Source organism: Zootoca vivipara, chromosome 13, assembly GCF_963506605.1.
Source record: "Zootoca vivipara chromosome 13, rZooViv1.1, whole genome shotgun sequence".
NCBI lineage: Eukaryota > Metazoa > Chordata > Lepidosauria > Squamata > Lacertidae > Zootoca > Zootoca vivipara.
In genome coordinates this window covers 30,182,006-30,254,094 of record NC_083288.1, presented here as the reverse complement: position 1 = coordinate 30,254,094, position 72,089 = coordinate 30,182,006, and the positions used below count along the sequence as shown (strand labels likewise).

Here is a 72,089-nt window from a genome sequence, read left to right as displayed (position 1 = left end):
GATGGGGGCCCTGAGATTTCAACTGCCTAGGGACCTCCACAGGGTTTAATCTGGCACTGGGCTCAGGATGTAACCCACGCTGCCCTGATGAGGGTGATGGAAGTTGTGGTCCAGCAGCCTCCAGAGGGCCACAGGTTTCCCATCTCTGGAGTACACCTTTATTTCCTTTGCCTGCAAAGGACCTTACACACTACAAGAAGTCTGTCTCCAACTATTAAAACATCTGTTATATTGGCCACTAGTTAAAGAAGAAGTACAGCTATGTTTATTAATAAAACAAAAGGTGGCATTTGTAGAAGAGTGAAAATAGAAAGAGATAACTTAAACAGGATCACATTTTGTATCTCAGAACAATCCCTGAAGCTGCTTTCACAATCCAGAAAACATGAGAAGAGCCATCGTTGAACACACTCTGGTAAGAGCCTCATTTGTTACCTGTGACTATGTATGCTGCTTCAGAATGTAAAAGAGATGCTAGTGTTGCCAGCCACTGCCAATGGGTGCTTCTTTCTTGGCAGTGAAATTATTTCCACACCTTGAGAAGTCAAAGTTCTTCCTGCCCTAGGCCCCAGTTGCTCTGGGGTGGCTTTTATGTACTATCTGAGAACCTTCATCTCTTCCCTTCTGCCATTGAACATCTAGTATAGCCATCCTTTTGCTGTTTTTCTTTTTTAAAACCAAGACAATTTCCCCTGGGACTGCAAGGTATAATGGGCATGAAGAAAAAGAGAGCACATGGATGATCATTAGCACTGCCTCTTGGGAGAGGGAGAAATAAGTTGATCCAGAAATAATAAATAATGCTCGTGACCTTGGAAGTAAACTAGGCTTGGGGCTGCTCAGTTTGTCAATAATTGCTCCCCGGGGATACTGTGAATCAAAGAGGACTACATCTTCCTTTAAATGTGTGGCATCTGCTCACTGTTTTCTCCCATGGTGTCACAGTAGTATGTACTTAAATCAGTACTGCCTTATGATGTCATTTTGCTCAGTGGCTCCCAATCCCATCTCCATGTATTAGTGACAGCTTGTGAATGGGAGAGGGGCATACAGTTTTGGAGAAACTCCAAACACAATGGTGTCACATGGATTTTATGATACACTACCAGGAGTAGCCATACAGAGAAGGTTCTGAGAAGGACCTGAGGTCCACCAGATGTTGCTTTCCTTCTTTATTATTATTAAATTTTACATCTTTATCATTTCAGCATATCCAATCATCAAAAAAAAAGAGCATTCCCTCGGTCCCCTCACCTTGACTTCCCTCAACTTCCTCTTCTGTTTCCCCCCAATATTGGCTTCCCCTGCTTTCTTTCTTATACCTTCATATGAATTCTCTGTATAAATTACAGTATGTATAAATTATTGTTATATTTTATCACTTTAACATCATCTTTATAGGTTTTATACTTATTTTTGTTGATTGTGTTTACTCAAACCCTGCTAGTGAGTCTATTTCTTTACATTGTTTCTGTAAATACAGCATAAATGATTCCTAATTTTTTTCAAATTCTCTATTATCTTTGTCTCTGAGTCCTTCTGTTTCACCATTTCAGCATATTCCACCAGTTTTTGTATCCAGTATTCCTTAGCTGGTATTTCTTCGCTTTTCCATCTTTGGGCTAGTAGCATCCTAGCCGCAGTCATAGCATACATATGTAAATAGTTTCTTCTTTTCTGTTGGCAGTTCTTGACCTGAAATGCCTAATAAAAAAGCTTCTGGTATTTTAATAAAAGTCAATGTAAGTATTTTCTTGATTTCATTATGAATCTTATCCCAATATTTTTAATCAGTTTGCAGCTCCACCACAGATGAAAAAGTGCCTCTTTTTCTTTACACTTCCAACATTTGTTGGAATGTGTTTTGTACATTTTTGCTATTTTTTCAGGTGTAATATACCATCTGTACATCATTTCATATACTATAGTTCTCTTTTGGTAATATACAATCAGTAAATTTCAAATTCACTCCCCATTTGTATATTATCCTATATAATAAAGTGCAAGTGTCTCTGCGTCCAGTATTCCCTGTGTCCCTGGGTTTCCGCTACTGCCCCACGGACACAGGGATTGGACGCAGAGACTTGGAATGCACTCTCTCTTGCGCGCTCTCCCCACCCCCACCCCTCTGCCAACCGCCGCTCCCGGCTGGACAAGCGCCTCACTGCGTGAGGAGGAGGCTGCTTCCTTAGCCGTCGCCGCATAAAGAGGCCGAATCACGACCTTCTCCTGGGCGCCCGCTGCCCTGCTGGCCTCAGCGGAGCACCCCAACGAAGCGGTGGCCGTGGGAAGGGCCAGCCGCCGCCCCCACGCGCCGCTGCTGCAGAAAGAGGCCAAATTGCAGCCTTCTCCTGGGTGCCCGCTGCCCTGCTGGGCTCAGCGGAGCGCCCCAACAAAGCGGCAGCTGTGGGAGGGGCCAGCCGCACCCCCACGCACCGCTGCTGCAGAAAGAGGCCGAATCACACTGTCAGGTGATGGAGAATCGGAGCATCAGATCGGTCCTCCGCTTCTCCCTCCCCCAACTCGACAGAGCTGGCAACCCCGGTATCTGTGCTTTCTGGCGGCGGTGGGGGGGAAAGGATCCTCTCCCCTCACCGCAGACAGAAAGGACAGATCCCGGGATGTCTCCTTCCTGTCGGCGGCTGGGGGAGAGGAATGAAGGAGGAGAAATCAGCCCTTTCTCCTCCTTCGTTCCAGCCCCCCTGCCGCAGACAGCAAGGACAGGTCCCGGGGTTTGGAGAAGCGCTGCGCAAGCGCTTCTCCGAACCCCGGGATGTCTCCTTCCTGTTGGCAGCTGGGGGAGAGGAAGGAAGGAGGAGAAATGGCTGCTTTCTCCTCCTTCGTTCCTGTCTCCCTGCCACCGACAGGAAGGACAGGTCCCGGGGTTCTAGCGCCTGTTTACTTAACGGGCTGAATTACACTAGTGTCCTATATCTTGCTTGTAAGGCTCATTCTTGTAAGGCTGTTTCTTTTATTTTACGAGAAATCAGAGTACAGTTTACACTTATGAATTTAGTGGATTTATTAGCCACCCTTCACCATAAGATCCCAGGGTAAGTTTACAACCATATAATAATAAACTTATTAAAATAAATTTAAAAGTTTGTATTCAGATCTTAAATATTAAAATAAATTAATTTAATACTGCATAAAGCAAGTCAGTGTAATGAAGCTGGCATAAAGTTACACCTGAGCCAAACCCCTTTTGGCATCAGGGATGTTGTCACTGCTGCTCTGCCAAAGGCTGGCAAGAGGGGAAAACAACCTTTTCAAATAGTGTCCTATGCCAGCTTGTCAGGTCATGTGACTGAGCTGCATGGGCTTAGAAAACAGGCCCCAACCCTTTGGTTCCACACCAGGAAATGGCAACTGAAGAATAATTTAGCAGTGTCTATTATTCTGGATAGTATTTCAGTGGTTAACACTAAGAGAGGTGATACAGCTGCTGGGATGAAAACTTGCAAAAGGCATTTGGATTTTAAAAGTACCAAGTAGAAGTTAGAGATTGGTATTCAACTAGATTTTATTCATGCTTCCAACTTAGTTGTGTTCATTAACATCAGTGAGTCTACACTGAATAAAGTTGAATACAGTACATTGTTAAAAAGAAGTCAACCTATTATATATATATATATATATGTATATATATATATATATATATATATATATATATATATATATAATCTCAGCAGTTTTTGTAAACCCCTTAGAGGTATTAGGTAGTATACAAATTCTGCTAAATAACACATAAATAAAAGGGGGGGAAAGGCATTTGGATTTGAAAGCAAGCATTCTCACCATGCCTGGATGAGAGAGTTGTTTAAATTAAAGCTTGAATCTAAGCATGTTTTTGTTGTGGAAAGTCCACTTGATTTCCCATTATATTATGAGAACATATCAAAAAGAAAAGCTGGCAGAATATTACAGGAATGCTCTAGGGAGCTCTTCAGGGGCCCTTTACAAAGACATTTGGAATTTTTGGAGGAGCATGCAAGTTATATTGATTTCAAAGGGGAAAAATTAAGCAAGAGATCTGAGTTTCCTATTCACACCCGTAGGGTGTTAAAGTAGCTAACTTTGGCTGGGCCATACCCATTCACATCTGCTTAAAATTGATAACTATCTTTTAAAAAAATCCTTACGGCATCATTCATCTTTCCATATTCTCTTTCTCTCTTGTTCATCCTTGATGTAAGTTGCATGGGTGCACATACCTGTCTACACACTAGCCATTATTCACAAAGAGAGGCTAGTGTGCATTTCGTATGGAATGAGCCAAGAGCAAATTAGACTTTCACATTTTTAATTGGCTTCTCTGCTTTAGTCACTGACAACACTAGATATGAACACTGTAAATATTGCTTAACATTTTAATGTGCCCAGTCATTGGCATTCCAAGCAAAACAGAGCTTCTCATTTATTTATTTTTGTCATGAAGTGTAAGGAAGGCCTATCTAAAGAGGGGGGAAAAAGCATGGGAAACTGACAGTCATGTGGGTTCTGAAAATTCAGCGCCTTCTTCTATCAAGTCCTTTGCATGACTTTTCGGAATGCCCCTTGCACATTCTTGTTTCTCAAGCTGTAGATGATTGGATTAAGCATTGGTGTGAGGATCCCATAGAGCACAGGCAATGCCCGGTCCTGCTCCTGGGAGTAAGTGGAGTTGGGACGTATGTATGTGAAGATGATGGTACCAAAATAAATGCTGACTACAGTCAGGTGTGAAGCACAGGTGGAAAATGTCTTGAGCCGCCCTTCTTTGGTGCGGATCCTTAGGATCGTCAAGACTATGTAGACATAAGACACCAGAGTAACCAGGAAGGAACCCATGATCACACCTCCACCCACCACAAAAGTAGCGATCTGATTGACCTGAGTGTCAGAACAGGAGAGCTGGAATAGGGGTGGGATGTCACAGAAAAAGTGCTGGATGACATTGTCCCGACAGAAGGACAAATGGGACATCAGGCCCGAGTGCACACCTGAGTTAGACAAGCCAAGGATCCAAGCAGCTGCTGCGAGCCAGGCACACACTTTTGGGCTCATGAGCACACTATAGTGCAGTGGGTGGCAAATGGCTGCGTAGCGGTCATATGCCATGACACCCAGCAGAAGGCACTCGATGCCACCAAAGGAGATGAAGAAGTACATCTGAGAGAAGCAGCCAGCTAGGGAAATACTCTTGTCCTGAGAGAGGTAATTCATCAGCATCTTAGGGACTGTGGAGGTTGTGTACCCAATGTCCACTACAGAAAGATTGGCCAGAAAGAAATACATGGGGTTGTGAAGTCTGTTGTCCAAACTGATTATGAGAAAAATTAAAATGTTTCCAATAAGAGCCACCAGATAAATTACAAGAAAGAAGCCAAAGAGAATGATCTGGGCCTCAGGGTTGTTAGAGAGTCCTAGGAGGATAAATTCTGTGACGGTTGTTTCATTCAGAAGCATCTGTGGTGGCAGTGTCATCTGTGAAGAAACATGGATGTAACATTTTTCAGCTATTTTGTTTTTCCTTCCAAATTTGAGATCTGAAATGTAGGGCTTAGCCACACAATTACATGTACTTTCAGTGCACTACAGCTCTGATTAGCTAATACACAGGAGCCTTGAGGCTGATTTCAATTCTCTTTTACCTTTCTCAACTCTGCCGCATCTCCCCATCCTAAACTCTTAGCTCTTTTATTTCTTTAGTGCTCCATGAATAAATGGAACACTTCCTTCCAGAAGCCTCAAATAAATCTCAGTAGCATAGGAATATCTGATCCAGTCTGAGGGTTTGTGGAAGAAAGGGGCTATATTTCTTCTTGGGAAATTAAAGGGCATTTAAGGAGTAGAAGTTCAGAAGCGGGACAAGAACAGTCACGGATGGAAGATTTTGCCTAAAATCTCCCCGAAGACATATTTCTTAATGAGAAAATTTCTGAGAACAATAATCTTTTTCTTTTTATCTTCCAAAAACGTATTTTGGAAAGTGTTCTTTGAATGCTCTCCCACTTTCTGCAATTGCTCCCATCCCACCACACCTGACATGCAACCTGTTGCATCCCCTAGAAGGCTTCATTGCAGAATTTCTCTAAATATATTTCTGCACCACTTTTTGTGGCATGCACTATCCTTTTATCCAACGGCAGTAGCATAATATTCTGTTGCAACATGGCCTCTTATCCTGCTTTCCCGAGCAGCTTGACTTTTCAAGGATGACTTCATTATGCAGTCTGTTTCCTCTCTCTGATTTAAAAATGAAGCATTGTGAAGTTTGCTGCTAAGGCTACTGCAAGTTTGTCAAAAGCAAATTAACTGCAGCTTTCTCTGAATACCCAAGTTAACAAACAAAAAAAGAAAGAAAAAGGAAGAAGGAAGAAGACCTTTCATTTCGGTGTCTGTATGCTGCTATCTAATTTCTTGCAATAGGTCTTCTAATCCATTCGCATGATCCATAGCTCAGTTAAATTCAAATGCTTGAATTTAGAACAGGGATGGGGAACCTGTGACACTGCAAATGTTATTGGACTCCAACTCACATCAGCCTCATGATGGTCAAAGCTCAGGAATGATGAAAGCTGTAGTTCAGCAACATCTGCAGTGTCACAGCTCCCCCTTCTGCAGATAGAAAACAATTTGAGGTGACATTGTAAAACGGTATAACCTTTTGTGTGAAAGACCAATATGCAGCAGTAATTAATCCTTTTTTCTTCTTCACAAAAATGGATCATAGGCAAGCATTCCAAAGTCTCCTTGGATTATGAAAGCAGCAAGATGAAAAGTTGAGTTAGTTGTGCTTTCGTTCAACATTAAGTCGCCTACTGTTCCCAGCCAGCCAGATATTCATACAGGATGTGATACAGCTGGTGCTCTATGCTACCAGCATTTGTTATTAAGCAGTATACTGCCCATACATCTGGAGGTTCAATTGTTCTGTTTCTAGTGTTTGAACTGTGACTTATTTTTTAACAATGCACACACATGAATGTGTACGCGTGCACACACGCACACGCACACACACACAAACACACACACACACAGGCACACACACACACAGGCACACACACACACACATGCTTAATTGTAAATAAAACCTCTAAGCACATGCAAAGAATAATAAAAATACATTGAAACTGTCAGTAAAAGCTGAAGCTTTAAAACAAGGTTTTTTTGTTTTTTTAAAAATTGAAATATGGCAAGTCAGTGCTTGATGGTGGAATCATTTAGAGAAAAATGCATCTCTGAAGTAAACATTTCGCTTGGACCGAGGAGAAGCCAAATTCAGTCTTGAGCTTAAAGACTCACACAATGGCTATGGGGAAACTCATTATCTGTCAACCTCAGGTGCCTCATCTTTAAAACTGGAATGTGAATCAATTGTGTCTTTTTGACAATTGAGAAATGTATGAAATATTATTATGTGCTAGAGAAAATGAATCAAGCTTTTTATCTACCATGCATTCATTGTAATCTTACTGTTCAGTGCAGTTTATTTTATTCCACTGCAGACTGTAATCCGTTCTGAATCCCCATCCTGGAAATGATCTTGATACAGAAGAATATTGTTAAATTGCTCACAAGGCTGCTCTGCTTCTGCCTCCTTCAGGTCTCAGTCCCCAATCATTTGTACACCAGGCTAGGTAAATATTCCAGCAAAGCATGCCCAAGGGAAATTGTGTGCAACAAAGATAGCTTAATTCCAATAGTCAGGAGCACACATTACTTCTGAGAATTTGAACTGGAAATACTGTCTTAAAAGACAGTAGTAGATGGGCAACTTCTGAAGTAAAACACACCTGCAACTATATGCTCTGATCTATTGCAGGAAACAGGGTGACACAGGTCATTTGGGAATAGGCCATAAGAGTTGCTAGAATCAGAAATAACATATCAGTGATCTCCATATAACTTTTGTGGTAAGTCTTTGTGGCAACAAATACACACCCTGGTTTTTGGACAAAATCAGTACACATCTCTTTAAAGTTCCTGCTAGTCAACAATAGGAGAATTGCATCCCTCTAGGGCAGGGGTGGAGAACCTCTGCCCTTCAGATGTTATTGGACATGATATCTCATCAGCCCCACCCAGAATGGCCAGTTGTTACCGGTAGGTTAGGGTTAATGGAAACTGTAGTCCAGAAACATCAGGAGGGGCATAGGATCCCATCCACTGCTTTAGGGTGGGGGTAGGAATCTAAGGGACTGCACTGATTGGACTTTGGAGGGATTTCTTGATTTCTTTGCACCTTTCATATATAGTTCATATATTATATTTATTAAGCCTATGATGGCTCCTAATCTGCCTTAACCCGTAATAGGCATATAACAACAGCAGTTTAAGCCAACCCCTGAAGCCCTTTGTATTGCTGACCTGTTTCTAGTGCTTGTGAAAGGAATCCCATTGACTCCACAAAATTTCAGCCTATGAAGGAACGTGTGGCCATCAAATGACTTAGTTATTTCTCCTTGTTAAGTGCTCCTTGCTGTTCAACTCAGGCCTTAGAGCAATTATATAACATTTGGGAAAGAAGATACATCCCAACAATCCAACACTTGAGGCCAAGATGGAGAAGATCTCAACCACCACCATGTATTTTCCCTTTGTGCTCAGGTAAGTTGGAACAAAAGAGACCCAGACACTGCAAAACACCAACATGCTGAAAGTGATGAACTTGGCCTCATTAAAAGTGCTGGGCAATGTCCTAGCAAAGAAAGCCACAGCAAAGCTGACAAGAGCCAGGAATCCCATGTATCCCAGAACACCATAAAACATAGAGGCAGACCCTTCGTTACATTCAATCACAAATTCTTTAGACAAAGAATCCATGTCCAAATCTGGGAAAGGAGGAGCAGTACAGAGCCATACAGTACAAATAGCTCCTTGCATGAGAGAACAGGAGAGAACAATGGCAGTTGCCAGTTTTCTCCCCACCCAGTTCCTTACTCTGGATCCTGGCCTTGTAGCCATGAATGCCAGAACCACAGTGGTCGTTTTTGCCAAGACAGAAGAAACAGCCACGGAGAAGATGATGCCAAAGGTTGTTTGTCGTAGCAGGCAGGTTGCTCTCTGAGGCCTCCCAATGAACAGCAAGGAACAGAGGAAGCAGAGCAGGAGAGCGACCAGCAGAGTGTAGGTGAGACTTCGATTGTTGGCTTTGACAATGGGAGTGTTTTTGTATTTCATGAATATTCTGAGTACCAAAGCTGTGATCACAGAAAACGAAAGTGCCAAGAAAGCTAAAGTGATGCTCAATGCTTCCTCATAAGCCAGAAAGTTTAAAATCTTGGGAAGGCATCCATCTTGGTGTTTATTTGGATACTGATCTGCTGGGCATCTGATGCACTTGTCCATGTCTGAAAAAGGAAATGATGATACCTCCCTTTCCCAAACAAGTGAGGGACTATCTACAGTCTATCATCTCTATCATCTCTATCATCTCTATCATATCTCTCTCTCTCTCTCTCTCTCTCTCTCTCTCTCTCTCTCTCTATCTATCTATCTATCTATCTATCATCTATCTATCATTTATCACCATCTATCTATACTTCCATCCTATTTAATTCTGCTCAGAACTGTTCCATTGAGTTCAATGGCATGTATTTCTCAGTAAGTGGTTTTCGGATTGCTGACTGTAGCATGTAAGGCATTAGGAGAAACGGAAGCCTGAGGGAGCTATCAGGTGCAATGGCTCAATATTCACCCCTGTTGCTTCAATAGCTACAGTTTACAGACACAATCAGTTTCTTGTTTGAGGAGTTATACATCAATGGAGATGTTTAAAGTTGAAAAGCTTGTTATGTCCAGACCAGGGTTTCCCAACCACTGCTCCAGCTAGCTCCGGTTGATGGGTATTTTAGTCCACTGCAGGAGGCAGTGGAAGACAGGAGTGACTGGCGTGCTATGGTCCATGGGGTCACGAAGAGTCGGACACGACTAAACGACTAAACAACAAGTAGTCCAAAAATGGCTGGAAACCCAAGTTTGAGAAACCCTGGACTAGATTATGCTTTGATGATTAGCTTCACACTAGGTATGCTCACTGGTAGAACTTTATTCTTGTCACGCAGAAAGACACAGGTTCAATGTTTGGTTTATCCTGCATTGGTTTATCCTGCATTAGTTTATCTTGCAATTTAGATTGCAATTCTTTGCATGTCTACTCAGAAATAATTCTCTTTCAATTACTTCTGTGTGGGAGCCCACACCTGCCAGAATTAATAATATTTCCCATTAGAGGACATATAAGGTGACCTAATGCAAGGGCATATAGGTGCTGCTTGCTATCCTGAAAGCACAATAAATAAATGTTAACTCCTCTTGGTTTTTTTTTTTTTTACAAAGAATCTCTGAAATAATTTAGATTGCTTTGGAAGTGATGATGCAGTCTGAACCATGCCTACTTTATGTGTTAATGTTTTAACATGCTCACGTGCCATGTCACCTACCCAAGGCCACAGAAATCATCTCTTCTGGACATGGATCGCAATCATAGCAACAGAATGGTTCCCCATCTTTCTTTTTCCTAATAGAACCTGGGCTGCATCTGTCATTGCACACTGAAGAGGGTGACATCTATTCATAAACACAAGGGGGTAAAGGTTGAATACATGTTGTTCCCAAGGGATGATTCAGATTTAACTAATGACATCACAGATATGGGAAAGAGCACTTTGCATGCAGGACAGGTTCATAATTTCTGGAAAATGACTTCTCTGATTTACATGGCTCAGAGAGGAGGCCTTCATAGCCCTGATATTAATCCCACTCATGTCTTTTATAGGCCATCAAAATATAATATTCAAATAATAATAATAATAGAAACTTCTCAGATGTACATGAATGGTTAACAGGTTATCCACTGATAACCATTAATCAGAGCATACCTGCTTAAACTTGCTGTGCCAAGTGATGATCTCCTCACTAATCATGAACTCTCTGCCTGAAAAAGCCCATGGATCCATCCTTCCCACTTTCACCCTTGAAAAGGATTTGTTAGGGAAAGTAACCCAATTTATAATATCAAATCCACTTTCTAGTTCACCTTTCGCATCCAAAGACAATTGGTCCCCAGCACTGTTGTTAAATGAGATTCTCTTCAGGAAGGGGTGAATCTACAGTTGCAGAGACAAAAACACATTTTTACAAAATTATAGGAGGTAGAGCAGTATATCATTTTACAAATCTTACTCTAGTCTGCTAGTGGCTGCTAGTAAACGTGATTCTCCTCTCCTCTACATTGCAGGATGAATGATGGGGATTTAAATTCTTGTGCTCTCTCTACCTTGTTTGTGTCTTATGTTATGGTTGGTGATCAGTTTTGTTGTTACTACTGGCTCTGGGGTAATCGCTTGTGTGGTTGAGCAGGAAGGACTCCTGCTTAGTGTGAAACATGTATGACTGAGATATAGAATGAAAGTGAATGTTACGTGGTATGCAGAAGGATGCGGGGAGGAGAAATGGGTGCCAAAGGTTCCAAATGCTGCTTCCTAACTTGCAAATAATGGTTTTGGGGGATCAAACATTATACCTGCACCAGATCCAAGTAAGGGGAGCAGGAGAAGCTATTGAAAAGGAAGTTGGAATGTGATAAAAGAAAGGTGAGAATGCATTTTATTTCCAGAAGCAGGAAAAGATTGCCCATGTGAAAATGAAGAAAGAGTTCTATCATACATGGTATGACTATCCCTAATCCTTGACAAGATGGGGAAAACATGGACTCCTATGGTTAGCAGTGTAAAAAGCTGACAAGGTAGAAGTAGCATTGTTAATTACTGGATAGTGGATAGTCAGTTATCACAATATTTAAACAAGAGGGTATGATGTGGATTTTCTATTCAAATCTGTCAAGATGTTTTGGTTAAAGAGGTTGTACCTGCCATGGTTGAAGGTTTGGAAGTGTTGCGACCACTCTAGGCTTGGACTTCAATGAGTACATGGTGTTTAAAGCATGTGCTATGACATAAACAGCATTGTATATACTGTAGCTTTGGGGAGTCATGTTCATTTCAAAAAATGGTCCAGAAAGACTCTCCAGCTTTTCCATCCCAGTGCAGGTCCCATCGTTCTCTCCAGCCACAGGAGAATCTAAAAATACACAGTCAAAAGCTTGTGCCCAGAATTCTTGGATGAACTTGTCTCCATTGGCTGAGTAGGGATTTAAGGTCAGAAGGAAAGTTTTGAATTCCTGTACTTCAGTGGAGTGGACTCCAAAAGACAAGGCTCCCTGGAAGACTTGTATATCCCAATTCCTTTGAAACTGCACTGCTGGGAAGTCCCATTGGGCTGTCAGAATCCACATTCTTCCTTGAGTGTCTGCCATATCTCCTGCTTGTACTAGAAAATATTTCAAAATCATTGTAGAATGAGTTTCTGCGAATACAACAAGTGCTTTGACTGTGTTGTTCTTGAAAAGATGAAGCATACTCTCTGCCTTCATGTACCCTTCAAATATTTCAGAGAAATCCGACAGAGCAGGCATCTTGTCAGTGAATGCTGCACAGATGCCCCTTTGTGAAAATCTTGGCATCAAGCTTCCCACAAAATTTTCTCCTTTATCATTATCTTCTGTTATGATCCCAACCCACGTCCACTCAAAATGAAGAAGTAATTGGACAATTCCAATGTATTGATACTCTTCATTGGGGACCACCCGGTACATGAAAGGGAACTGGGTCTTAGAACTCCGAGAAGGACCAAATAAATAATAAGAGACCTATGCAAGAGCAAAAAGTTTGTCAAACGTTGAACAGAGATTTACAGTATAAGATATGCAGTCAAAAGTATTTATGCAAGAGATTAGCCTTTAAAATTTCAAGAAATGATTATGTATGTAGTGGTAAAGACTAGAATCTTTTATGCCAAAAAATAGAGGATAAAAAATATTCCAGACAATCAACTGCAGAATCCTAGAGATTGAATTCCAAACCCTTTGCAGTGCAGCCAAAAAACCCTGTTCCCCATTGGGGTTGGGAATTCAACCCTCATTTGGCCAGGATACTCCATATTTACACCAACTTTACGATCCCCACCTACGCAGAGCTCTTTCCCTCACAAGATTTAACATCTTACCATTTGCAGTTTTGCAAGGTACATTCTTGAAAATCCCATACTGTACTCTGAAAGATATTGCCCTTGTGGCACAAAGCAGGTTGAATCCATCACACACGTTTTATTTTATTGCCCATTTTATGCAGAAATAGATGATAAGTATTTGCCCCCCTTATTGAAGGAAGGGATTTATTGTGCTCACTCTTCCAGGGTGTCTAATCTGCTAAACAATTCTAGTAATGATGTTGTGGAGAATGCAGCAAGATTTTTGAGTGGCTCTATGAAATTATGTCACCATAGGTCTTTAGATCCATCTTCGTACCTCATGATGTCTGGACAGTTTTATCCTAAAGCATCTCTGTTATGTTTTGTTAACTGTGTTGTGCTCTGATCCATGTATATAATGCACTTTTTTATGCCAGTAAAGGAAAATTCATGATGGTAAGAGCTATTGTGTGTCGAGGCTTACCAGAAATTACCTTAAATAACTCACAACTGACAACAGAATTATGGTTTGGTTTTTGGCAAATAATTTAGGGCCACAACTTTGTTAAATACACCAATTTTAATCCGAGTGTGGCTTAGGCTTTTGGTTATTCACTCATCCTTCCTTAAGAAGGACTATCCCCATCTGTCCATTTAGGACAGGACTCAATCAGCTGTCCCCTTTGGACAGGACTCACCTCATCTGCCCAGTTGGGGCAGGACTCACATCAGCTGTCACCATAGGACAGGACTCACCACTGTCCGCTTGGACAGTTCCTGCTCCGACTTCCTGAAGGGAAGTCAAGTAAACATACCTGGGAGAGAGGAGGTGGCTGAGCCCAGTCATTCCCTCCTCTCTTTACCCAAGAATGTTCCCCAAGGCTCTTACTCTTATAATTGGGCCCACCATCCCCGCCAATGGCGGGATGGTAAGGACAAGAGCGTAAGCCCCGAGATTCCTTTAACGGAATACTTCTATATGGAGCAAACGGAGGTGGGGGTAGGCATCTGTGTGCCACACCCCTCTACCAACCGATTAACCAACCCAAAGCCTAACCGCCAACCTAACAAGTTGTGACAATTTGCTAGTGCAGTAGGCGAAAACCAAGAGGCAAAGCCAATCAGCCAATTGGAAAAATTCCTACTGACCCCTGAATACAGGCGGCCCCGAAGGCAATAGCAATGTCGTGCTAACCTGCAAGAAAAAAGGGGCGGGTGGGAGGGGATTCAAACGCCAAGGCAAAATGTGACTCTAAAATGGAGGACAAGGCTTTAAAAGGGGCCCCCCTCAACCAATTAAATCCTTGGGATTTGCATACGCACACCCCCATTACTCAGCATGACCTGGGGCCTTACACTGACCAAACCCTGAGCTAAATTTCCTAGCAGCCCTACCACAATCCGCTTTATATTGTATGATATAAAGCGCTTTGTTAATATTATTTTTTAAAAGCAGGTTTTCTCCACAAAGAAGCAAGGGCTGTGTTGCCATTGCATTCATAGCTTCTCTACCTTTCTCCTTCACATACTTAAATATGTTTGTTCCAGTTCTAAGAATACAAGGAAGGGATGCATGTCAGGTGTTTGAAATCCACATGTCTCATAGAAACACCCTACCTGCGGGATCTTATAGATGCCTAAGATGGTAGCCATGTAAAAGGAGGTTTCAGCATCGAGTCCTCCAATGGCTGCTATCAGATTCTTCTGTGTGTCACACTTGTAGTTGGGGACTGTCCTTTTCTGGCTAAAAAGAAGGTTTAGAGTGGTTTGATATGTCAACTTTTCGTTGAAGTAGCTGTCATAGATGTGGAATCCCAATGTAGCATTTGGTAAAATCCTGGGGTCCTTATTGATCTCCTTAACTGCATACACGAAGGCCCGGACATACTGGTAGTATTTTGTCACCACACTGAAATGAGAGTACAGGTTGTAACCCATAAATTTTTTAGACCTCATGTACTACTTGTCAAGTCTACAGGTGAAACTCGAAAAATTAGAATACCATCGAAAAGTGCATTTATTTCAGTAACACAATTTAAAAGGTGAAACCAAAATATGAGATAGATGCTTGACATGCAAAGCAAGATATGTCAAGCCTTTATTTGTTGTAATTGTAATTATTTGTTGTTAGGCAGGTCAATTATAAATGGAATGTAATTAATAAAATGTAATAGCGATGTTTATTTTTGTATTATTGTAACTATTTGTTTTATTACTGTGGAATTTCCAAAAGAAAGCATTTGTAAAAATTTAAATAAAAATAAAAAATAAAAAGTTGCATTACTGAAATAAATGCACCTTTCAACAATATTCTAATTTTCCGAATTTCACCTGTACATTGTTCTTACATAGAAGTCTGCAGGCATTAATGACTTGAACAGGAAACATGGCACAGAAGAAACCTGTAGGGTCATCTGTTTTGTCTTGGCCCAAATGTTCCACTGAAGAAAATGATGCGAGTGAATTTCTGTGGTGGGTAGCCATTTGTATCTGTGCAAATCCCATGTGATTGAGAACCCAGATCTTCTAGGGATCTGAATCACTCATGGAGCCTCAATGTATACAAAAGGCTTCCTGCTGCAGAAGTTCATTGTCATCACATGTAGGAGCAAGATAATTTGCAGCCCCCTGAGGGGCTAAATGTGTGGCTCCAGTCTGCTTGCATTGCCACTTCAAGGCAGTAATGTCTGAAATGGCACTTACTGTACATTACCACACCATTAAATGCTTCAAAATCATATGGAAATAATCACACATACAATCTTGCATGGGGAGGTATTCAAGTGACAGACCAGGGGACTGTAGATCTAGCAGAAGAGGGAAAGGCAAAATGTAGGGTAGATCAAGGGTGTGCAAATACATTTTCTATTAACCTCAAATAATAATGGCATACACAGAGCTCTATCCAGGGCTAGTCCCACTGAAATTAAGGAATATGACTTAGATTCATTGCTTTCAGTGGGTCTGTGTCAAGAAGGACTAGCTTTGGATACAACCCATTATCTACCATTAGGAATTATAATTTTTTAAATATTCATTATGACCTGCTTATGGACATCTCATGGAAAAAGATACTTACAGAGATTCTCCAACAAACATTGCATTGGGGTGTTCATCAAAGGTTATAGTATTAAAGAAAGAGAAGAACTGAGAAAAAATACTGCCAATGATGAGGTCACCTTGCTCATAATACTCATGCGGGATCTGTAGGGGATCGTTCACACTGCAAGTAGGTGGATGTGCCTTGCTCTCAATTTGGGGAAGAAACACCAGTGTTAACATCAGTAGCCACAGCAACAATGACAGCATTGCACATAAGGGTGAATTCTTTGCTACCAAAGCAAACCCACTCTTCCAGGCTAATTCATTATTATCTAATATCAGCTGGTTCAGAACAGGTTTGTTTGTACACTCTCTTGATGGTGCAAGTCGCTAGTGATACTATGTAGCCTGTGAAATAGCTCTTCTTGTCCACAATCCACACCCCCAAGCTCTGAAAAGTTTTATATGTATTTTCATACTGATTTCTTTTTATGTGTGTAGTCAGTGAAAATCCATGTTGTCATTGGCCAGAAAGGATTACTGTAATTTTACATAATTATAAGGTAATTATAAATCAGCTCAGAAAATGTTCTCCTCATAGACAGCAGAACAGCAGAAGAAAACAAGTTGGTTAGGTATTATCTCAGGGCTTGAGATCAACACCTGGACATACTATGACACTGAGCAAGAAAATACATACAGAAAACCAAAGTCTTGGAATGAAGCCATAGGAATAGGGAACTTGTGCCTGTCCAGGTGTTATTGGACTCCAGCTTCCATCATCCCTGATTACTGACCATGCCTGCTAGGACTGAAGGGAGTTGGAGAATTTCAAGTTTCCTATTCTAGCCTGTTAAATGGACATGCTTGGGATATAAATGAGAACAGTATTAATGTTATCCCTCTGCAACCTTGCATAGCATTACAGTGGTTGAATATGCTGCTTTACTACATCAACACAAACATTTAATGTTACTATGGTGGTGGTGACGACAGTGATTAACCATGTTGTAGTCCATCCTTTACCATAAGGTTCCAGGGTTGAAACGCATGGCATAAAAATAATGGAATAGCAAAATTAACATAACCTTTCAATATAATTACATAAAAGTTCCCATTAAAAAAATCAAAATAATAAAAAGCAGGTGATAATTTTTTCTCATTAGTTCTGAACACCAACCCATTCCCAAAGGCCCAAATAAAGAGGTGCATTGTCAGTTGTTGATGAAAACTTAATAATGTTGGTACTTGATGCACCTCAGAAGGGAGGTCACTTCAGAGGCAGGCTGTAACCACAGAGAAGGGTGACTCAAACTTTTCTAGGAGGTGGCATCATCAGCAAATTGGGATGAAGTGCTCCTTCAGATTGTTGCTCTCAAGTCTTGTAGGGCCGTATATAAGCTTAAGTACCTTGGACAAGGTTCATAAGTGGGCTGACAAGCAGTGTATTCATTGACTCTCCTTTTTATGTTCTCGATCAGCCATGATCGTCAGCATAGCTGCCAAGTTTTCCCTTTTCTCGCGAGGAAGCCTATTCAGCATAAGGGAAAATCCCTTAAAAAAAGGGATAACTTGGCAGCTATGATCGTCAGTACTCTGACCACTGCTTTCTGCATTAGTTGCTGTTTCTGGACCATCTTCAAGGGCAGCTTCCTGTACAGGGCATTATAATAGTCCAGTTACCAGAGCATGGGTCCTGTAGCTATTGTATATTCAGAAACACTGTCTTCATTGGATTTCATATTGTTGCTGCATGAGGTAGAAACAGATGATATGACAGAGATGGCTCTCAGAAGCAGGCTTTCAGCTGTTTATCTTCAGACTCCTCTGTGATTGGGAGAGTAATGCAACTTGCACTGGGAAGAATAAGCTGTGCCATAGCCCATGCTTTTACATGTAGTCTTTGGCTGACAAAATTGTGGATGGATGTAATGAAGTATCTGTCCCTATGTTTTATTATGTAGATATAGGATACCTGGCTGTCAGCTCTGCCTTAGCTTTCTTTGCCAGGATGCTTTTTGCAATGTGGGGGTCTGTTTTGATACCTGAGCACTGTCATGGATTTCTGGGGAGGAAGATGGCAAACTAGACATCTCTTGTTGACACTCTACCAAAAGAGATAATTATGTGGTGATCAATGATATAGCCAACTCACAAATTTTAGTTATCTCATTCACTCTGGAAAAACAGAGGGAACTAGAGATCAAACTCTGATTCTCTGAGAAAGCCGTTCCATGCTGGGAGACTGAGAAGCTTTGTGGGACTCAGATGGTGGTGACTTAGAGCACAGGAACTTCCACCATGCCCAAACACTACATAATAGCTCTTAGGGTTAATCCTGAAGGCACAGCCCATTGAGGGTGCTCCATCAGCACAGCCAGTGCTGGTGAACAACATTCAATATTACACAGTGAGTGAATTGATGGAGATGGTTAATTTTTTTTGCCAGCAGCCTCGTGAATCTCTATTGGCTTGGATGCTGTGTTTGTGGGATGGGGTTGATGATGGCTTGAGGAGGTGGAGAATATGAGTAGTGTGGCAATGCATTTAGCTTTACAGCAGAGACTATATGGAACCTGAGGAAGGCAAGGGAGTCTTTCATTGCTTGATTGGTTAATAGCAGCTTGCCATGATGCTTAGGGATGGGGATAGCTGTGATGGGGATTGGAGTTTTTGCAAGACCCCAGTGGAAAAGTCCTTTGTTATCAAACTTTTGACTGCTGGGGGGAGAACTAGAGTTAGCCTGTCTGACACAGATAAGATTGACATAGAGAAAGGCGGCAGGAAAAGAAAGTTCTGAGCTGTGCCGGATAAGGGGGCATGGGGAAAGGAGATTTCAGTAGCTGCCCTGAATAAAGAAACCTCTGCCACGAGAGCAGCTGTTTTGTAGAATAGACTTGCATTAGATATGATTACAGCTGTTTGGTGAGGGGGTTGCACTCTTCTGAAGCAGGAATTAATTCCAGTTAAGCCTAACTTTTTGAATAAGACTGTGCATGCTTTATATCAAGAAAGTGTCAAGATAGCCAACTTGGAACAGGAATTATGGTGGGTTATGGTCAAGGGGTGGTTCCAAGGACTGGAGGGTAGTGGCACCACTTATTGATATTTTTTTGTTACCATTATAACAATAGGATTACTTCCTCTCCCTGGCTAGCATACACCCATAGACTAGAGAAACCTACAGGAAAATAACAAGCCATAGTCAATAGTTCAGAAACATTAGAATGACAGAGCAACATGAAACTTTGTGGGCATCCTGATCTGATTCGGGTTTTCTTTATTGACAGCTTCCACCATGGGGATTCTTTCACAACCACACATACAGCCACAATGATGTAGTTGTGATGACGTCTAACAATGGTGGAAGGATGCTTCAGTTTATGCCCTAGCTATTCTGCATCTGCACAGAAGCCTCCATATGCTAACAGGGAATGCTAATGTATTCCACAAAGTATAAGATTTGATATATTACATTCTCATATAAACTCTCCGAGAAGGTTCACATTACCAAAAGAAAATTCAGAACAAATAAAACTAACAGCCTATCATAGAACATTGTACACAGTTCTACATCCATACATGGAACACTTACTTACATGTATGGTGGCATTGCAATTTTTTTAAAAAAAATTGGGATGAAATATACAAAGAATTAAAAAAAGATAGTTAAGTATTCGTTTAGAAAAGATCCAGAAATATTCCTTTTGGGAATGCTAAATGAAGAAATAAAAGCAAGAGATAGATGTGTATTGATGCAACAGTAGCTGGCAGACTCCTGATCGCAAGAAATTGGAAAAGTGATAAAGTTCCGAGTAAAGAAGATTGGCTTATTAAACTAACAATATAACAAAATTTAGCAATAAAAGTTGGGGTATTGAAAAGGTTAAGTGATGAGAAAGCAGGAAAGGATTCAAAAATATTTAAACAATATCTAAAGAAACAGGTAGAAAAAGTGAATCTTGTAGCAGAGGTATGAAGGGCACAAAAAGTAAAAAAGAAAAAAGAAAAGAAAATTATAATAGAATAAAGTATGCAATCTATCAAGGAAATATAAATCAGTATATAGGAGAGGTTGGAAGTCACAAGTGGTGGAGGGGGTGGTGGTGGTGGTGGTGGGGTGTAGCTTTTCAGATTTTTGTTAATTTCCAGGATGTCCTTGTTTATTATACATATGATTTAATTTTATGTCATCTTTATGTATATATGATTTGGATTTAATTTTTTATTTACACATATTCTTTGTTTGTATGTTTTCTCTTCAAGATTTTGTTTATGTTCTGTTTGTTATGTTTGTTTCTTTTCCTTCTATTATTGTGTATGTCTTAAAAAAAGTCTTTTTATATAAAAAGTCTTTTTATATATATAAAAAGTCTTTTTATATAAAAAAAATCCATACATGGAGCAGTTAGACAGGGGGGGGGGGTTGGGAAACGAGACCCTCAAAATGTTGCAGAATTGTAGAACTCATCACCCCAAAGATTGTCCATGATGGCTGAGGTTTATGGGAGTCCAATAACATCAAGAGGGCCACAGGTTCTCCACAGCTGCCCTATGGCCTCATTCCAAGGCCTAGCTCTTCTGGATGTATATTCTTGTTCAGTGTTATACTAAGCCCAGGTGTTGTTCCTGATACTAAGGATCCTGTGAGAGATGCCACCTAATAAACATGTTTTCTTCAGGTGTTCTGCCTGAGATCAAAAGACTCTCAGGAGGTAATTGTGAACTCTGTAATAATCTTAAATTGTGTTGGTCCTCTTTCCTGCGAAAGACAACATGTGTTTTAAGTGACCACCATTACAATAAGTAATCAAAATACAAAATAAAAAGGATATAAAATGTTCTTGTGACATGCAAGGCTTGGGGTAAAAGACTGTGGAGAAGCAGAACAGCTGCATTTTAAAGGTCATAAGTATCACCATTGACCAGCAGAGTCAGAAAAGACAGGGAATGGGTTGCTCTAAATGGGCTGACATCGTATAGTGATGAATTAGATTGGAACAGTGGATTTTGATTCAGCCTGAAAGGATTCATCTGTACAGTTGCAATGCTGTTTTTGTTTCTGGTGCTACTGTGGTTGTGGTTGGTTCATCTTTCCTTTACTGAGTGCAAAGCACACTCCATTCCTTGCAGCATGAGTGATCCCCTCCAGATCCCACATGAGTATTATCAGCAAGGTGATCTCACCATTGGTGGTATCTCTTCTCAGTTCTTCTCCTTCTTTGACATCATAACCTTCGTGAAACACCCCAATTTAATGTTTATTGAGGATCCTGTGTAAGGAATTTCTTTGCATGTTACTTATTAAATGTCTATGGGGCAGGGTAAAATAATATTATAGGTAGATAATGAAAATGATGACATTTGGTGATATCTAATTATTTCAATGGGTCTACTCTGAGTATGACTATTATTGAATATCACCCAGATTTTTGTTTTGCTGCCCATGTGAGTAGAGAGAATTTCAATATTGTCCACTTACCATAGTTCGCTGACATCCCTAGGCAAAATAAAGGCGTCTATAAAGAATAGGATAAAAACACAGATTCTGTTATTTCAATCAGAAATTCTGGAGTTAGAGAACAGGTCTCTTGTACCTAACCAGCATCACAGTCCCCTGTTTGTCTATGTAGTGATTTCATATTCACATAGAAAATAATGCAATTATCCATAATATTTCTTTTAAAAACCCTAGGGTTTACAAGATATTTACTCAAGAAGATGCACATTGCTCTTTACTGCCCATAGAAGCAACCACTGTCACTCTCTGTTTGCTTCCTTTCATCCAAGCAGCTCACAGTATTCAGGGATAATTAAAATCTCCTTGCTATTTTTGACTCAGTGTCTTCATGTTTTTGAAGCCGAGTGGGCATGATGTACTGGATGTCAGGACAAAAGCAAGTGGACTGAACAAGTAGATTATGAGGTCTAGAATATTGATGTAACATAGCTTATTTTCTGATTGCAGTGTAGTGACAAAAAACTACCAGCATGTCCTGGCCCTGGTGTTTGCAATGAAGGAGATCAATGAGGATCCCAGGATTTTGCCAAATGTTACATTGGGATTTCATATCTATGACAGCTACTTCAATGAAAAGTTGACATTTCAAACCACTCTGAACCTTCTTTTTAGCCAGAAAAGGACAGTTCCCAACTACAAGTGTGGCACACAGAAGAATCTGATAGCAGCCATTGGGGGACTTGACTCTAAAACCACTTTTTACATGGCCACCATCTTAAGCATCTACAAGATTCCTCAGGTAGCATATACATGTGGATTTTTACAGAAATTGCATAAAGAAAAAGTGCTTTAGAGAAAAGGTGAGATGCATCTGTTGTGCATTCTGATGAGCTAGAAACTGCAAGTAGAGAGAGTGGGGAATCAGAGCAACCATGTCTATGCTTGCTCAGTCCCTATGATTTAACATACGGAGTCAAGTGTGAGTACCCATCACATCATGTTTTGGAATAGCATCAAGTAATGGTGATGAACCAGTTCCAAAATAAACTTCTTAAAAAGTATTTCTGTATTATATTATCTCTCAAAGTACACTTAATTTCAGTAATGCATTTGCTTATGCTTAGATCTCTTATTACTTGTTTGGTCCATCAAGCGCTGAAACCCACTTCCCTTTCCTATACCGAATTGTTCCAAATGAGGAGAATCAGTACCAAGGAATTGTCCACCTCCTTTTGCATTTCCAGTGGACATGGGTTGGGATCGTCATGCTGGAGGATGATAGAGGAGAGAATTTTCTGCAGACCTTGATGCCAATGCTTTCAGAGAGTGGCATCTGTACTGCATTCATTGACAGAATGCCATTGCTGACAGACTTCTCTGAAATAATTACTGCGCATGAAGGTACAGTAAATACACTCCAACTTGTTAACAACAACAAGACAGTAAAAACTATTATTCTATATGCAGAGACGCAGTTCTCATTGTTTTTTATATTCTTGATGTACCAAGTAGAGACAGATGATAAGACAAATGTGACTCTAGGCAAAGTGTGGATTATGACCGCCCAATGGGATTTCCCAGCCATAGAGTTTCACAAAAGATTTGACAGAGAAGTCTTCCAGGGAGCTCTATCTTTTGCAATTCACACCAACGTGGTGCAGGAATTCCACAGTTTCCTTCTGACAGTAAATCCTTACTCACAGCATGGTGACAATTTTATCAGGGACTTTTGGGAGCAGGCTTTCAGCTGTTTAGTTACAGATCCATCTGTGGTTGGAGAGAGCACTGGTGGCACCTGCACTGGGAAGGAGAAACTGGAGAGCCTTCCTGGGCCATTTTTTGAAATGAGCATGACTCCGCAAAGCTACAGTGTATACAATGCTGTCTATGCCATAGCTCATGCTTTAGATGCCATGGACTCCTGGAATCAAGTGCACACAGCAGTGACAGCTGTTCGAAGTCCACATCCATACGAGGTACAACTTCAGAATCCAAACGTCTCTACAAACATGAACATAATGTTTCTACTAACAGTATGTTCAACTATGTGACAAGTGACCATTGTAGAGAACATTTTACACCTCTAGTGCAAATTCCACAGCTAGTTTCCTCTCCCTTAGAAACCTATCCATTTTCCTTCTTGTCAAGGAGTTCAATACTGTATCTACACCAATTTCTACCTAGCCAAACTTTTCTTAATTCTGGAGACTAGGGGTCATAGGTAAAGATGTAAAATTTCCAGAAAATTTGAAGCTTGGAAAAAAACCCGGTTCCCCCCCCCCCGTTTCTTTTCCGGAAAAATTGAAAAAAATGCTACATTAGCACTTCTTTTTTCTTTTCCAGATTGAAAGTCATTCTGTTACTTTAGAAACATAAAATATAACTATGGATAATTTTAATGGGCATAAAATTATCACAACTAGCATATTAAAAATATAGTGTATCCAAACAGGAACTGAAATTTAACTTGTCATTCATCACTGCTTGCTATGCAACATGCTTACTCCACCTCCCATGTTTTGCCCATGAGGCCTTATGTATTGCCTCACACTGATGTGTGTGGTCTGTTAACCACTTTAGCTACTACTATATGCTTAAATTAGTTTATTTCACTTTTTAAAGACTGTTTTAACAGCATTTAATGTTTAAAATATTTTCATTTCTTTTTTTCTTTCATAACACTTCTCTGATTGCCATAACAACACATATACTTTAAGACCTTTTTGTTGCTCTATATTTTCTTCCAGTGCTTTGAGGCCTAGTGAAGTGGAACAGAACCAATGCATACCACACACATGCAAAAACAAAACTGAAACCTTTTTCTTTTCTGGTGACAACAGCACCTCCTATAAAGGAAGAAATGTATCTTGTTCTTGCATTGGAGAGTTCAGTTTGTAACCTAGAACTTGCTTGTCCTCACAGAAATTAGAATAATCTGATACCATACATACTTATAAAATATTTGAACCCCTTATCTTAAAATATTTTATTCATCATGTTAAAATAAAACATTCCATAATCTATTTTTTATTTTTTCAATTTTTCGAAAAAACAAAACAAAACAAAAGGCTTCAGGGAATAAACGGGGGGGGGGGACGACGGTTTCCCCCCGAATTTTTCCGGGTTTTTTCCGGGCCTTCACATCTCTAATCATAGGCACCAACTCCTTAGGGATGAGGTGTTTTCAGCTCACTCAATAGTGTTTAGCAGAAGTCTTAGCACACACCAATATTGGCCAGGCCATTTTGCATAGGCTTGCCCAGGAATTCCTCTGCAGCTTGTATTCCCTTCATATCCCATATTCATATTCATATCTTCGTATCATTATCCTATCATTTGTTATTTTCTAGGGCTTAGGGCAGTTCCCCCACAAAACTTATAATAATATGCCCCCTATATCCAGTCCCGGTCAGCAATCTGGCTGCAGCTCTTTGAGCTAGTTAAAGTTTCTGAGCACTTTTCAAAATCAGCTTCATTGCATTTAGGTGGAAAGGAAAAGTAGACCTGGGTGTCATTAGGACAGTGATGTTTTGTAAAGAAAAAAAGAGCTTTTATCTCTTTGATTATAGCTTCACCGTTTCTTGAGGAGAATCTCATTTAACAACACTGCTGGGGACCTGGTGTCTTTGAATGAGAAAGGTGAATTGGAAAGTGGACTTGATATTATAAATTGGGTTACTTTCCCAAATAAATCTTTCTCGAGGGTGAAAATAGGAAGGATGGATTCATGGACCTTAACTGACAGAGAGTTCGTGATCAATGAAGATGTCATCACATGGCACAGCATGTTTAACCAGGTAGATTTTGGTTGGGATTGTGCATGTTGCATCCACGTACAAAAACATCAGTAATGATGGTTCCAGTATGAATGCTAGATTATTTCTTTAGTTGATACACCTATGTCTTCAAGGCAGTTGACAAATCTCTTTTAAACAGGTATTCCATATATTAAATCTCCACACCCTAGAACAAAGAAAGCTCTTGCCTCAGAGTTCACCCTCACAGACAGAAAGCTACTCATATGGACACAATACTATAGCAAGATCTTCTAGGATTAGTGGAGTTATGATACAGTGGACGTTAACTGAGTCACTGGAGACGAGAAGGAAATTGTAAGAATACACGTTTTAATATGAGAATGTGATAGACACTTACCTGTTTGTTTAGAAATGAGATGGCAATCTGATGCCTAATTAGTCAATCAAAAGGGTCATGTGACTCATTCATATATATATATATATATATATATATATATATATATATATATATATATATAGAGAGAGAGAGAGAGAGAGAGAGAGAGAGAGAGAGAGAGAGAGTTTTTCCTCTGCCAAGCTCAGGCTGACTCATTCAGCAACAGGTCACCTCTTGAATGGATTTTGGCTCTGGGAGCCCACTGCACCTGGCCCAGCTGGGCTTGAGAATGGGAGCAGAGCTGCGACTAGGAGTAGGCAGCTCCCTTGCGGGCCAGAGCCAGGCTTCAATGACGGAGTCTGTCATGGGAGTGCCTGGTCACACCCCCTCCAAAAAATGTGCCCGTGTGAGAACAGGATTTGATCCAACAAGGTTCTTCTTCTGTTCCTATGCCCTAGTGTCATTGATTCCGTTCATATTGATCCAGAGCAGACCCCAACGTATAGTTAGCAGAGTAAAATCTTAAACATGTTGCAGGATTCCTCAGAAATAGGCCAGAGACAATTAGCTTCCTCCAGCAGAACTTTACTGCTACTGAAGGCAAATGAGCATAACGGTCACAAATCCGATATTTTCAGGATTGGCACAGTCCATAAGAAATCCAGTTATAGTAAAAAAACAAAATTAGCTTGAACTTAACAATAACTCACAATAAATCTAAAACCTTAGCACTTAAACGTACTATGTACAGAACACTGCACCAGAAGGAAAGAGAGAGAGAAAGTGGAACCCAGGCTCCTCCTGGCCTATTATTATAGTCAGGATGACCTTGAGTGAAAGAGATAACAGAACCAGTTTAAACCAGCTGTTCAGTTTCTCTGAAGGAATAACCCAAATATCAGGAACCTTCTGCCTGTTTCTAGGCAGAATAGAAACTTGCTTGTTAGCTAGAAACTTCCAGCTTGCACATTATCACACAGAGAAGCTTCCAGAACCCTCTTGAATTAATTAGAATAGAAAACATCTTTACACATTAGATCAATACTTTTTGCACCAAAAAATGCAAACTGACACATAGAAAGTATGAAAATATTTTATATACAGAATGCTCCTTTTTCTGATGCCATTAGTTTTTGTGGGAATAGCATTTACAAAGCATGGAGTAAACATTTCCTGCCTTGCATTTGTGGACAGACGCATCCCCGCTCCGTGTGTAATGACAACTGCCGTCCAGGTTCTGTTAGGAAAAAGAAGGAGGGGGAGCCATTCTGTTGCTATGATTGTGACCCATGTCCCAAAGGAAAGATTTCTAAACAAACAGGTAGGTATCTACCATCAGATTGACTCAGTTAAATTTGCAAAGTAGAAAGTTTCCTATATGGTAATATTAACCATTGTGTTTAAAGATGGGAATATTATATGCATAAAAGGACATTTTGTCATAAACTATTCAATTGGACACCAAAGCTGTATTCACATATGCTGAATTCACAGAGGGATGGGGACTAGAGCTATCCTTGCTCCTAATCTCTATGGATTTACCTACAGAATTTAGTTCATTTTACCAGCTTCGTCTGGTTCGCCAACCATGGTGGTTCCTGTATAGGGATTGCCTGACCACTGTAGTCCATGCATTGGTATCTTTGAGGCTAGATTACTGTATTGCGTTCTATGTGGGACTGTCCTTGGGTCTGGTTCAGAAGCTCCAGTTGGTGCAGTATGCTGAGGCAAGATTGCTGATGGAAGAACATTCTGGTTGAAAACATGTGATACCATTGTTAAAAACAAAGCAACCTCTGGCTGCCTATCTGTTATCAAATCAGGGCTAAGGTTCTTGTATTTGTTTACAAAGCTCTGAACAACTTGGGTCCAGGATACCTCAGGGATCACCTGACCACTTATATTCCCACCCAATGCTGGATATATGTATAGGCTAAGTAGGCTGAAACCTAGGGCCTCTAAATCTAGGCGGCCATGCCAGCCTGCCCGCTCCCCAGCAGGCAACCTCCCCGCTCCCAAAATTGCAAACCCAAGACTTCATGTGAGGGCAGGGCAACTCAGGCCTCTAAATCTAGGGGGCCTCGCCAGCCTGTCCGCTCCCCAGTGCTGCAGTCTCCCCTCTCCCAAAATTGCAAACACTATATATATTAACAGCCATCAACCAAGACTTCATGCAAGGGCAGGGCAACTCAGGCACAGCAGCTATGAGACTCAGGGCTAGCCAGTGGGGCTCAATTTGAAGCAGTGGGGACGCAACTTGAATTTTTTTGTAGGGCCCCAGTTCACAGCCAAAGTCTGCAAAATCTTTTAGATATAAATAAAATCCATCTAGATTGCCCTGGTGCGGGGGGGGGGGCTTAGGAGTGGCCCACGGGGCCCAAATTGGCCCAATTGCTCCAACTGCCTTAAGGTCAGCCCTGATGAGACTGTGCAAGGGTTGGACTGACAAGCCCTGCACCTTCTAGGTCCCTGGTGTCACTATTCAGAGTGCAAACTCAAGGACTTCTTATGGAAATAAAGGGGGACACTTATTGGAAATCAGTTTTGTCACCTCCCCCCCAAACCCCGAGACAATGAGCTCAGCCACCTTTTACTCAAATTGCATAAGTACTGCACTACAGCATGGCCCTAAACCTGTATGTTCAACCGCTGAAATATACACCCAATATGTAGCAATGGAAATTTATGTTAGTGCTTTATGAATGAACACTGTGTTTTATGAAATGACTTTGTATTTTGTGAATTACCTAACAGCCACCAATAGGGAGCTCTAGAATTTGATAGCTAACCAATTGGGTACTACAAAACAGTGACCCCTATTGCTGAAAGCAGGTAACCAGCAGGGAATGCTTCAGCTCAGCCTTTGCACTGTTTACTGAACACCCCTGCTATGTAGATGATGGAGAAAGCTCGTAAAATTGTATCCCTTCTGGCATCCTGGCCAACTCTATTACACTGGTGTAAACCCTGGTGCACCAGAAGCCCAGAATAGCAGCAAATAAAATCCTCTCATACGTCAGTGATTGATAAGACTTGTCAACCAGTTCTTCCAATGTCTTCCTAAATTATAAAGCTCCAAAAAAATACAGGCCAAAAGAGAACAGGTATGGGAAGAGCGAGGCATACAATGGGCACCGCCACTGAAAAGGCCCTGCTCCGTGTAGCTCCTGCCCTGTCATTTGATAGGATGCCCACTTGCCCTTCTTCTTGACATGGAATGCTCTCTATTGGAGTCTCCAGGTCCAGTACAAAGACCACAAGAAGGAAGAGCAGGGACCTTGAAGTTCCCAACAGCTGTTAAGCAAGCAAGCAAGCAAGCAAGCACACAGGTCACCTTTGTCACAGTCAGGACATCTATGTCCTGGCCAGGCCTGCACCCAATCTTGTTTTTGTACAATCTTGTTTGCTCTCAGTAACCAAAATTATATTATCAACATATACAAGCAGAAAAGTTGTTTTCCTTCATTTGCAAGAAATTGTGCAAAACAAAGTGGCACTAATAAAGAAAAGTTCCAGGGTGGCAACAGAAAGCAAACTAAAAATGGTTTGGCAGTTCATCAAAACTATCCAGCAATATCAAGTTATAGGAAAATTGGTGCTATTAACAATCCTTCTAGTTGGTTAATTGGTTTGGCAACTCCCATGCACATGTCGTGTGATGAGCTAATTATTTTCCCAAAGAGTTAAAAGATCAGAGGCAGCTACAGTTGCAAATGGCAACAAAATATCCGTGAAAGGAAGGTTGCAGGTAGAAATACTCTTTGTAATGAAGTGAGAGCAGTAGTTTACTTGCTCAAATTAACAAATAAGAAACTTGAAAATTTAAACTCTAGATTAAAATTGATTACTTCATTGAGAAGGGGATTGTAAGAAAAACACTGGGGCCTAATTTAAAAAGTAGAGTGCCTGGTATCTGTCGGGCAATCTCATCCTTTATTTCCACACTGTGGCTGCAGACCAAATCACCTGTCAAGAGAGTTATGAGATTCAGGTGAGGGTCAGATGCCTTGTCAATCCCAGCAGGTATATAAGATAACGACCACCTTCACCCTGGCCAGGCTTTCACCCAAATCTGGCCATGTTCCCACCCCTTACTTTCTGATCTGTTGGTGTGGAGATACCAACGGATCAGAAAAAAACTTTTTGTATATGCAACAACTGCTGCCAGGATGCTGCTAGCCCAGAGATTGAAAGAAGATGCAGTTCCAACCAAGGAAGAGTGGCAGATAAAACTAATAGACTATGCTGAAATGGCAAAACTCACAGGAAGAATTAGAAACAAGGAAGAGCTAACTTTTAATAAAGAATGGGGAAAGTATATAAGTTATTTGAAAAATTATTGTAAACAACTAAATTCATTCGTAGGATTGATGTAAAAAAAAAGAAATAAGAAATAATCAAGGATTAGTAAAAACTGGAATTATAAAGGAGATGCAGGTGGAATAGTTATAACATAAGGATCCACAAAGGGGAGGGAGGAAAATCAAAGGGATATGTGTTTTGCTTTGTTTTCTTATTTCTTATTTGATGTTTGTAAAGTTAGCAAAGCTCTTTCTGTGGGATTGTGCAAGTTGCTTTTCCATAATTTCAGAGAGGAAAGTCAGATTAATATGTATTTGTATGAGAGATGGATATATCATTGTTCCTTTCTGCTCCAGAAATGGACATTTGTATCAAATGTCCAGAAGATCAGTATCCAAATGGAGACCAAGATGGATGCCTTCCCAAGGTTTTGCATTTTCTGTCATATGATGATGCTTTAAGCATCAATTTAATTTTCATGGCACTTTCATTTTCTGTCATCACTGCTTTGGTATTAGGGATATTCATTAAACACCACAACAGTCCCATTGTCAAAGCCAATAACCGGGGTCTAACCTACACTCTGCTTATTGCCCTCCTGCTGTGCTTCCTCTGCTCCTTGCTCTTCATTGGCCAGCCTCAAACAATAGCTTGCCTTCTACGACAAACTGTTTTCGCTCTCATCTTCACCATGGCTGTTTCTTCCGTGTTGGCAAAAACCATCACAGTGATTTTGGCATTCATGGCCACACAACCAGGATCCAGGATGAGGAACTGGGTGGGGAGAAGACTGGCAGCTTCTATTGTTTTCTCCTGCACCGTCATTCAAGGAGCTCTTTGTACTGTGTGGCTCCTTACTGCTCCTCCGTTCCCACATTTGGACATGGACACTTTGGCTAAAGAAATTGTGCTTGAATGTAATGAAGGGTCTGTCCCTATGTTTTATTCTGTTCTTGGGTACCTGGGATTCCTGGCTCTTGTCAGCTTTGCTGTGGCTTTTCTTGCTAGGTCTTTGCCCAGCACTTTTAATGAAGCCAAGTTCATCACTTTCAGCATGTTGGTGTTTTGCAGTGTGTGGGTCTCTTTTGTGCCAACTTACCTGAGCACAAAGGGGAAATACATGGTGGCTGTGGAGATCTTCTCCATCTTGTCCTCTAGTTCTGGTTTATTGGGTTGTATATTTGCCCCTAAATGTTATATAATTGCCCTGAGGCCTCAGCTAAACTGCAAGGAAAATATAACAAGGAGAAATAACTAAGGATTCAAAACTTGGATAGTGTTCTTCACTGCTGGTGTCTTTATGGTGTCATTTTATTTTTGGAAATAAAATGGTCAAAAAGAGATGAGCATACATTTGTTTCAAATAGTCAGAGATGGTCTGACTACCTTTGTGTTATGCCAGTTCTTTGTTTCATTAGTTCAATGAATGGTCCAATGACAACTTAAGTTATTAAGCAATAGTGCCTGAGTTTGATTTATTCGTCATACCTCACATTTTCTTGCTTTGCATGTCATGTCCATTAAGATTATAAGCTTGAAGATTACAACCATTTCACTACTGATTTTTGTAAAGTGCTCTGCAATCCATTTTGGCTAAACAGTGAGGTAAAAGTGATTTATAATACATATAAAAATCCATTTGAATCAGAAGAATTCTGTTTCACTGATTGTATCCATTGATTGGCAGAGGCTCTCCAGCCTCACAACCAGGAATCTTTACCAGTGGGGGAGGAAGCCGCAAATTGCCGTGCACCAGAGGGGAGCGTCGCTCGTAGCGTGCATGCGTCACTACGTAATGACGCATGCATCACTACGTAACAAAGCTGCGCATGCACACTATATAGAGGGGGGGTCACGCCCCCGTGACTTCAAAACGGAGCGTCCAGCCTCCTGGTAGAAATCCTGCTGGTGCATGCCGCTGGCACCGCGCCGTGCCAAACAAGGCTTTCTACTGGGAGGCTGGAACTGGAGGCTCCATTTTGAAGTAATGGGGGGGCCACGACTCCCCTCTATGTAGTACGCACGCATCACTAAATAACGAAGCTGCGCATGCATACTACATAGAGGGGGATCGCCCCCCCAACTTCAAAATGGAGCCTCCAGACTCCCGGTAGAAAGCCTCACTCAGTGCGGTGGGCGGGTGCCACCCTGGAGCTGGAGGGGGGGTGACAGTTGGTACTCCCCAACTCCCAAGCTGAGCCTCCAGCCTCCAGGTAAAAAGCCCGCTCGGCGTGGCACGGCGCACCGAGTGGGCTTTTTATCGGGAGGCTGAAGGGGCTCGGCTTCGGAGTCATGGGGTGGGGTGCAGGGCCGTCTCGAGCAGGTCGGCGCCCTGGCGCTGAGGTGCGGAGATCGCTCCGGCGCCCCCGCCCTCACAGCGCACAGCACTGCTTCCGCGCTGCTTCGCCGCGCAGCTTCGCCGTGCAGCGCCCCACGCCAGTCCGCGCCCTGGCGCCCCACGCCACTGGGACTGCACCTAGAGCCGGGCCTGGTGGGGTTCCGACTGTCACCCCCCCCCGAGTGGAACCCAGGGTGGACCGCCCCCCATCGCACCCTTGCTACGCCCCTGATCTTTACTATCATTTGCAATGGTACAGAGGACTGAAGCTGGTATCTTTTGCTTGCAAGCTTGGTCCCCTCTTTTAATCTATAAAATTATAGATTAAATCTATAAAATTATTGATTAAATCTATAAAATTATATATAAAATTTCCATGAAATTTTATGGGAATTGAACCCAGATGTCCAACACCAAAGCTGATCAGGTTACCACAAGACCAACAAGTTAGACATGTTTACTGAATTCCTGGCTACAGTCCAGAAAATATTGTTTTCTAAAATGTTATCTGCAGCTCCTCATGGGCACAACCTATGGAGATCGGGCCAATAACCCATCTAGTCCAGCAACACCAAATGCATGTGGGAAGCATACATATAGGAGCTGAATGCAACAGCATTATCCCCAATTACAACATCAAGCTACTGTCTTGAGAAATATACAAATGCTGGCAGTGGTGGGAAATCATAGTCCTCCAAGTTTGAAGCCATTCATAGCCATATACTGTATTTGAATTTGTCTACTCCTCTTTTAAAGCTATGCAAGTTGGTGGCTATCAAGATAGAATCATGAGGGAGACAACTAGAAATTTAAAAAGATTAAAATAATGAAGAAGATAGGCCATCAAGAAAAGTTAAACAGTGTTTCAAAACTTCTGTGCCTTATAGCAGGCTGTTTACACTCAACTTTGGTGCTTACATTTCCATGACTTCTGTTAACACTGCATGGACCATAATCCAATAAGTGGGATCATCTTACTGGATGGTCCTGGTTGTGGGCAGGCCCTCAATCCGCTCCCCCCACCCTGGCACGGGAGGAGTCATTACCCTCATGCCAGGGTGGCACCACGATTATCCAGGGCTAATTGCCCAATCAATTTGAAGGGTAATCGTGAGGAGGAGTTTAAAAGCAGCAGCGCGACTTGTGCCAAGCACTTGCTTTGTGCTGCTGATCACCCTCCCACCCTCCCTTTTATTTAGGTGTCTTCTGGCCTTGCTTTGAATTTCGGTTGGTTGCCCGCCTTGGGATGGGGACCGGGTAGGAATTTTTCCATTTGGCAAAATTGGCACTGGCTACTTGGTTTTTGCCTACCTCTTAGCAATTGTCATAACTTTGTAAGGTTAGGCAGTTAGGCACTGGCTTACTTTTGAGTGGGGGAGGCGAGGTCAGCCATTGCCTGCCCCTCCCATGGTTCAAGGGTATTCCATTAAAGGAATACAAGGCCTGGATCCTGTCCAAAGTCGGCTTGAGGGGCTAGGGCTAGGGCCATGCCACGCCTCAGGGAACACCAGGGAGATGCAGGTGGGGTCCCCCGAAGCATTCTACCCTTTGGGTGGTTTACCCTTATATACATCCTGCAAAGGGGGCAGGAGTCAGATACAGTGGTGCCTCGACTTACGAATTTAATCCGTTCCAAAGGCACCTTTGTAAGTCGAAAAATTCATAAGTTGAAAAACGCCATTGGAAACGCGATTTCCCATAGGAATGCATTGAGCAGGAGGAAGCAAAAGTGCCACAGAACAGTTTGCTGCTGCCGCCGCCGCTCCAACACCCAGATCCCGATGCTAGAGTGGCGGTGGCGGTGGCAAACTGCTTTGTAGTGCTTTTGCTTTCTCCTGCTCAGGCAGAGCGCCGAGGAGCAAAATCACTACGGAGCAGTTTGCTCCTCCACTACGGAGCGGCGGTGGCAACCCGTCCCATAGTGCGACGCATGCACATGACGAACGCCCTGCCCCCTGGTGGGGTGCCTTCTGGTTTGCTGCCCTGGGCAGCCAGAAGGCTAGCGACGCCCCTGGGTCTTTTTAAAGAGTGCAAGACAGGAGGACGTGTGCCACTGTTTCGGTGCTACCATCTCCACAGGAGCAAAGGTGTTTCTCATGCGGGATATTTTGGAATCGGCCCTCAAGTACAGCAATGGCAAAACGTTCAGTCTTGCGAGTGTGAAAGCATGTCTGTATTTTGGGATAGCTAGTTTGTGCAGGTATGGAGCCAGAGAATCAAAATGGGAAGATGGAAATTGATCATACCATGAGCAGAATTTCCTTATAGTGGCCAGGTTGTTCTGATGCTCAAGTTTTTGGTAGACTGTTTTAAGCCAGGCACTTTTGTGGTAGTTTTGAAGTACTAGGGATAGTACTGTATGGGATCTGTTCTCCCTATGGATCCTGATACCTGAGGCAGTTGCCTCCCCTTTTTTCATAGGTCGGCTGGCCCTGTGGCTGGGGTTGATAGAATTTGGGGTTCCATAACATATGTAAGGGCCACAGCTTCCTTATCACTGCTCTATGGCTTCATTCCAAATCTTGTCTATTCTGGATGATTTTTCCTGCTCTTGATTCAATAGGGAAACAGATATGAGACGCCACCCAGTAAACAAGTTTTCTTCAGCTATTCTGCCCATGAGCAGAATACCTTGGGGATGCAGCTGTGGACCATGCAATTATCTCAAATTATGGTTATCTGCTTTCTGGTCCAAAGCAACATGGATTTTCAATGACTACTTGCAGAATCAAGATGAAAATACATATACTGTAAAATATGCTTGTGCCTTTCAGTGCTCTTGAGGACAGACTGTGAACATGAAAGGAAGCTGAAAGTTTTACAGGCCAGAAAGTATCACTGTTGACCAACAGAGTCAGGAGACAACTGATACTAAGATTTTGCTCAAGGGGGAAAAAAGGATTCTCGGTTATGTTTGCAATGCTGTTTTTGTTGCTGTGGCTACTGATTTTGCGGTTGGTGTTTCACCCTCTGATTGAGTGCAGGATGCACCCAATTATTTGCAGGAGGAGTGATCCCTTCCAGATCCCACATGAGTATTATCATCCAGGTGACATTATCATTGGTGGTATTTCTTCACAGTTTTTCACATTTTTTGGCACCATAGAATTCAATCAACACCCCAATACAATGCTTATTGGGGATCCTGTGTAAGGAACTTCCTGTCTCTTATAAAATACTAACATGCAGTTTATAATAATCCCATTGATATGCGGTGGGGGAAAATAATAAGCTCAGATGCCATGTTCCCTTATGTAGCATCTTCCCAGGGGCTGTATTCCAGTGATGGGTATGGCCAAAGGGAACTGAGTACATGGATTTTGCCAGAGCTAAAATTGGGTGGAACAGTAGAAATTATTCTTGGCTCTGTAGAGTAGGCTACCTTCCAGTCATGCAAATGTCAAGATGTTTCTATACACCCACTCCCCACACACATCCACCCATGTTCATACATCAAAAAATACATCATCCAGAGTTCAAGGACACATCCCATGAAGGCAAAACTGCAGATAAGGTCTCATGGCAAAAGCAGAGGGTGTTATCTAGGGAAGTCATATACGCTTGTCACAGATGTGTTTTCAGAGTGGTATGACCAGTGTAGAAACACTGGGCACAGCACTTCAAGGGCGCACCAAAATAGTGCTATAGAATGGAACATGAGTGGAGGCAGCAGGAGGGGAGAGGCATTTCAGCGTTGTACAGTGTGCTGCTGAAATTTGAGAGCCAAGGTCTGCCACAGCTTGTCAGGTCTATCAATTTCTGCTGCCCAACAGTCATTTGAGGTTTGCACAATATCCATTGAATTTAATCTTCAGATATTCTCTGTCTCTTGTTATGCCAATCACTGTAGTTTCTTCTTTATCCCATTTTTGCCAGTAGCCAGGGTGGCAAATAATGCAGCATTACAATCTCAATTTCTGGTATTTTTCATAAGTCCTTTCTTCAATCACCCCTTTCACTATCAACTGCATTCTCCATTTAAAAATAAACACATTGTGAGAATTATAAATATACGAAGCTGGTGGGAGAGCATTTAGGATCCTGATTTCATGACTGAATGCTTTTTGACAGTGCTTTGAGAATGTGCTGGTCAGGATGATGAAATTTATAACATAACTATCTATCTACCACCATATTGTAGCCTGGAAAATTATGGACAGTCCTGGCATTCAATATGCCACTGAGGCATAAGGGGGGGCTATTGTGTGCACAATGTAAATGTGAGATACATTTTCATTAAGCAGCATCATGGTCCCCTGATTTCCTATAAAGTATTTTCATTTTTTCACAAACAAAATTATACAACTTTCCATTATGCAGGGCAGATTTTATTGAAGCACACACTAGCTGATGTTCTTTGCTGCCCATAGAACTCACACCGTTCAAAAATGTTTTCAATTTATATTCCTCTTAATGGTTTTCTGGTTAATTTTTTTAGTAAGAAAAATAAATTGAAATAATCATTGCAATGAAGGTTCATAGTTTAAACTAGATTTTGAGAGAACATTACACCCATTCATATATTATTTTAACAGCAGATATAACAATTTTGGTTGAATGCAGAACCAATTGAAGTTTGTTTGGATACAAAATTCTCCCTTGCTTGCTTTATTATCAACAGAGCTCCAGAAATATGAATAGCATAAAATGTTTAAGAACAGTATCAACCCATCCCTCTCTCTTTCTTTTCAAATTCAAAAAGTTTGCTTAAATTAACAAGAAGGTAAGCAGCTCACAGACATCAAAAAGCCATCCTCTTAAAGTGATCCCATCTATTTTTGTTTCAGTTATTTGTAGTTTGAAGTCATATACACATTGCTTTGGAATACTGATGAACATGATGTCAGACCCAAAAACAGATGTCTTTGCAAGAACAGTTATTTATGAGGTCTAAAATATTGGTTTAATGTGGTATATATTTTTATTGCAGTGTAGTGACAAAAAACTACCAGCATGTATTGTCCTTGGTATTTGCACTGAAGGAGATCAATGAGAATCCCAGGATCTTACCAAATGTTTCATTGGGATTCCACATCTATGACAGCTACTTCAATGCCAAGATGACTTATCAGACTACACTAAATCTTCTCTTTAGCCTGAAAGAGATTGTCCCTAACTATAAGTGTGACACACAGAAGAATCTGATAGCTGCCATTGGGGGACTTGACTCTGAAGTCACTCAATACATGGCCACATTCTTAAATGCGTACAAGATTCCTCAGGTAGGATATGCATGCAAGACACTGCAATTTTACAGATATGCTGCCCCTTGTACATATAATGGGGGGGGGGAATTTGCCCTTTCCAACCGAGTAGAAAGTCTCAAGGGACTTCCTCCAAAATGGAGGGTGACAGTGAGAATTCATGGAGTGCTTTAGGGCCAATCAGTGTTGGGCTGGCACTTAACTTTCTAAGGGCTGGACCCATCCCAGAAACCTCTGTATTCAGCGCAACATGTTGCCCACCCACCCTGAGTACTGTGGGATTAGTCAGTCACTGACTAATTTTTAAGAATACTCCTTACTTGGCTTCTGAGTCTCTCCCCCCCCCCCCATCTTTCTTTTTTGCTAATTCCACATTGCCTTGCAATTGGAATCTTTGGAGCTGAGTGATTGTGATTTAGCTAAATGGCTTCTGATCTCACAATTGGTATTATGTGTGGGCAGGATGAAAGTAAGCTTAGGTCAGCATACTAGGTAAGCTATGGTTTTCCCAGTAGTGATGTATGGAAGTGAGAGCTGGACCATAAAGAAGGCTGATAGCTGAAGAATTGATGCTTTTGAATTATGGTGCTGGAGGAGACTCTTAAGAGTCCCATGGACTGCAAGAAGATCAAACCTATCCATTCTTCAGGAAATCAGCCCTGAGTGCTCACTGGAAGGACAGATCCTGAAGCTGAGGCTCCAATACTTTGGCCACCTCATGAGAAGAGAAGACTCCCTGGAAAAGACCCTGATGTTGGGAAAGATTGGGTGAACAAGAAGAAGGGGATGACAGAGGATGAGATGGTTGGACAGTGTTCTCAAAGCTATGAACATGAGTCTGACCAAACTGCAGGAGGCAGTGGAAGACAGGAGTGCCTGGCGTGCTATGGTCCATGGGGTCACGAAGAGTCGGACACGACTAAATGACTAAACAACAACAAGCATACTAGCTACTCCTGGGCAAGGCAATTTTAATCAACATTTCTCTAGCTGCCAGCATGGGTAGGTGGTTGGTTTGGTCTGATGCTCTTGAGTCCTTAAGTGTTCACCCAGCGGAATGGCAGGTAGCAGGAGTGGCATGCCCAAAATATCTACCACACAGTCACTGGCAATCACAGGCCCATATCACTCAAGTTAATTATGATGAACACCAAGCCAGGACGCTCTTTCCTAGAGTGGGTGAAAGAGAATATTTCTCTCTCTTTCCCCCTAAGATTCACATGTTGTTTCTTTGACAGTCTATGGTACTGCTGCACACCCTCAAGTTAATGAATTATAATCTTTCACCATCTTTTGAGCCTTCATTCTAAGGTTAACAGCTGAAAAATAGAGTTAAAATATGTCCACACTAAATCTGAAAGCACACAATCACTAATATACTTTTATCTGTGTATACTGTTTCTCAGGTCTCTTATTATTTATTTGGTTCTTCTCTGGATACTAAAATCCAATACCCTTTCATATACCGAGTGGTCCCTAATGAAGAAAATCAGTACACTGGAATTGTCCAACTACTTTTGCATTTCCAGTGGACGTGGGCTGGGATTGTCACACTGGCTGATGATAAAGGGGAGGATTTTGTGCAGACCTTGATGCCAAAGCTTTCCCGTAATGGCATCTGCTTGGCTTTCATAGACAGAATGCCACCACTGACAGATGTCTCTGAATTACTCGATGGCTACCAAGAGGCATGGGAGAAGACCAGCCTTGTCAAAGACAGAAAAGCAAAGGCAGTTATTGTATATGCAGAAACATTGTCTATGGTGGGTTTAATATTTTTGCTGTACCAAGTAGAAAGCGAAAATATGCCTGGGGCATCTCTAGGCAGAGTGTGGATTATGACAGCTGCATGGGACTTCCCAGCATTACAGTATCAAAGGGATTGGAATATAACACTCTTCCAGGGATCTTTGTCGTTTGCAGTGCACTCTACTGAAGTCTGGGAATTTCACAATTTCCTTCACATCTTTCAACCAGACTCATGCAGTGGGGACAATTTCATAAGAGACTTCTGGGAACAAGCATTTCACTGTGTATTTTTAGATTCCCCTGTGGCTGGAGAGAACAATGGGACCTGCACTGGGAAGGAAAAGTTGGAGAGCCTTGCTACACCATTTTTTGAAATGAGCATGACCCCCCAAAGCTACAGTGTATACAATGCTGCCTATGTCATAGCACATGCTTTGCATGCCATGTACTCACTGACCCCCAAGCACAGAGCTGTGACAATACTTCCAAATGTGCAGCCATGGCAGGTACTAACTCATTGCCAATGTAACTCTACAGATATGATTAGAAAATGCAGAATACTATTATGTTCAACTAATCTGACAACTGACAACATGGCCTATAGGGTTGTACCCAACTAAGTTCAACTCAGAAAAGATCCATTGAAATAAGTGGACTTAAGTTAGTCCTACTGTATTAATTTCCATGGATGTACTCTGTGTTGAATAAACATTGGATACAACCCATAATATTGCAAATGAAATTTCTCAGGTTCTTTTTTCATGAAATACATATAGCACAGGATACATTCCCCTTCTTCTGAGGCAGTTGGGATAGTAAGTCCTGACTAAAGGCAATGAAGGGAAGGGAAGGAGACTTTTGTGTTCTATGAATAATGCAGGAGCAGGAGGGAGGGAAAGCACAATTAAACACTTGCCTCTGGAATTTATGGATTGCCAACATCAAGCATTATGTCTGTACCAGATCCAGGTGAGTGAAAATGGGCAAGAGAGACTGTTTAGTTATTTGAAAATGAGCAAATAAACATTTGTTCTGAAATATTAGAGAAGTGAGAAATCTCCTTTCTGCTGGTAGCTGAAGAAGAAGAAGAAGAAGAAGAGAAGGGAGGAAGGGAGGAAGGAAGGAACACGTCTTCATCCTCAATGCTAGAATAGCACATGTGCTTTAAAAATGCAGTGTCTCAAATTGACAACAGATTTTAATATGGAAGAAATGAGTGATTAGAGTCACACACATATACTGAGTGCTCAAATTTATTTTATTTTATTTATACAGTCCATTTTTATCTTGCCTTTCTTCCCTCATGGAATAAATGTAAACTTTCATTACACCCCAACTAAACCCAAGCCTGATTAACTTCAGCAGTGTGGCTACATCATGGGCCCTTAGACCATGGTCTTGGTAACCAGATGTTTTTTAGGACCCAGTTCATTTAGCAGCCTGTATTGTTTGGACCAAGATTATCTCAATGACCACCTACTACCTATTAATTCAGATCATCATTGGAACTACTAGCTCCATATCCTCTCCCAATCTGAAATGCAACGAGAGGATAAATAAAGTAGGAACTTCTAAATTATCTTGGTGAAGTCCTTTTTGATGTGGCCCTGCTGCTGATGACTTTTAGAGCACAACTTTTACATGTCATTTAAGAAAACTGCAAATTAGTTATAGTCATTGATAAGTCTCTTGTTTTATTGCTACTTCTGTTCTGTATTGATTTCTTTTTTATGGTTTTTACTGTTTAATTATGTCTTAAATCATCATTATTTTACAGTTCAGTTGCCTTGTAGGTCCTGATGAGACAGGTTATCAATATTCTATGTTCTATGGATAATAAAGAAAGTTGGATGCAGAACAAAAATATTTATATTTTTCCCCATTCTATAACTTTTAAAAGCTGCTTTTACCTCTTTGATTGCAGCTCCATCCATTCTTGAGGAGAATCTCTTTCAACAACAGTGCTGGGGACCAAGTGTCATTGGATGAGAAAGGTGAATTAGAAAGTGGATTTGATATTATAAACTGGGTAACTTTCCCAAATAGATCTTTCTCAAGAGTGAAAGTAGGAAGGCTGGATCCATGGGCAGGCAGAGGGCTGACCGTCCATGATGAGATGATCACATGGCATAGCATGTTTAACCAGGTAGAGTCTGAATTTTAGTTCTAAGTACAAAATATTAATGTTGAGTACAATATTCACTACTCATCCAGTTATCACACATCTCATTGCACTTTCATACATCCATTTTAAAAAATAATGAATATCTGAGCATAAGCAAATATAGTGTAAGCAAAAAAGAAAACAACCCCCTTGTTTTTCTAAAACCCTCAATTTGCTGAATGTTTCTTTTTCATGAAATGAAAGAATAAATTCAGTGAGACAAAACTACTGTGTATTTCACTAGCAGTATGCATTCCATTATTGTTCCACAAAGAGATCCAGAGATGCATCAAAGAAAGCAGGTATTGCGAAACTTATGTGAACTAGAGACCATAAATGAATTGATAGGCTATGTCTTTTACTGAGTTCAAAGTCAACTTCCAGGTTCATTCATCTTGTACATCCATAAACACGCCATCCACCCAGTCACTCCACCCAGTCACCAAACTGCTATCACAAATCACTCCTGCTGCTCTACCAAAAATGCACTGTAATACCAGAAAATGAAGCGGTTCACTAACAGAACTGTATAAGGTATCAAAACAAATTGCCACCCATCATACAGATTTACTGTCCCCGAAATCAATCTGGCTTTCAAATGTAGTTGTACAGAACTAAGCCAAAAAGCATTTCTAACAAAAGTCAATTTTTGGAGTAATTCTTATAACTCCCAGAAAGGATCAACATGTACTGCATACAAAATCTGATGGAATTGTTTTCTATGTGAATCATTCATTGAGATAAGCTTGTACTAAGTATGTTTTCCTCCTTTCTGTTTATGGACAGAAGGCCCCCTCTTCAGTGTGTAATGACAAGTGCCGCCCAGGCTATGTTAGCAAAAAGAAGGAAGGGGAGCCATTCTGTTGCTACGATTGTGACCCATGTCCAGAAGGGAGGATTTCTAATAAAAAAGGTAGGTGTCTACCATATTGTAGCAGTGGTTCCCATGCTGTGAGCAGTGGACCCCTTGCCTGAATCTAGTGTCCAGTGTCTGTTCACATATCCAGAACTATTTACGGTGGCTTTCACATGGCCCATTTGCCAAAGAGCCAGGCAGCCTCTTCTGGCTTTCTGCCTGGGCTGGGGTGGACTAACTGTGCTTCAACTTGAATTCACATCCCATAACTCCTTAGAGTAGGCAGGAGGCCTCCTCCAGTACTGAGTCACTAAATGTACCCACAGCTGCTCATTCTGTATTGCGGTAGCTGAGAAGCCAACTTGTGAGCCAACCCCAGAGCTTCCACTGACCATGCCCACTGATTCTGGGGAGGAGGTGGAGGGTTCCCAGTGGCAGCAGAAGCACAAGAGTGCTCCTCCTGAAGGCTCACTGAGAAGGCTACCCAGGCAAACAGTCAACAAGTGCCTTTCTAAGCAACAAGCCTGGGGACAGGCCTGCTAGAGTGTCAGTTCCCTTCCTACTCAGCTATGTCCAGTGTCACTCTCTTCCACTCTCTACTGATACAAAACTGTGATCAGCATTTTCACTTCTCACTCTGTATTGCGGTAACTGAGAAGCCAACTTGTGAGCCACCCCAGAGCTTCCACTGACCATGCCCACTGAATCTGGGGAGGAGGTGGAGGGTTCCCAGGCAGGGGAAACCTCAGCAAACATTGACAGCTTCCCCCTCCAGCAGAGAACCTCTGCATTTGATGGTTGCTTGACAAACAAGAACCTGGCAGGATATGGACAATTTCCATGGGTGAAATTTTCAAAGCTTGGAAGTTTTACCTGTGGGTGGGTGTGAATTGGTAGCGCTCAGTGGTAACATCTCCTACATCTGTTGATACAAAATGAAACCCCATTTCATTTCAAGAAGAAAAGATTCTGATGCTGGATCAAGCCAAATGCTCACATGCTGTTATAAAATCAGCTGTGGTTGTGAGGCAAACAGGGGTCCATGAAAAATAAATATGCTTAAACAGGTGTCTTCCTATTCATAAAGACTGGAAACTACTATATTGGAGCATTCTTTTCATATTCTCATCTCTTGTAGCACTTATGTCTAGACTAGAAAATCCATAATGTAGGAATTTATTTTTTGAACTTTAAGGAAAGGAATCTTAGAGGCCTATAAACTCACATTGTAATGAGCTATGTGAATCTGAGTGTTGCTTTGCCAAGATTACTGAGTGTCCAGAGAGGCCATTTTGTACCTGTTTCCTTGAATGAGGTGTTGTTATATCTTTTTTATCCTTTCCCTGAAATAGACAATTGTATAAAATGCCCAGAAGATCAGTATCCAAATGGAGACCAAGATGGATGTCTACCAAAGCGTTTAAACTTTCTGTTTTATGATGAAATGTTGAGTATCACTTTAGCTTTTATGGCATTCGCATTTTCTGTGACCACAGCTTTGGTGCTACAAATATTCATTAAATACCAGAAAACTCCCATTGTCAAAGCCAACAATCGTGGTCTCACGTTTACTTTGCTCATCACCCTCTTGCTTTGCTTCCTCTGCTCTTTGCTGTTCTTTGGAAGACCTCAGAAAGTGACCTGCCTCCTAAGGCAAACAGCTTTTGGCATCGTCTTCACTGTGGCTGTTTCTTCCGTGTTGGCAAAAACCATCACAGTGATTTTGGCATTCATGGCTACAAGGCCAGCATCCAGGATGAGGAACTGGGTGGGGAAAAGACTGGCAGCTTCTATTGTTTTCTCCTGCTCCCTCATTCAAGGAGCACTTTGTACTGTGTGGCTCCTTACTGCTCCTCCGTTCCCACATTTGGACATGGACACTTTGGATAAAGAAATTGTGGTTGAATGTAATGAAGGGTCTGTCCCTATGTTTTATTCTGTTCTTGGGTACCTGGGATTTCTGGCTCTTGTCAGCTTTGCTGTGGCTTTTCTTGCTAGGGAATTGCCCAGCACTTTCAATGAAGCCAAGTTCATCACTTTCAGCATGTTGGTGTTTTGCAGTGTGTGGGTCTCTTTTTTGCCAACTTACCTGAGCACAAAGGGGAAATACATGGTGGCTGTGGAGATCTTCTCCATCTTGTCCTCTAGTTCTGGTTTATTGGGCTGTATCTTTGCTCCTAAATGCTATATAATTTTACTGAGGCCTGAGCTGAACAAGAAGGAGCACTTAACAAGGAGAAATAAGTAGGAGTTAGAAACTTGGATGTGGTTGTCCAGTGCACTTTTCTTTAAAATATGATCTGCTTGGTGGAAGTAAGGTAGCCTAAGTCATATGTCTTTATTTGTCAAGAAGCATAAGTGTTTGGACATTGATTTCGTGCAGAAAAATCTGTTTCGCATCATGCACGTTCTTTGTTTCAGTGTCTACAAAATGCCCCAAAGGAAGATTTTTGCCTTAAAGGCTGACAGTATAGAACTGCTTCCAAAATGGATCTGCTCTCTTGTCAGATGTGAGAACAGTATGTAACAGAGTATAATTTATTGGGAGGTAATAATGTAGAATTTTATTATGTTATTCATTCATTCTTAAATCTATTATTATCATATTTATATCCCATCTTTTCTCCAAGAAGCTGAAGGTGGCATATTATACAGTGTGTGTGTGTGTGTGTGTGTGTGTGTGTGTGTGTGTGTGTGTGTGTGTATTCCCCTCTTCATTTTATTTTCACAACATCCCTGTGAGGTAGGTTAGGCAGCGACACTGTGATAGGATCAAGGTGACACTGGAATGGTGATGAGGGGGTGAGTGGGGACTAAAGTTCTGATCTTGCACAACCCATTCAAACACTCTAGCCACTACAACACAAGTAGCTAACTATTGAATTATATAATACCCTGTCACCAAATATATTTGTGTTGGCTTTTGCATTAGTCTGCTTACTGTAAAGATGATATTGTGTGGTTGTCACTTCCATTGGCAAATGTGTGATTGGTTCTTTATTTGTAATTTTTAACTAACTACGGTAACTAACTAACTAAATAATAGGATTGAAGCTGCCTGCTTGATGAGAGGCCACAATTAATTCAGAATGCAGCTGGATTATTTTATATGCACCCAGTTTACTTTAGATAGTTAAATACTAAACCTGGATGAAGTATCCTTGGATGAAGGAATTGAGGGGCTGCTCATGAAATTTGTAGATGATACCAAACTGGGATGGGTAGCTAGAACCCCTGAAGATACAATTAGGTTTCAAGGCAACCTTAACAGATTGGAGAACTGGGCCATAATTGACAAAATGAAATTCAGTAGGGAGAAATGAAAAATTCAGTGCATTTAGGCAGGAACAGTCAGATCCACAGATATAGGATTGGGGACACCTGGCTTGACAGATGTATATGTGCAAGTTTCTAGGAGTCTCATTGACTACAAATTTAACAAGCAATGAATGCAGCAGCAAAAATTCTAGGCAACCTCAACAGAAGTTGACCAGCAGGCCCATCTTCTCGATGGCAGGGATGGGGAACCTGTGGCCCACCAAATATTACTGGATGGAAATGCCCATCATACTTTACCATTGGCCATACTGGTTGGGGATAATAGGAATGAGAGTCCAACAACATCTGCGGAGTTCTAAGTTTCCCACCCATGCTTTAGGGATTCATCCCCAGACTGAATGCTTCAGTATACAGTGGCTCCTCGACTTACGAATTTAATCCGTTCTGAAGGCACCTTTGTAGGTCGAAAAATTTGTAAGTAAAAAATTGTAAGCCATTGGAAACACAATTTCCCATAGGAATGCATTGGAAACGGAAAAATTCGTAAGTCGAAGCAACCCTATCTAAAAATTCGTAAGTCGAAAAATCCCTATCTAAAACCGCCGCGGTTTCCTTTCAGATGTCAAGACATTCATAAGCGTGCAGCCATTAGCCATTAGCCCCATTCGTAAGTCGAAAAATTCGGTTGTCAAGTCGTTCGTAAGTCCAAGTACCACTGTACATTTTCTTTCTCAATGTCACACTAAGCCCAAGTGCTGCAGCTGACTCAAAAAGGAAAAAGATATGAAATTACATATAATAAACTTGTTTTCTTCAGCTGTTCTCTTCTCTATGAACCCTGTAATTATTTAAAATTATGGTGATCCTCTTCCTTGCCACATATGGCATGTATTTCCAGTGACCACTCTAAAAAAGAGCAATCATAAAGAAAACAGGTATAAAATGGGCCTGTGTTTTACAGACTGCAGGGTGACAGACTGGAGAAGCAGTGCCACTCAGAATTTTATAGTCTGTAAAGTACCACCATTGACTGGCAGAATCTAGAGAAACTGTGATAGCTTGCTCTTAATGGGCAGATACTGTATGCAGTAAAATTAGACCGAAGCAGTAGATTTTGTAACATAAGAAGGATTCACCTTTATGTCTGCAATGCTGATTTTGTTGCTGTGCCTATTGATTGTGTGGTTGGTGTTTCTTCCCCTAACTGACTGCAAGGCCCTTCCCTTTACTTGCAACATGAGAGATCCTCTCCAGGTCCCACATGAGTATTATCAGCAAGGTGACCTCATCATTGCCAGTATTTCTTCTCAGTTCTTCTCCTTTTTTGACACCATATCCTTCAAGCAACACCCCAATTTGATGTTTATTGAAGATGTCCTGTAAGGAATTTTGTGTTTCCCATAAAAAAAAAAATTATGGGCAAGTTATAATTATCTCATAGTTAGATAATAGAAAGACAGGGGATATCCACATTGGGCCATACTCAGTTAGACCCATTGGAATAAATGGATTTTTTTAAAAAATATGTCCATTGACTTCAAGTGTGTGATTTCTGAGTATGAACAATCCTTTTTCAGATCTAAAGTCCACCAGTTTCTCTGCTGCTCTACATTTTTCTATAACAAAAACTGAAATAATGGGCTAATGCTGCCAATTTCTTCAAAAGTCCAGTACAATACAAGCAGCACACAAGGGCACAAGATTCAATCAAGCAGAAGGAGAAACTACTGAAGAATCCCGTCATATGGGCGGAACAGGCGAAAAACGCCGGCAGCCTGTCTATCATTGACACTTCGTTCGACCTGCTGCCACTTTGCTGGCCGCTACATAGCCTCAAAGACCATAAAGACTGGTTTGCCTTTTGGTATTTATTTGTATATGCTATCTGCTTGATGTTTGGTTTTGGCTTCTGTGTCAGCGTTTGTATATGGTTCTCTTATTGTTTTCTTTTTGTACTAATAATACTTGATTGAAACTTGATTGAATCTTGTGCCCTTGCGTGCTGCTTGTATTGTATTGGACTTCTACATTTTTCTATGGCTTTCACAACATCTGTCTGACCTCTCCATCTCATGTCATACATTCCTCTCCTGTCTGTATTTTGCTCCAGATATATTTTAGTACTTGTATAGGAACTATACAAAATTATTGTTAATTCTTACTACTACTGTTATTTTCCACAAGTCTTCCTTTCATGATTCCTTTCACTATCTTATGTACATTCTCAATATTAAAAATGAACAAACTGAAGAAGTGATGGTTCCTTTGACACAATTCTGCCTTCACAAAATATGACAAACTCTATCATATTTATTGTGAATAGAGCTCCAGAAACATGAACAGTTTATAATATATCTAAATGGTGGCAAACTCTGTCTCTTCCTGTTCCATAGTTCAAACATGCCCTACCTTTAGTTAGTGAATCAATGAATAACAATATTATAAAAATAAGTTTAAAACCCACCTATTTTTGTTTACAATTTCCATTGAAGATGTGTATGTTGTAAAGGTGTATGTTGTACAGTGTAGCTATGATGATGCACACACCAAAAATCAAATGGCTGTGCAAGACCAATGTGGACATGGAAAGCAATGCATGAGTTCTAGGAGATTGATGTGAATGGGATTGTGGTCTATGCTTTCATTACAGTGCAGTGACAAAATACTACCAGCATGTCCTGGCCTTGGTGTTTGCAGCGAAGGAGATTAATGAGAATCTCTGGATTTTACCAAATGTTACATTGGGATTCCATATCTATGACAGCTACTTCAGTGAAAAGATGACTTATCAGTCTACCCTGAAACTTCTCTTTAAAGTGAAAAGGATGGTCCCCAACTACAGGTGTGATACACCAAATAATATAGTAGGTGTCATTGGGGGTCTTGGCTCTGAAACCTCCCTTTACATGGCTACCATCTTAAGCATCTACAAGATTCCTCAGGTACGTATGTGAGGCATGCAGGGTTTTGCAAAACAAAATGAAAGTAGTGTAGTTATTGTGGCACATTCTGCCTAATGCTAACTGTAAAGCACAAACAGAAAATAGGTTATTGACATTTAGCTCCCTTGAACTTTCTCCAGTGCTCTTGTTGTAAACTGAAAGGGACCCAAATTAAACAAAAAATAAAATAAATTAGAAAGATTTATTTAAAGCAAAGCAGATAGATATATACATATGCAAACTTAGCAGTAACTTAAATATAAGAATAATTTAGGGTTACATTCAGTTAAATTTCATTCAGAGTAGCTCCATTGAAAGTAGCTAACATGACTAAGCTAGGAGAATTAATTTAAGTGTGTCTAGTCTGAGTAAACTGTAGTTGAATATCACGCCTAAGTATAAGCCAGAGTTGAAGATTTATGAAGATAACAATAATTTATGGAACAATAATTCTACCAATAATCCATATATATGACCAAAATGTGAGTTACATCCTTCTAAAAATTGCTACATATTTATTAAGTTCCTATGTATATAACTATTTAATGTAAAGATTGAACAGAGGGGAATTGCAACTACCAATTCTAGCTTGCTGAATTTCAGGCCCATGACAAATACTTTTGTTTATTCCATCAGGCATTTTAAGGTAGTGTAAGGTTTCATGGTAACTTTTAACTTTTTCTTCTCTGCATGGCTTATTTTTTATTTTATTTATTTATTTCATAAAATTGATACACCAGTTGAATGGCAAAGCAGGCAAGCAAACAAACCTACCTACTTACCTACCTACCTCAAAGCAGTTCAGGGGAAAACTAGAGTAAGATGAATCCAGGATCCATGGTATAGGATTCAGAATGGCCTCAATTGAAGATATGTTCAAATAAATCTAGGTGGGAAATGTAGGTTAGAAGCAAGGAGAGAAATGGAGGCAGAGAGGACAAAATAAATATTTCTCAACTGTGTCCTCTCTGAACACACAATTAACCTCTGATCTGGTTTCAGCAATACTTTTTCATCTTTTTTAAATAGCTCTCCTACTACTTATTTGGACCTCAGAATATTAAAACCCAGTTCCCTTTCATGTACCGCGTGGCTCCCAATGAGGAGAATCAGTACCATGGAATCGTTCAATTACTTCTGCATTTCCAGTGGACGTGGGTTGGGATCATCACATCAGGCAACGATGAAGGAGAGAATTTTGTGGAGACCTTGGTACCAAAGCTTTCCCAGAATGGCTTCTGTTTGGCTTTCACAGAAACAATGCCATCCCAGACAGACTTTTCCAAATTACTTGATGATGACCAAAGTACAGGGAACATGGCCCACCTTGTTAACCACCCCCGAGCAAAAGCAGTTATTGTATACGCAGCAACTGCACCTGTACTTCATATGATATCTTTGCTGTATCACATACGAACAGTAAATATGGCAGGGGCATCTCTAGGAAGAGTGTGGATCTTGACAGCTGACTGGGACTTCCCAGCACTACAGTTTCACAGGAGCTGGAGTATAGAAGTCTTTCAGGGAGCCTTGTCCTTTGCTGTCCACAGCAGTCCAATAGACAAATTTCCAAAATTCCTTCAGTCTTTGAATCCTTATTCACCAGATGGAGACAGTTTTATCAGGGAGTTCTGGCAGCAAGCTTTTGTGTGCTTACTTTCAGATTCCCATGCGTCTGAGGAGAATAGTGATGGTTGCACAGGGCGGGAAAAACTGGAGAGTCTTCCTGGAGCAGTTTTTGAAATGAGCATGACTCCCCAAAGCTACAGTATATACAATGCTGTCTATGTCTTAGCTCATGCTTTACATGCAATGTATGCATTGAATCTGAAGCACAAAGCAGTGGCAGAACTTCGAAACTCACAACCATGGCAGGTAATAACTCATTAATCAAAGCATCTCATCTTGAGAGGCATGAAAATAAGATGTGCATCATTATGAAGTTTGAGCATTGTGTGACACCACAACTCTGTAGATCCAGCTTTAACTTCACAGTTCTCTTTGTCAGTATATCTTTATAGTGAATTCATGCATTCCACTTTACAGTGGTACTTCGGGTTACAAACACCTCAGCTTACAAACGCTTCAGGTTACAAACTCCGCTAACCCAGAAATAGTACCTCAAGTTAAGAACTTTGCTTCAGGATGAGAATGGAAATCGTGCTCCGGTGGCGCGGGGCAACAGGAGGCCCCATTAGCTAAAGTGGTGCTTCAGGTTAAGAACAGTTTCAGGTTAAGAATGGACCTCCGGAACGAATTAAGTTCTTAATCAGAGGTACCACTGTATCCCAAGCAGTTAAGAACACTGCACAAAGTGAAATGTTTCCTGGTTCCAAAGCCTCAGTGAACCTTCTTTTTTCACAAAAAAATAAATATGTCCTTCTGTATAGATGCTGCCAGTTGGATCTGATGGAGACATACAACTTGATGCTGGCAATCCATTATTTGCATCTCGGGAGCTGATTTTTTTTTAATGAATAGAATTTGATCACTGCTTGATTGTAAAAAGGAATCCCTAAACCATTTGCAGGCCAATACTCATTACGCAATGGGAGAAGTTATGGAGAGTAAATACAAGGTTTGCAGCATGTATAGGAATAAAAGAAAATATATTAAAAATGGTGTATAGATGGCATCTGACGCCAGGAAAAATTGCAAAAATATATAAAGCCAACACGGATAAGTGTTGGAAATGCCAAGAAAAAGTGGGGATTTTTTATCATTGTTGGTGGAAGTGCATCAAACTAGCTGAGTTTTGGAATGAAATTTATGAAAAATGGAAAAAATGCTGAAGATTACATTTGAGAAAAAACCAGAGGCCTTTCTTCTAAGTATGACCCTCGAAAATATACCGAAAGGCAGAGAAAATATTTTTCTTTATGCATCTGCGGCAGCTAGGATATTGGTAGCACAGAAGTGGAAAGGGGAGAATCTCCCGACAATCCAGGAATGGCAAGTTAAATTGGTAGAATTTATGAATTTGGCAAAGTTAACGACAACAATTAGAAATATCCTGAAGCAAAAAATAAAGGCTGAGTGGAAATTTGTAGAAGAATTTTTGGGAAAAGAGAATATAAAAACAAATTTAGTGATATGTCTAGACTGAGTTATACAAGAGGCGAGATAAGTATATATAGGTTATTGAATGAATTTAGATATAATTGTTTAAAGAGAATAGCAAGTTAAAGAGGCCATATAAATGGAAGCGATACATAAATGATTGGGAGTGAATTTTAAATGTAATCCTTTTTCTTCTTTTTTTATTGTAGGGTTTTTGTATTGTTTTGTTTTTTTCTTCGCTCTTTTCAGATTATTATTTGTTTATTATGCTATGTAAAGTATGCAATTTTCTTTTCTCTTTAAAAAATTTGAATAAAAAATATTTTAACAGACCATTTGCATAAAATATAAAATAGAGGTTTAAAAAAGTTGGCTTTAAAAAAAATCTAAATCTAAATAAAATGAGCAGTTGAATTATTCATTGGAAAATAAAGTTACATATTAAAATACATGTCAAAATACATGTCAGTTACTTTTAGGTCAAATAATAACATTTTAGAGTTTTCTAGCATGAAAACCCTAGGTCTTATTTGCTTGTAGTGGCTCTGGCAACTCTGGAAGGACTACCCTTCCTATAAAAAAACTTCTTCTATTTTTGTAGAGAAGAAAGAAGTTATAGCTGTTTCTTTGATTCACCAGTAGTATATGGAAGAAGGGAAAATGAAGCTGACATCTCTTCTCTCCTGAGTAAAATCGGGAACCTTCCATATCAGTTCAAGCTGAACCAGGCTATATTGCAAAGCACTGAGTCAGGGTCTGAACTGAATCTTCACATTGGAATGTACTATCAATTTTCATAAATGTGCTTATATGGTTAAGTTGTCTTATGCCTCTTGAAAGATATAAAGGTGGGATATGAGTATTCATCATGCTCAAAATCCCGTATTGGCCTGTATATAAGCCTCACTTCTTTTTCCAAATTCTTACCATGAAAAGTTAAAGTGCGGCTTAAATTTGCTACCTTACAAAAATTGGCTATTACAATATCGCTGCTGAAGCAGACATGGGGTAAAAAACAGAACGGGTGTGAGTGCCTGTGGAACTTTAAGGAAATGGCTTATATTCGGGTATTGTCTTTTCCTTCTTTTTTTCCCTTTGAATTTTAAAGGAGTGGCTTATATTCAGGCCAATACGGTAATAAATAAAACAAATGGAGGGATGGAGTAAAAATAGTTGTATTGTTATCCCTGCCCTAAATGTTTTTTAACCTGGTTTTACCTCTTCAATTTTAGCTTCATTCATTCTTGATGATATCAGTACAGTGGTACCTCAGGTTAGGAACTTAATTCGTTCTGGAGGTCTGTTCTTAACCCGAAACCGTTTTTAACCTGAGGTGCACTTTCGATAATGGGGCCTCCCGCTGCTGCCACACTGCCGGTGTGTGATTTCCTTTCTCATCCTGGCGCAAAGTTCTCAACCGGAGGTACTACTTCCAGGTTAGCAGAATTTATAACCCAAAGTGTTTGTAACCTGAAGCGTTTGTAACCCGAGTTACTACTGTAGTTTATATTCGATGGAAAATAAAGAAAGTTGGATGAAGAAACACACACACAAAAATATTGTTTCCCATTCTATAATTTTTAAAAGCTGTTTTTACCTCTTTCAATTATAGCTCCATCCTTTCTTGAGGAGAATCTCTTTTAACAACAGTGCTGGGGACCAGGTGTCTTTGGATGAGAAAGGTGAATTAGAAAGTGGATTTGATATTATGAACTGGCTTACTTTCCCAAATAGATCCTTCCTGAGGGTAAAAGTAGGGAGGATAGATCCATGGGCAAGCAGAGAGTTCACCGTTAATGAGGAGATCATCACATGGCACAATGTGTTTAACCAGGTAGGACCTGGCTTTTGATTTAAGGTTATGAAACCTCATTGATTAATAGTCTAGAATGAATCCTTAATTTATACATTTATACATGCCCACAGGGAAGGGGTGCAGCGGGAGAAACTATATCTCGGCCATAGCGTAATGTTTGTTTATTCTGCCTAGTTCACACATTAATCTGCAGTAGTGTAAAGCTCCATGAACACATATTGATGTATATATTTAAGCACATTTTCTCTTGAAATAAACATTTGAAAATGTAGTTTAAGATTTCCATTCATAGCATAAAATTTAGTCTTTCCCAATTCAAGCATTTGTGAAGGCATTGTTTTAAATATGGCACACTTTTTCAGCACCTGAGTTCAGAGTGATGCAGGAAATCGGGAGTTATAATCCAACTGCATACGCCTTCAATCTGGGCATGTGAGAACTGTGTCCAAATGACCCTCTTTGTCTTGCAATTCACACAGTCCCAATATGCTGCTAACCCCTAATATGTACTAGCCTTTTACTTCCTTTTAGTGGGTGGCACTGTGGTCTAAACTACTGAGCCTCTTGGGCTTGCCGATCAGAAGGTTGGTGGTTCGAATCCCCGCAACAGGGTGAATTCCCGTTGCTCTGTCCCAGCTCCTGTCAACCTAGTACAGTGGGACCTCGACTTACGAAGTACTCGACATCTGATGTTTTCGACTTACGAGCAGAAAAAGTGGCTGCACGCTTACGATTTTTTTAACATCTGAACGGAAAGCCTGTTCACAACTAGATGCGGTTTCCTCGACTTACGAATTTTTAAATGCGGTTTCCTCGACTTACGAATTTTTCCGTTTCCAATGCATTCCTATGGGAAACCGCTTTTCCTATGGGAAACTTGACTTACGAAGTTTTCGACCTACGAGTGTGCATTCAGAATGGATTAAATTCATAAGTCGAGGTCCCACTGTAGTTTGAAAGCATGCCAGTGCAAGTAGATAAATAGGTACCACTGTGGCAGGAAGGTAAATGGCATTTCTGTGTGCTCTGGTTTCTGTCATGGTGTTCCGTTTTGCCAGAAGTGGTTTAGCCATGCTGGCCACATGACCTGGAAAGCTGTCTGTTGACAAACACCAGGTCCCTCGGCCTGAAAGCGAGTTGAGTGCCGCAACCCCATAGTTGCCTTTGATAGGACTTAATCCAGGGGTACTTTCCCCCCCTATGACCCTCTTTGCCCTGCAATTCAGGTAGTACAAATCTGCTGCTAACCCCTACAACTTCCTCTCATTTATAAATAGGTGCTGCCTTTTTCCATGTGTAATAACATGTGCCAGCCAGGTTCTGTTAAAAAAAAGAAGGAGGGAGAACCATTTTGCTGCTATGATTGTGAACCATGTCCAGAAGAGAAGATTTCTAATCCAAAAGGCAAGTATTTGCCAAATTGTCAAATGATATCCCTCTGATTTCCAATGGCTCATTTAGCTTCGCATTGATTTAAATGACAAACTCACAATGTTAAAACCCCTATGTAAAGATGGGCGTTTTATAGGCCTAACACCACACATTATATAAAAAACTAATATATTGGATTATTTCATAACCCCTATTTATGTAGGGGTGCAGAATGCAAAAAGAAGCATCACACATGTTGTCTTTCTCACAGTCTCTTCGAAATACTGGTAAACCAGTGTGTGTTTTGCAAGATTATGTTCAGACTGTTGTCTATGTGGAAAATTCATTGACTGAGGTGTCAACATGGCTTTTCCTTCCTAGAAATGGGCAATTGTATGAAATGTCCAGAAGACCAGTATCCAAATGAAGACCAAGATGGATGTCTCCCCAAGATGTTACACTTTCTGTCTTATGATGAAAATTTCAGCATCACTTTAGCTTTCATGGCATTTTCATTTTCTGTGATCACTGCTTTGGTGCTTAAAATATTCATTAAATACAAGGAGACCCCCCTTGTTAAAGCCAACAATCGTGGCCTCATGTTTACTCTGCTCATTGCCCTCTTGCTTTGCTTCCTCTGCTCCTTGCTGTTCTTTGGAAGGCCTCAGAAGGTAACCTGCCTCCTAAGGCAAACAGCTTTTGGCATGATTTTCACTGTGGCTGTTTCTTCCGTGTTGGCAAAAACCATCACAGTGATCTTGGCATTCATGGCCACACGACCAGGATCCAGGATGAGGAACTGGGTGGGGAAAAGACTGGCAGCTTCTATTGTTTTCTCCTGTTCCTTCATTCAAGGAGCTCTTTGTACTGTTTGGCTCCTTACTGCTCCTCCGTTCCCACATTTGGACATGGACACTTTGGCTAAAGAAATTGTGGCTGAATGTAATGAAGGGTCTGTCCCTATGTTTTATTCTGTTCTCGGGTACCTGGGATTTCTGGCTCTTGTCAGCTTTGTTGTGGCTTTTCTTGCTAGGGAGTTGCCCAGCACTTTCAATGAAGCCAAGTTCATCACTTTTAGCATGTTAGTGTTTTGCAGTGTGTGGGTCTCTTTTGTGCCAACTTACCTGAGCACAAAGGGAAAATACATGGTGGCTGTGGAGATCTTCTCCATCTTAGCCTCTAGTGCTGGTTTATTGGGCTGTATCTTTGCTCCTAAATGCTATATAATTTTACTGAGGCCTGAGCTGAACAACAAGAAGTACCTAGCAAAGAGAAATAAGTAGAAGTTAGTAGTTTGGGTCACATATTTCTTCTGAGATGTTGATGTGAGTTCCTCTTTACTGGTTTGGAATTCTGTGCTGGTTTTTCTCCTGATGATCCAGGGCTGTCTCCACCTGACTTGAGCAGGGGTCCATTGGACACATAACGGAACTCCAGAGATATATGCAATATTCCCTCAATGTACCTTTTGCAGTCATTTTATTTATTTATTTTTTAAAAACCCGATTTTCTCAAAAAAAACTGCTTAACATTTGAAATGGCAGGTAGAATGAAGCAAACATCTGATGGGTTTTTTTGTGAGTGTGAATAAACATAACTGTCAGAGGGTCATTGTGGCTACTCTAAAATAACTCCGCCTGAGTCCAGTTTGTCTTCAAAGACGTTTATTGTGCTATTTATTTACAGCGTAGAGACAGCTTAAAACATGACCTCTCATCCCAAATCAGAATCCGGCAATGGTGTACATCTGTTTGTACGCCAGCAATGTAGTCTGGGCACCCCGAAACGCCGCCCCCTTAACCTGCGTTGTGGTGCTCTCCTTACTTCTGGCGCCGGAAGGAGTGATGCCCTTTCAACTTCCTCCCTCAGCGGTGCCCTGGCTCTGCAGCATCCCTAAGCGTCTGCCTGCATCCCTCTGGTGCTCTCTGTACTTGATGAGGATGATGGGGGCTGGCTCCATGTAGGGAATCACCCTTACAATAACCATTTATGGTTTTATTTGGGATTACTTTCGCTTTACATTTAGGTTTCCACAAATGCCATTTAAATTGGTTATTATGTGTCAAAGTTACACTCATGAGAAAAGCACCCAAGTCTCCCAGTTGATGGAAAATGGAAAGAAAACTTTCCACCACCCATCACCATCATCTGTGAGGGAAGAGGATATGAGCAGATTTACAATGCCTGAATGATTGGTATTGGCAGAGAGGATTATGATATTTGTAAAGGAACTGCAGTACATCAAATAATTCACAGAGGTTAAAGCTCATGTTTAGTGAAAAAAGATCCCAAAGCCTAGGGTTAAAAAAAAAAGACCTTCCCTAGAAGTCTTGGAGAGTTGCTGTTACCGTAGATAGAACTGCCTGCATTGTATGGACGCCAAGAGTGCCAGTTTGGCCCCGCGATTCTGGGTGTCTGGGGACATGAGTGCCATGCAACATGCATGGCCCGGGCACTGAAATTTGTGGTGCCCCGCCCCTTCATGGAGAATTTTGTGGGTACTTGGTCACCCCAGGGAGTTGGCACTTATGAGATCTATACCGTTACCAGTAACTCCTTGAAACATGGGATGCCAACAAGGCGAACATAATCATTAGAACAGTGTGGAATACAAACTAAAAATTGCTTGAACTTGAATTTTTCCACAGTTAACAATCATTCAGGGATAGTGGTGAATATAAATGGTGCAAGGATGTTTGCAGTGCAGGCCACACAGGTATGTTTCCACATACATGGAACCATCACATGCTTACAGAGAATGATTATATAATCCTTTGAATATAAAATGTGATTCATTAAATCCTCATAAAAATAACCTCATGTAATATCAAAATGACAGAGGAAGTTTCTTAATATATATTGCAAGCAGCCAGAAGACGGCACAATTGTAAGCCTATGCAGGGGAACAGAGAAAAGGCATCATTCATACTGCCATTTGTATCCCAGGTTTTTCCACTTTCTCTAGGGCAATAACAGAAAACCTGTGGCCCTTCAGATATTAATGAACTACAGCACCTGTCTTCCCTCACCATTGGCCGCATTGGCCATACTGATCGGGGCAGAAGTGGCTGCAGTCCAACAACTTCCAGAGCATTCCTCATCCCTGCTCTATGGTTTACGCCACAGACCTAATTCTTTTGGTTGCATTTTCTTGCTCAGTATCACAGTAAGCCCAGGTGTTGCTCCTCAATTAATAAACCAAAAGATGTGTGATGACACCTACAGATACCCTTTCTTCACCTGCTCTGTCCCTTGTGAACAGAATGCTTTGGGGAATCTACTAGTGAGCTCTGCAATTATGAAAAATTATGGTGATTTGCCTTCTAGCCAAGGATGGCATGGATTTTTTTAGTGACCACTCTCACAATAAGCAATCATGATGAAAGCAGATATAAAACATGTCTGGCTTTTTCAGACTGTGAAGTGACAGGCTGGACAAACTAGGCTGCTGGGTTGTTTTTTTTATGGGCCATAAACTATCACTTTGGGCTAGCAGAACCAGAATACTCAGTAAATTGATTGTGCAGTAATGAATTAGATCGGAGCAGTGGATTTTGCTTCACCCTGAGTGGTGCAATGCTGATTTTGTTGCTGTGGCTACTGGTTGTATGGTTGGTGCTTCTTCCCCTAAGTGATTGCAAGGCACTTCCCTTTACTTGCACAATGAATGATCCCCTCCGTATTCCACATGAGTATTTTCAGTCAGGTGACCTCATCATTGGCAGCATCGTGTCTCAGTCTCTCCCCTTTTCTGACTTTGTGAACTTTGATCAACATCCCAATGAAATGCTTTTTGAAGAACCCCTGTAAGGAATTTCTTGTTTCATATAAAAGCATTTATAGACAGGCGATAATAATCCCATTCCTTCATTTATTTATATTTTATTTATGCATTTTACATATCTTAGTACATGAGTTATACAGTTGCCATTGTTTATCTTACACTCTGACTTCTACACACATCACTATGTGGGGTCTTATTTAGTCCTTGTTAAGCTGCATCTCTTTATTTACCACCCTTCTTCTGCTTATATTGACTGCTGTTTATATATCTAATCCCACTTGGAAGTTTATATGATTGTTCTATTTCTTTAAATATTTGTCAAAGTATTCCCACTCTTCTTTTATATCTGATTCATTCTGATTTCTTTTCCTTGCAGTCAACTTTGCTAGCTCTGCATATTCTCTTAGCTTATTCTACCACTCTATTTTTGCAGGACTATTTTTGTCCTTCCACCTTTGGGCATAAATTATTCTGGCCGCTGCTATTGCATAGAAGAAAAGACTAAGTGCTTTCTTGGTTATTTCTCCTTCTACTATACTCAATAAGAACATCTCTGGTTTCTTGGGAAATGAGACCCTTAACATATTCTTTAGTTCTGAGTATATCATTATTCTTTGGCTTTCTTTACCCATGTGAGATATCTATGGGTAAAGTAAATAATGTTTGAAATGTCTCTTTGATATCAGGAAAATATGCTTTTCCTGGATCCTTGCAATATACATACATACATACATACATACATAAATACATACTATACACACACACACACATTCATGTATGTTTTAGAGGATAGTTAGTTCCTTTCTCAATTTGCCACACACCCCCTTTTATCAGCTCTACACACCAACAATTTCTCTGCCAGAATATATTTCTCCATGGTGTTCACAATATCTAGTTGATTTTATCATCAGTTTGTCTGTCTCTGCTGTCATGCACATATCTTTATTTTGTTCCAGATATAGGGTGATGGCCAGTGCTAGTCCTACTCAAATAGATTCAATGGAATTAATAGACATTTCTAATTTAGAGTTAGTCATCTAGTTTCATACAACTCATAATGATTTTGACAAATTAACAGTCCAAAAGTATTTTTTACAGCATAAGCTAAATTTTCAGAGAGAATGGTATCCTTTCATAGATTATTAAAGGGGTTGATATAATAACAGTACCATTAATATATTTGTTTCATTATTTATTTATTGTCTTAGTCAATATGCAAACATGTTAAAAGAAAACGAATAAAACAATCAATTGTGTTTCTAAAATATGAATGTACATCATTTCTTTTGAGGTGAAGGCAGAACTGGAAATTCTGCCTTCTCAAAAGTTGGACAAACTTTGTGCTGCTTAATGCGGACAGAGCTTCAGAAAAAGGAACAGAATGCCTGCCTCTCTATGTTAATTTTTTTTAAAGATATGTCCTGTAGAAAAACAGATGTCTCTGTAAAAACAGTGTGGACTTGTGGGTTCATGATATCTCAGATATTCAGTTATTTATGAGGTCTAAAATATTGGTTTAATGTGGTATATATTTTTATTGCAGCGTAGTGATAAAAAACTACCAGCATGTCCTGGCTTTGGTGTTTGCAGTCAAAGAGATCAATGAGAATCCCAGGATCTTACCAAATGTTACACTGGGATTCCACATCTATGACAGCTACTTCAATGAAAAAATAACTTACCAGACTACCCTAAATCTTCTCTTTCAAGTGGAAAGGATGGTCCCCAATTACAACTGTGACAAGCAGAAGAATCTGATAGGTGCTATTGGGGGACTCGAGTCTGAAACCTCTCTTTACATGACCACCATCTTAAGCATCTATAAGATTCCTCAGGTGGGATATGTATGCGAAGCATGTGATATTTCACAGATATAGTATATAGAAAAATGCTTAAGAAAAGAGGAGGCATATTGTTATGGCATATGCTGCATAATTACAAACTACGTCTTTGCACTCAAGGCATAATGTCACTCACCCCTGTGTTTGCTCAGCATTGGAAGGTAGGGAGTCTGGTGCTAATAGCATCAGAAATGCAGAAAAACTAGTTTCAAATTTTAGGGGGGGGGGAATGAGGAACTGGATAAAGGGAGGACGAAACATTTTTCTCTCTTTCCAATCTTTCTGAAAGTTCACAATCTTTGACCTGGTATCAACAATACATTTCTTTTTGTAGCTCTCTTATTTCCTGTTTGGTCCTTCTCTGAGTGCTAAAATCCAGTTCCCTTTCCTCTATCGGGTGGTCCCCAATGAAGAGAATCAGTACTTGGGAATTGTCAAACTACTACTTCATTTCCAGTGGACTTGGGTTGGAATTTTCACATCAGATGATGACAAAGGAGAAAGTTTTGTACAGCTCTTGATACCCAAACTCTCCCAGAATGGCATCTGCTTGGGTTTCACTGATAGGACACCAGCCCTGACAGACTTTTCTCAATTACTGGATAGGTACCAAGCGGAAGCGGATAGGCTTTGCCTTGTTAACGACACTAAAGTAAAAACAATTATCGTGTTTTCAGAAACTATGTCTATATTGCGTTTGATATATTTATTGTATCAAGTGGAAAGAGATAAGACGGCCGAGACGTCCCTTGGCAGAGTGTGGATCATGACAGCCCAATGGGACTTTCCAGCAGTACAGTTTCACAGGAGCTGGAGTATAGAAGTATTTCAGGGAGCCATGTCTTTTGCAGTTCACACCAATCAGATAGAGGGTTTCCAAATTTTCCTGCAGTCGTTAAATCCTCATTCGCTGAATCGAGATGGTTTTATAAAGGACTTCTGGCAGCAGGCTTTTGACTGCTTACTTTCAGATTCTCAAGTGGCTGCAGAAAGCGATGGAACTTGCACAGGGAAGGAAAAGCTAGGCAGCCTTTCTGGACCATTTTTTGAAATGAGCATGACTTCTCAAAGCTATAGTATATACAATGCTGTTTATGTGATAGCCCATGCTTTACATGCTATGTACTCATTGAATCACAAGAAAAGAGGGGTGACAGCACTTCCAAACCCACAACCATGGCAGGTATTACATCATAACCAAATCATCTCTACAATCACAAAACACCTTTAAGTCCAAATATGACCTGTGACGATGAGGTACAGAAAATTGAACATTTCCAGCTCTAACCGCTCAGCTATTCTTCTTATCGGATGGAAATATATATATGTAGTGCAGGAATGCACACATTTCCTATCACACTGTTGGAGTAGCACATGGGCAGACATTTATTGCTTCTGGAGAATGAATGAACCCACATCTTTCTTTTATTATAGTCTCCTAAAATAATGGGCTTGAAGCATGACCTGTGTCAACAAGGAGTTCTGTCTTCAGTTTTGTGGGCCCAACTTGATGGAAACCTGCTCACACAAGAAGTTAGACAGGGACCATCCCCACTGATTTTAAGATGCACGATTAAAACCATTTCATTTCAGAATGCCTTTGGATCAAGAATGCTTCCTTGATATATATATATATATATAGAGAGAGAGAGAGAGAGAGTGTGTGTGTTCACATTTTTGAGATTTTTAATTTCTGAGATTTTTTCATTTGTGAAGTTTTATATATGTTTTACATGTAGTATATTGCATATTTTTTTCATTCTAAGCTGCTTTGAGACTTAGATGGCGAAAGGTGGTTTGTTTTTTTAACTTTACGAAAGATAAATAAATAAATACAGGAAGCCACTACAAATTGATGGGGTTTCCTCTCACAACAAAGACATGATCAAAGATGATTTATTTACAGTCATACCTTGGTTTAAGTACGCCTCGGTTTGAGTATTTTCAGTTTAAGTACTCCGTGGACCTGTCTGGAATGGATTTATCGACTTTCCATTACTTCCAATGGGAAAGTTCGCTTCAGGTTAAGTACGCATCAGTTTAAGTACTCCGCGGACCGTCTGGAATGGATTAATCCACTTTCCATTACTTTCAATGGGAAAATTTGCTTCAGGTTAAGTGCGCTTCAGGTTAAGTACAGACTTCCGGAACCAATTGTGTTTGTAAACCGAGGTACCACTGTATACTCAATAGAAAAGAATACAGATGTGTGCTTCTGTTTATTTGCTTACTTCTTTAGTCATATGCTGCCTTTCTTCCATCATGAAAGTCACATAAACTAAGAAAGGATTGACAAGTAGTCTCCCATCCAGGTACTGAGCATATTTGTTCACCTTTAGGATGGTGGATGCATTGTGTGCTGTCAGACTATGTACTAATTGGTAACCACAGGCAACAGTAAAACAAGAGACCTACCAAGACAGCATCAGGTATCTCTTGTCTGAACCTGCCTATCCATTCAGGTCATTTGTGTAAGCAGTGCTGTGTGTTTTCTCATCATCTGAAGTGCAGTGGATTGATTTCCAAAACAGTGCCTTCTTTGTGGTGATGTCTAATCAAGTGAAGCCTCACACTGCCCCTTCTCTGCTTAAGTTAAGATGATAGATGAGAGGGCTTCTTCTTCCTATGATATTTGAATCATAGATAGTTGTCAGCCTTGATAGGCCTCTTCTTATAGTGCTGCTTCTGGTTTGTATTGATATATTTGCTTATGTTTTATATTGTTTGACTTTGCTCTATCTTTTTAAACGTTACTGTTAGGCTAACTCTTAGATAGAAAATGTCAGGTAGCAGTATTTTACATGATAATGAACAAAGAAAATTGAGTGAAGCATGAATTGTTGTTATTATTCCTCTTTGATTATAGCTTCATCCCTTCTTGAGGAGAATCACTTTCAACAACAGTGCTGGGGATCAGGTTTCTCTGGATGAGCGAGGTGAATTAGAAAGCAGATTTGATATTATAAACTGGGTTACTTTCCCAAATAGGTCTTTCTCGAGGGTGAAAGTAGGAAGGATTGATTCATGGGCCTTACCAGACAAAAAGTTTTCTCTTCATGAAGAGATCATCACATGGCACAAGATGTTTAACCAGGTAGTGTCGGACTTTGGGTTCTGGCTGGGAGGGGACCAAACCCATAAGTAATGACTGACCCAGGAGCAATCCTGGATTACTCATTTATTTATCCAATGTTTAGGTCTTTAAAGCTATTTGTCCATGTGCTAAGACGGAATTTCTTGCCTCCCTAGTGTCAAGGGCTGTTTCATTTCCAGTGCAAATAGTGTATTGGGATGGGGTGACATTATGACCACATAGAGAAAAAAGATGATTTTTCTCACCTCACTCAGCTCATGCTCACTTGTGCCCCCCCTTTACATTTATTAAGATATGCACATCAATTGCATTCACCCAATTAATATATTTAGCTTGAGCCATCATATATTGTAAATCTTTTGCCTTTGCAAGGCACCAATGGACACAGCACCTTTTGTGTACTTTCTGAGGCATGTTATGAGACCATGAAAATATGAATGTGCTTTCCTGATTCCATTAGTGCAAGTTGTACATTAAAAGCATGCTCTAAGCTTATCCTGTCTTGCATTCATGCACAGATGCCTCCCTCTTCAGTGTGTAATGACAACTGCCGTCCAGGTTCTGTTAGAAAAAAGAAAGAGGGGGAGCAGTTTTGTTGCTATGATTGTGACGCATGTCCAGAAGGGAAGATTTCTAACAAAAATGGTAAGTGTCCACCATATTATCATATTAAAATGAGTGTTCTTAGACTTTCCTTACCTTCTGTAAATATTAAATTAGGTTTGTGTGTATATATTAGTAACTTTACAATATACTCAGCAATGTTAACTATTGTATTAAAGGGTGGGTATGTTAACAGCACACCTCATAATGAACTATTTCACTAGACACTGAACAATTAATTCTTTGTGTGGGGGGATTTGAGAGTGAGGTTGCACATACTGTCCTTCCTGTGTATGAATTCAGCTTAACAAAGGCCAAAGGGAGGAGTGCTATCTAGATCCTGGGACTCTTATCAAAATTGTGCCCTCTCCCCAAGCCATATTCCTCACCGCATATAATCACTGTCACCAACTTACCTTCATGTCCTCCATGGTTGCTTTGCCTGGCTAGAATGTGCCCTTCAATTGTGAAAATGCCTCTTGCTTGTCTAGATGGAGGATGGAGATGTGTCTATGTGTAGAAACCTTTGAACTTAGCACAGCCAGAATAAATATAAATGTAAGGGTTACATCTGTTTCTCCAGCTATTCTGACCTCCTAATGTAACTAAGTTTGTCTCTGGCCTCACCTACCACTGGAATGAAGCCCAAAAAGATTACTCATGAGGGATCATGGCCCCCATACTGAAAATACTGAAAATGTGTAAGAACCATTCTATAGAATTGTAAATATTGCTTTTCAAGGGTACTTCAGAGAAACCTATGTACTTGTTTCAGAGATGGATGTATCATCATCTCCACAACATAATGCATTCTCTCTTTTCTAGGAATGGACAATTGTATTGAATGCCCAGAAGATCAGTATCCAAATGGAGACCAAGATGGATGTCTACCAAAGGCTTTAAATTTTTTAGCTTACAATGAAGTTTTGAGCATCACTTTAGCTTTTATTGTACTTTCATTTTCTGTGCTCTCAGCTTTGGTGCTAGTGATGTTCGTTAAATACCACAACACTCCCATTGTCAAAGCCAACAACCGAGGGCTTAGCTACACTCTGCTCATTGCCCTCCTGCTCTGCTTCCTCTGTTCTTTCCTGTTTATTGGGAAACCTCAAACAGTAACCTGCCTCTTAAGGCAAACAGCTTTTGGCATCATCTTCACGGTGGCTGTTTCTTCTGTGCTGGCAAAAACTATCACTGTGGTTTTAGCATTCATGGCCACACGCCCAGGATCCAGGATGAGGAACTGGGTGGGGAAAAGACTGGCAGCTTCTATTGTTTTCTCCTGTTCCTTCATTCAAGGAGCTCTTTGTACTGTGTGGCTCTGTACTGCTCCCCCATTCCCACATTTGGCCATGGACACTTTATCTAAAGAAATTGTGGTTGAATGTAATGAAGGGTCTGCCCTTATGTTTTATTTTGTTCTTGGCTACATGGGACTTCTGGCTCTTGTCAGCTTTGTTGTGGCTTTTCTTGCTAGGTCTTTGCCCAACACTTTTAATGAAGCCAAGTTCATCACTTTCAGCATGTTGGTGTTTTGCAGTGTGTGGGTCTCTTTTGTGCCAACTTACCTGAGCACAAAGGGAAAATACATGGTGGCTGTGGAGATCTTCTCCATCTTATCCTCCAGTGCTGGGTTGCTGACTTGCATCTTTTTTCCGAAATGCTATATAATTATCATGAAGCCTGAGCTGAACAACAAGGAACACTTAACAAGAAGGAAGTAGAAGGAAGTAGTTCATGTCATACATTTCTTCTGAGATATTGATGAGTCCCTCATTACTGATTTTGAATTCTGAGGAAAAGATAAGTAAAAGTTAGAAACTAGGATATTGTTCTTCACTTCCTTGATATTTATTATACAAATTGTATTGGTCACGACTGTTCTTGAGATATTTTCTTTTCAATTCAGGATCATAGTGCCCTGGAACTGTAACCAAAAATACCCCACAAAAGTGTGATGTTACTAAGAATTGTGCATATGAGACTGAGGACAAGAAAACAAGTGTGTCAAGTATGGGAGTTTCCTTTTCCCTTCTGGTAGCTCAACAATAAGAATTAACGAGCATATGGTAGATTTATTGTCCTTTTATTACAGCATTGTGTTGGAAGCACAAACAGGAACCCTCTGCAAGGATATCAGTTGCCTACTCTGACTCCTCCCCACTTTCACAGCAAGAAGTGTGCCAACAGGAAGTTCCTCCCCCCCTGCATCTCCTCTGTTCTCTGACACGCTCAAATCTATGAGTTCAGGGGGAGGGAGGGTGTTCTTCCCCACTCTCTATTGATGTATCACCCAGCTGCTCCCTCCATACTGGTTGCTTAGGTACTGTCTCGTAGCTGGGTAGCTCCTCTCTCAACTGAGCAGTCTCTGTGTCTGCATGTCTCTCTGCTTCTGGAAACGCTGGAAGCAGGGTGGTGGTGGCGAATATTCCCCCTCTTCTGTTAGGAGCTGATCTCCCTATGATTGCATTCCCCAATCTTCCAATCCAGATCAGCCCCTGACAGAGTGACGGAGCAAGAATGGTATAAGAAATTTGGGGCATGCATTTGTGATAAAGTTTTTTTTGATAAAGTTCTGCTTTCAGAAAATGGAACATCTGAAAAGGAATCCTGCTTCAGTTTTTCATATGTGAGAGCCATTGCACCCACCCACCAACTGACTAAAGACCTAATGTGTAGAATTACAACATTATATACAGTAAAAAGAGGAAATAACCACATACCTGGTCTGAAACCATAAACTGTTCATTAATCATTCATTAGAGCAGCTTTTAAACTCAACTCACGGCTTACTGTAGCCTATTTCATTCTCAGTGTAGATCAGGCATCCCCAAACTTCGGCCCTCCAGATGTTTTGGACTACAGTTCCCATCATCCCTGACCACTGGTCCTGTTAGCTAGGTATCATGGGAGTTGTAGGCCAAAACATCTGGAGGGCCACAGTTTGGGGATACCTGGTGTACATCATTAAAGCTCACAGCCCTGGTGGGTCTTCCTTGTAGCTGCCCTGAATGTTACCCACAGCTGCTGATCTTCCTGCCTCTGCAAAATCTTGCATTGTGATTCTGGTGGGGAGAATAGACATATGAAGTGCCATCTTGCTCATTTATATCACACTCGCTCCAGTCTGCCCAAAAGCTGCTGGGGGAAAGTGGGAAGCATAATTTACATAAGCAGGAGGGGGTGCAGGGAAGGGTCTATTCACATGCTGCCTTGTATGTGTAAATTGCACTCTTACTAACCAGGTGTGTGGGTTGGAATCTAGACAATAACATGGCATATAAAAGACAAACACAACAACAACAACAACAACAATTTTATTTATACCCCGCCCTTCCCAGTCAAGACCGGGCTCAGGGCGGCTAACAACAGGAATATCAAAGCAAGCATAAAAGAAACAATTCAATTAAAATGCAGATTAAATACAATGTTAAAATTCAATTATAAAATTAGGAATCTACAAGTGCAAAAGGATAAAGCCTTAGGGGAGGGTAACACAGGGGTCAGACTGAGTCAGTCCAAATGGCAAGCGGAACAGTCAGTTCTGTCTTGCAGGCCCTACGAAAAGATGACAGCTCCCGCTGGGCCCTAGTCTCCTGAGAGAGAGCGTTCCACCAGGTCGGGGCTAGTACTGAGAAGGCCCTGGTCCTGGTCGAGGCCAGTCTAACCACCTTGTGACTCAGGATCTCCAGTATGTTATTATTTGTGGACTTTAATGTCCTCTGCAGGGCATACCGGGAGAGGCGGTCCCGTAGGTACAAGGGTCCTAAGCCGCATAAGGCTTTAAAGGTCAAAACCAGCACCTTAAACCTGACCCTGTACTCCACCAGGAGCCAGTGCAGCTGGTAAAGCACTGGATGAATGTGATCTCGCGGTGAGGACCCCGTAAGGAGTCTCGCCGTGGCATTCTGCACCCGCTTGAGTTTCTGGGTCAGTTTCAAGGGCAGTCCCGCGTAGAGCGAGTTACAATAATCAAGGGATTTTGAGCACTGTAGGAAAGATCTGAATATATCTGCCCAGACACTGAGGTCCAGTGCCGAGGGCCTTCTGGAGGTTCCCTCACTGCGAGAAGCAAAGCTACAGGGAACCAGGCAGAGGGCCTTCTTGGTAGTGGCACCTGCCCTGTGGAACACCCTCCCATCAGATGTCAAAGAGCTAAATGACTACCTGACATTTAGAAGAAATCTGAAGGCAGCCCTGTTCAGGGAACTTTTTAATGTGTAACATTTTAATGTATTTTAAATCTTTGTTGGAAGCCGCCCAGAGTGGCTGGGGAAACCCAGCCAGATGGATGGGGTACAAATAAATAAATAAATAAATAAATAAATAAATAAAAATAATAATAATAATTTAAGATGATGAAAACGAAACAACCTAGTGCTATACTAGAGCTTAACACAAGAATCCCAACTTCAACCAGGTAGACATTTGAGCAGGAAAGCTTCAGTAATGATGGGATTTAACAGAAGAACTGATTAACAGCATTAGAACAGAAGGTGCTCCCAATATGTAACATGGTACATAAAAGACAAATAATCCTCACAATCACTACCATGCATATACAGGCTCCTTTGCACATAATTGACTGATATTGAAATAGTTTGCAAATAGCAACCTAGTGATCATATGCCACTAGGAGGCCAAATATGAAGTTCCAAATAATCGAAATTGTTTCAAGGTCCACAATAGCATTTTTTGCACAGCTGCTTTAGGTTCCTTGGGTCATCTGAGAGTCTTCTAGCTTCACCATTGTCCATACTAAAGGTAAAGGGACCCCTGACCATTAGGTCCAGTTGTGACCGACTCTGGGGTTGCGCGCTCATCTCGCATTATTGGCCGAGGGAGCCAGCATATAGCTTCCAGGTCATGTGGCCAGCATGACAAAGCCGCTTCTGGCAAACCAGAGCAGCACATGGAAATGCTATTTACCTTCCCACTGTAGCGGTTCCTATTTATCTACTTGCATTTTGACGTGCTTTCAAACTGCTAGGTTAGCAGGAGCTGGGACCAAGCAATGGGAGCTCACCCCGTCACAGGGATTCGAACCGCAGACCTTCTGATCAACAAGCCCTAGGTTCAGTGGTTTAACCAACAGCGCCACCTGGGTCCCATACTATCTGGGGATAAAAGGAATGAGAGTCCAACAACATCTGCAGAGTTAACATTTCCCTATCCCTGCATTATGAATTCATCCCCAGAACTAATGCTTCTGGATATATTTTCTTTCTCAATTCCACCCTAAGTCCTAGTGTTGCACCTGACTCCATAAACAAAAACTATGAGATTACAACTAATAAATAAGTTTTCTTCAGCTGCTCTGTTCTCTATGAGCAGAATGCAATGGGGACCTAATTATGAACCCTGAAATTATCTAAAATTATCTAAAATTATGGCAATCTTCTTCCTTGCCAAGATGGCATGCATTTTCAGTGACCACTCTCATAAAAAGCAATCATGGTGAAAACAGGTATGAAACATGCCTGTGTTTTTCAGACTGCAGGGTGACAGACTGGACAAGCAATGCTGCTGGGAGTTTGATAGGATGCAAAGTGTCGCCATTGACCAGTAGGATGTAGAGACATTGTGACTGTGTGCTCTAAAGGGGGGACATTGTATACTAAAGAAGTAGGTTGGAGCAGTGGATATTGTTACAGAAGAAAGAGATTCACACCTACAGTTGTAATGCTGATCTTGTTGGTGTGCCTACTGATTGTATGGCTGGTGTTTCTTCCCCTAACTGATTGCAAGGCGCCTCCCTTTACTTGCAACATGAGAGATCCCCTCCGGATCCCACATGAGTATTATCAGCAAGGTGACCTCATCATTGGCAGTATATTTTCACAATTCTTCTCCTTTTTTGACACTATATCCTTCAAGCAACACCCCAATTTAATGTTTATTGAAGATGTCCTGTAAGGAAATTATCATTTTACTCCCAAAAATGTTTATGGTCACACTCTAACAATCACAGGTAGATAACAGAAAGACAGTGTTATATCCAGGTTTGGTCATACTCAGATAAGAATCAGTGGAATCAATGCATTGGAGAAACTTTAGTACATTAATTCCAGTGTGTCTACTGTGAGTATAAGCAGTTGTTTAGGAGTCTACCAATTTCTCTGCCTTTCACATTTCTCTACAGATTTCTAAATATCCACCTGACCTTCTTATCAGCTATACTCTGTTATATATCATATACTCTTCTCCTTTTGGTTTTTGCTTCCCAGGTGGCGCTGTGGTTAAACCACTGAGCCTAGGGCTCGCTGATCAGAAGGTCGGCGGTTCGAATCCCTGTGACGGGGTGAGCTCCCGTTGCTTGGTCCCAGCTCCTGCCAACCTAGCAGTTCGAAAGCACATCAAAATGCAAGTAGATAAATAGGAACCGCTACAGCGGGAAGGTAAACGGCGTTTCCATGTGCTGCTCTGGTTTGCCAGAAGCGGCTTTGTAATGCTGGCCACATGACCTGGAAGCTATACGCCGGCTCCCTCGGCCAATAATGCGAGATGAGCGCGCAACCCCAGAGTTGGTCACGACTGGACCTAATGGTCAGGGGTCCCTTTACCTTTACCTTTATATTTCAAGAATATATGAAATGGCACAAAATTATTATTAGTTCTTTCCATTTCTGAATTTCCCACAAGTCTTTATTTCATGATTTATTTCATTGTCTTCTCTACAATCTGATTTTGAAATATGAACATGGAGACAGAACTGATTGAAGGATGCTTTGACCCAATTCCATCTTCGCAAAAGGTTGAGAAGCTCTGTCTTGCAGGGCATTGTCTCTACCATCTCCACAATTCTATGAGTCTAAATGTGCTTCCTTTTATCAGCCAAACAAAGCATCTTGCAATACTAAAAACAATTTAAAACTATTAAAACACCCCAAATATTTTTGTTTAAATTTTTATCTTTTTGAAGCTGTGTGTGTAGATTGATTCTAAAGCTTTATATTCTACTAATGGGCATTTCAGAAAACAGATGCCTGTGGAAGAACAATGTGAACATGGCAGGCAGTTCATTATATCTGGAACATTATTGTGATGTGATGTGGCCTATGCTTTCTTTACAGCGTAGTGACAAAATACTACCAGCATGTCCTGGCCTTGCTGTTTGCAGTGAAGGAGATTAACGAGGATTCCAAGATCTTACCAAATGCTACATTAGGATTACACATCTATGACAGCTACTTCAATGATAAGATGACCTACCAGACTACACTTAACCTTCTTTTTAAAGTGAAAGAAATGGTACCCAACTACAAGTGTGATACAAAGAAAAATATAATAGCTGTCATTGGGGGACTTGACTCTGAAACCTCCCTTTGCATGGCTACCATCTTAAGCACATATAAGCTTCCTCAGGTATGTATGTGAGGCATGGAGAAGCCTGTGAAGGAAAATGGAGTGCGGGGGGTGGAATGAGTCATGGTGGTATATCTTGCCTAATGATACAGTCATACCTCGGTTTAAGTACACCTCGGTTTGAGTACTTTCAGTTTAAGTACTCCACGGACCTGTCTGGAACAGATTAATCCACTTTCCATTACTTTCAATGGGAAAGTTCGCTTCAGGTTAAGTACGCTTCAGGTTAAATACGGACTTCCAGAACCAATTACACTCATACTTCAGGTTAAGTACGCTTCAGGTTGAGTACTCTGCAGACCCGTCTGGAACAGATTAATCCACTTTCCATTACTTTCAATGGGAAAGTTCGCTTCAGGTTAAGTATGCTTCAGGTTAAGTACAGACTTCCAGAACCAATGGTGTACCGAGGTACCACTGTACTTGGAATACACAAGTACCACACACATATAAGGTGGTAGACAATTTTGTCTACCTGAGTTCTACCATAACCAGAAGCTTATATAGGATAATTTGAGTGTATTGGGGTGTGTGTGTGTATTTATTGTTGTATATCTTGCCTGATGAGACAGTTCTTTGAATTTAAGTCCATTAAACTTGTTCCAGTGCTCTTTTTGTGGTAATATGTAAGAGAAAGGGGCAGACCCAAAGTAGAATATATTAGAAATTT

General features: G+C 40.9%; 4 protein-coding genes across 4 annotated transcripts; 2 read left to right on the top strand and 2 right to left on the bottom strand.

Moving 5' to 3' along the window:
• Nucleotides 1-4,524: 4,524 nt before the first annotated feature.
• On the bottom strand, nt 4,525-5,448 carry LOC118077702 (olfactory receptor 5AP2-like). Its single transcript, XM_035101413.2, has one exon. It carries the CDS (start codon nt 5,446-5,448, stop codon nt 4,525-4,527), a length of 924 nt encoding a protein of 307 aa, XP_034957304.2.
• Nucleotides 5,449-8,433: 2,985 nt separating this feature from the next.
• LOC118094700 (vomeronasal type-2 receptor 26-like) lies at nt 8,434-16,296 on the bottom strand. Its single transcript, XM_060281192.1, has 6 exons — nt 16,094-16,296; nt 14,632-14,923; nt 11,855-12,694; nt 10,866-11,093; nt 10,428-10,554; nt 8,434-9,335 (listed from the first exon to the last, which is right to left on the bottom strand). The coding sequence occupies exons 1-6, from the start codon at nt 16,294-16,296 to the stop codon at nt 8,434-8,436; spliced, it is 2,592 nt and encodes an 863-aa protein (XP_060137175.1).
• A 4,894-nt stretch (nt 16,297-21,190) lies between these two features.
• LOC118094701 (vomeronasal type-2 receptor 26-like) lies at nt 21,191-31,211 on the top strand. Its single transcript, XM_035135305.2, has 6 exons — nt 21,191-21,333; nt 22,025-22,316; nt 22,642-23,550; nt 25,087-25,314; nt 26,846-26,972; nt 30,310-31,211. The coding sequence occupies exons 1-6, from the start codon at nt 21,191-21,193 to the stop codon at nt 31,209-31,211; spliced, it is 2,601 nt and encodes an 866-aa protein (XP_034991196.2).
• Nucleotides 31,212-34,387: 3,176 nt separating this feature from the next.
• LOC132592944 (vomeronasal type-2 receptor 26-like) lies at nt 34,388-44,512 on the top strand. Its single transcript, XM_060281191.1, has 6 exons — nt 34,388-34,491; nt 37,222-37,513; nt 38,902-39,258; nt 41,169-41,273; nt 42,195-42,318; nt 43,608-44,512. Exons 1-6 carry the CDS (start codon nt 34,388-34,390, stop codon nt 44,510-44,512), a joined length of 1,887 nt encoding a protein of 628 aa, XP_060137174.1.
• The last annotated feature ends 27,577 nt before the right edge of the window (nt 44,513-72,089 follow it).

Bases quoted from the DNA above. Each gene is read 5' to 3' on its own strand.
- LOC118094701 (XM_035135305.2), top strand. From the start codon at position 21,191: ATGAGTGATCCCCTCCAGATCCCACATGAGTATTATCAGCAAGGTGAT. The intron at 21,334-22,024 runs GTAAGGAATTTC...TTCTGATTGCAG, and splicing joins ATGTTTATTGAGGATCCTGT to TGTAGTGACAAAAAACTACC. The intron at 25,315-26,845 runs GTAGATTTTGGT...ATTTGTGGACAG, and splicing joins GGCACAGCATGTTTAACCAG to ACGCATCCCCGCTCCGTGTG.
- LOC118094700 (XM_060281192.1), bottom strand. From the start codon at position 16,296: ATGTTAACACTGGTGTTTCTTCCCCAAATTGAGAGCAAGGCACATCCA. The intron at 14,924-16,093 runs GTAAGTATCTTT...CTCTCATTTCAG, and splicing joins ATGTTTGTTGGAGAATCTCT to TGTGGTGACAAAATACTACC. The intron at 12,695-14,631 runs GTAGGGTGTTTC...GCTCTTGCATAG, and splicing joins GCATCTATAAGATCCCGCAG to GTCTCTTATTATTTATTTGG.
- LOC132592944 (XM_060281191.1), top strand. From the start codon at position 34,388: ATGCGGGATATTTTGGAATCGGCCCTCAAGTACAGCAATGGCAAAACG. The intron at 34,492-37,221 runs GTATGGAGCCAG...TTTTTATTGCAG, and splicing joins GGGATAGCTAGTTTGTGCAG to TGTAGTGACAAAAAACTACC. The intron at 42,319-43,607 runs AAGGTAGGTGTC...TTTATCCTTTCC, and splicing joins AGGGAGGATTTCTAATAAAA to CTGAAATAGACAATTGTATA.
- LOC118077702 (XM_035101413.2), bottom strand. From the start codon at position 5,448: ATGCTTCTGAATGAAACAACCGTCACAGAATTTATCCTCCTAGGACTC.